Source organism: Juglans microcarpa x Juglans regia, chromosome 3S (assembly GCF_004785595.1).
Source record: "Juglans microcarpa x Juglans regia isolate MS1-56 chromosome 3S, Jm3101_v1.0, whole genome shotgun sequence".
Taxonomy (NCBI): Eukaryota; Viridiplantae; Streptophyta; class Magnoliopsida; order Fagales; family Juglandaceae; genus Juglans; species Juglans microcarpa x Juglans regia.
Window position 1 is genome coordinate 905,955 of NC_054599.1, and position 71,316 is coordinate 977,270.

The following is a 71,316-nucleotide window of genomic DNA, read 5'->3' on the forward strand; positions in this document are numbered from 1 at the left end:
ACAAGATTTTGAAAGAAAGAAGAAAGATTATTCACCAGAATAATTTTGTAAATCTTGCTCTTCATACTATCGGACAACAGTTGGATATGATCGAAGAAAAAGTAGAAAAACATATTTTTGCTTCAGTCCCTATTTCAACAACTATTGAAAATCTTTTGGTTTTCCCCAAAGATCAACCACAAAAAAATTTAAAACTTATTGAAAAATCATTGATTATTTTACCACAGAGTCGGCCTAAAATTGATTTAAAAAACCCACAGGCCAAGACCTTGATAAAATTGATCAAATGCTTGTTGATCTTAAGAAAGAACAACATTCTACTAGTGCTCTGACCAGCAATGAAAAAGAAGTCGTTCTTGTTGAAACTATAGAAGAATCATCTGATAGTGATTCATCTGTTGCTAAGGATATTGATCTTCTTGAAAAGAATTTTCAAGATTTTGATTTAAAACCTCAGATTGCCAGATTTTCTTCAAAATGACCCAAACCAATGAGTCTGACGAAGAACTGGTATTCCAGACCTACACCTTCTGATTTACAATTTGAAGAAAAAAATTTTCAATCTCAATCTTCTTACTCTGCTGACAAAATTTACGAATGGAATACTGATAGATTATCTGAACAAGAAATTCTCAATACCATGAGTAAAAGGTCTTTAGTTGCAAATGCTTATATTAACAATAATATCAGACACCTGATATTATTATTATTTTAACACAAGGTTTTTCTGGAGTACTTCTTCATTGGTGGGATAAATACCTCACTGATGAAGCTAAAGAAACTATTCAGAACGCTATTAAGCGTAATGACGAAGGGTTACCTATTTTTTATGACACTATAGGGATGACACATCCTGATGGTGTTAATACTTTGATCCACACTATTCTTAAACATTTTGTTGGAACTCCCTCCAACATTACTAATCATATTAGTGATCAGTTGAATAATTTACGATGTCATCAAATGTCTAATTACAAATGATATCAAGATGTTTTTATTTCTAGAGTAATGCTTAGAGACGATAGTCATAAGCCTTACTGGAATGAAAAGTTTATTGATAGTCTACCCGTTTATTTGCTCATAAAGTTAAGGAAGAACTTACTGATATCTCAAGATTTCTTAATTACGAAAATTACACATATAGTGATATTTTCAGTGTAATTAAGAAACTTAGTATTAGTAAGTGTAATGATCAAAGAATACTTCGTGAACAGATGAACAATAGCAAGAAAGCCAAATACGAAATGGAAACATTTTGAAAACAATTTGGCCTTCATCCTATTGCTCCATCTAGAAGAAAGCACAAACATTTTACAAAATATTCCAAATCTCATGGCGGGACAAGGAGAAAATTCCGTGATGAATTTTACAAAAAATCTTCTAAAAAACATTTTTCTAAATCTTTTCCTAAGAAAAAGAATTTTTCAAAAGGAAAATGTTATAATCATGGCAAATTTGGGCATTTGATAATAAATGTTCTCAGAAGCCCAACAAACTTAAAAAGAAACATAATCAGTTGAATATTGATGCCAATGATCAAGAAGAGTTGTTTCAACTCCTAGAAACACAATCTTTTTCATCATCGGACATTCATGAGTTCAGTTCTAGTGATTCAGGGTATCATTCAGAAACTGAATCTCTTGATTCTCCTGATATCAAGCTTGGTTGAAATTGTGATAAATCTTGTTGCAAATTCTTGAGTAAAACAATCAATGTTTTAACCAAAACTGAAGAATAAGAAAATCTATTATTATGCTTGATTTCTCAAATCACAAATCTTGAGCTAAAAGAAGAATATATTCTTAAACTCAAAAAGACCATGGTTCGCCAAGAACCAGAAACTTTTAAGCAAAGGATTAGTTTTCAAGACACTTTAGAGATATTTCAAAAGAAAAAACCCAAAGATGTTTCTACTAGTGATCTACAACATAAAATTAATTTTATTAAAAAGAAAATCATTGAACTCAAATCTGAGATTAATAATTTTAAATCTGAAAATGATGTTTTAAAATTGACAAACAACTTGATCAAGATATTCTTTCTGATAATGAGCATATGAATGATTTTTATTCAAGCCAAAAAGAAGAGGTTGTTGCTAATTAGATATGTTTGATTCGTCAAACTATTCCTCTCAATTAATTTTCAAGAGTTATTATTATTGTTTACCATGAATTTCAATTTTCAGTTGTTGATATGATTGATTCCGGATCGGATATGAATTGTATCCAAGAATGATTAATACCTAATAAATATTTTAAAAAATCTACTGAACGATTATTCTCGGCAAATGATTTCAGATGACGATCAATTATGAGCTTGATATTGCTCATGTTTGTCAAGATAATGTCTGTTTTAAAATTTCCATTGTTTTAATCAGAAATATGTCTGATAAAGTAATTTTGGGAATCCTATTATTTCTTTTTTATATCTTTTTTTGACTGAAAATGACGATATCACTATTGATCCTTTTGAACAAAAAGTCAAATTTAAATTTGCTTCACGATTTGAAATTGATACAGATAAAAGTCTGAAATCTCTGCTTTCTGCAAAAACCAAACATTTGAATTTCCTTCAACAAGAAATCAAATACAAAAAGGTTTCAGAACAATTATCTAGTGCATTAATTCAATTCAAAATTGATGATTTTAACAAAGGTTTAATTTCTGATGTTTGTTCTGATTTATCAAATGCTTTTTGGAATAAGAAGAAACATGTTGTTACTCTTCCTTATTGATGACTTACATAATTTCTTATATTTTATCACTTCTTAACTTTAAATTTTAGACTAAATATCCTATTATTGGACTATAATGCTAAAATGTTAATAGAAATCATTGGAATTAATATGTATTCTTGAATTGAGTTTCTATTTACTTTGGGATACTCTTGAGCAGATTTTTATGTTTAATTTTAGAGTTTATAAAAGTGTAAGTCCAAACCTATTCGAATTCAAAGGACTTTCAAGTGGGAAAGACGTTGGAACAACCTAAAAACTTTCAATAAGTGTAGGACTCTTCAAATAAGGATAATGATAGGGTTTGAGAATAATTCGGATCAGAATCCAAAATGCGCTAGCGGACAACATGGACACACTTTAGTATTTTAATCATAACTTTCCGCTCCAATATCGGATTGATGCGATGTTTGATGCGTTGGAAATCTATCTTAAAGGGATACAAAGTTGTCTGTAATAAGGATTTCCAAATTCAAACTCCTGAAGTGCGTACGTGGCTGCCAAGTTGAGTTCAAAAATTTAGGCGATTTTGTGTGCGAGAATATAAAGACATTAGGGTTTCTTTCCTACCCTATTTAAGCATATAATTAGCACGAAATTGGAGAGTTTTTTTCAAATGGGTATTTCTTTGGAGTTTTTCATTTCAGACGCTGCGGCTTGCAAGGGACGACACTTTTGACTGAGAGAAGCATTTTCAGTGTTCATTTTCTTCTATTCTTCTCTCAGAACAATTATGGTGAATTCATTTATGTTGAATTTAATTTTTAGCATGAACTAAATTTTCATTATTCTAGGAAAACGATGTAAACTAGTTTTGAACTATGCTTGTTTTTCTATGTTAATTTGAAGTAATTCTCTTCTATGTTTGTCTGATTTATTCTGAGCTTATTACTTCTAATTAACTGGCCATTAATTAGATAATTTTAATATTGTGATTTGTTGTCAAAAGAGGAAATTATATGATAGATCTTGGATATTTCAGCATAGGTAAATATAGAGATTGAAAGACTTATATAAACCTATGTAGTATTAAAATCATTGATATTATTGCTTTCTTGCTTTATTAATTTGCATACTCTTGTGTAAAATGATGAACAAGAATAATTTTCAATTGACTGTCGAAGAGGCTTTTGGATGTTTGTGGAGATTTGCTAATAAACAGAGAGAATTAAATTTAATTAGTTATATGAGTAAATCATAGTGAGGGATTAGGTGAAATCGATTTCTTAGAAGTTTTCTTTCCCATTGAGTTGATCTTCGAACAAACAGTTTTCTTTTTTTTTGAATATTTTTTTTGAATTAATTTTATTTTAATTTACAATTACAAAAATCTTAGTGACTTTTCTAAATAAAGTCGAGATTAGTATAATTTCGGTATTTGTCAAAAGTAAGTTACCAATCCCTGAGGACGATACTATTCTCATCATTTTACTATAAAACTACGATACTGTGCACTTGCAGTTTTGCTCTAATCAAGATTTTGGCGCCTTTCCCGGGGATTGATTTCTTCTTATTTTTGCTAATATTGATACAAAGTAATCTTGATTTTAATTTAGAATTTTATTTTATTTTATTTTCATTTAGGTGTGTTTTTTACGTTGGATTCGCCGTGCTAGAACTCGTGACATTACTCCTTTTGATCTAGAGATTGAAAGAACTCTTTGATCACAAAGAAAGAAGAAAGTAGTAGCCATGGTTGACGGACAACATGATGCACCGCCACGCACCTTGAAGGATTATGTGCGACCAGTTGTGAATGACAACTACTCGGATATAAGACGCCAAACCATTAATGCTAATAATTTTGAGCTCAAACCGGCCTTGATCAGCATGGTGCAACAAGCCCAATTTAGCGGATCGCCACTTGATGATCCCAATATTCATTTGGCAATGTTCTTGGAGATTTGTGACATTGTAAAGATCAATGGTGTTACTGAAGACACCATTAGACTGAGATTGTTTCATTTTTCTTTGAGGGACAAGGCAAGAGATTAGCTACAATCTCTACAACTGGGAAGCATCACTAGTTGGCAGAATATGGCTGAAAAGTTTCTTGCTAAATTCTTTCCACCTGTAAAAACAGCCCAACTCAGGAGTGAGATTGGTCAATTCAAGCAAAATGATTTTGAGTCACTCTATGAAGCATGAGAAATGTATAAAGATTTGATTCGACGCTGCCCTCAACATGGATTGCCAGATTGGTTGCAAGTTCAGATGTTCTATAATGGATTAAATGGGCAAACTCGAACCATAGTTGATGCTGCTGGTGGTCGAATTTTGATGTCAAAGACAGCTGAGGGTGCTACCTATCTTTTGGAAGAAATGACCTCAAACAACAATCAATGGCCAACTAAAAGAACTATGATTAAGAAAGTTGTTGGGATTCATGAATTGGAGCCGTTAGCAGCCCTTTCAGCTCAAGTTGCTACTTTATCTTATCAGATTTCAGTTTTGACAACCCAAAGGATATCACAAAGTGCAGAATATGTTGCAGCTACAAGTATGACAGTTCCGAGTAATGAAGTGAGTCAAGAACAAGTTCAATACATCAACAATCGGAACTACAACTATCGTGGTAATCCTATGCCAAATTACTACCATACAGGGCTTCAAAATTATGAGAATTTGTCTTATGAAAATACAAAGAATGTGCTGCAACCTCCTTCAGGATTTGATAGTCAACAAAGCGAGAAGAAGATGTCACTTGAGGATGCCATGATTTCCTTTGTTGAGGAGACAAATGCAAGATTTAAAAAGACTGATTCACGATTGGACAATATTGAGACTCATTGTAGCAACATGGGAGCTGCTATAAAGAATATTGAAGTGCAAATTGGGCAACTAGCCACAACCATCAATGCCCAACAAAGAGAAACTTTTCCTAGCAACACAGAAGTGAATCCAAGGGAACAATGCAAGGTCATCACACTTAGGAGTGGAAGAGAATTTGAGAGGTCACCATCAAAGGAAACTAAGTCCACCCCTACAGCTACAAACAATGGCCAAAGCAAGAATAAAGTAGAAGAAAATGATGATACACCAAGAGAGACTGACAAGCCTCTAGAAATTTCATTTCCTGACAATCCTTCTATTCTCTCTACTCCACTTCCTTATCCTCAAATTAAAGCTCGACCTATTCAAATGAATAGTGAGACTTTAGAATTTTACAAAAAAGAAATTACTGATCTGCTTAATAAAAATATAATTAGGCATAGTAAATCATCTTGGTCCTGTGCAGCTTTTTATGTTCAGAAAAATGCTGAGATTGATAGAGGAACCCCTCGCCTGGTTATTAATTATAAACATTTGAACAAAGTCTTAGAGTGGATTAGGTACCCTATACCCAACAAAAATGACTTAATTCATCGGTTGAGTGACGCTGTTGTCTTTTCTAAATTTGACCTAAAGTCAGGATTTTGGTAAATCCAGATAGAAGGGTTAGACCGGTATAAGACTGTTTTCAATACTCGTTTTGGACACTACGAGTGGAATGTGATGCCTTTTGGTCTAAAAAATACCCCTAGTGAATTCCAAAACATCATGAATGATATCTTTAACTCATTCACTCATTTCATCATTGTCTATATTGATGATGTACTCATATTCTCCAAGTCTATTGATAAACACTGAAAACATTTGAATTCGTTTCTAGATATCATTAGACTAAATGGTCTTGTTGTTTCAGCCAAGAAAATCAAATTGCTTCAGACTAAGATTCGATTCCTTGGTTATGACATCTCTGAAAGCAAAATCAGACCCAATAATCGGGCCATTGAATTTGCTGACAAATTTCCAGATATCATTCTTGACAAAAATTAGTTACAAAGGTTTCTTGGTTCTCTTAATTATGTTGTTGAATTTTACCAAGATATGAGGAAACAATGTCGTCATTTATTTCAATGACTACAGAAAAATCTTCTTGCTTGGTCAGAAGTTCACACTAACATTGTTAAACAGATCAAGGCATATGTCAAAACTCTTCCGTGTCTTAGTATTCATACTACTGATTCTTTTAAAATTGTTGAAACAGACGCCTTTAACATTGATTATGGTGACATTCTGAAACAAATTGTTTCGCCAGCCTCTTCTGAACACGTAGTTCGCTTCCATTCTGGAGTCTGGAACCCTGCACAGAGTAATTATAGTACTATTAAGAAAGAAATTTTTATCTATAGTACTATGTATTTCTAAATTTCAAAGTAATTTACTTAATAAGAAATTCTTATTAAGAATTGATTGCAAAAATGCTAAGTATGTATTGGAAAAAAATGTTGAAAACATTGCATCAAACATATTTTTGCACGATGGCAAGCTATTTTATGTATTTTTTATTTTAATATCAAATATATTAAAGGATCTAATAATTTTATCTCTGATTTTCTTACCTGTAAATTCTTGCAGACACCCAACCATGAGCAAGAAAAAAGGAAAAGAAAAAAAAATAACTGTTTCAACCCCCATTCCTGATAGAAAACTCATCAAGAATGAACCTGTTTCACCTGTTGAAACTGTCCATAGGTTCACTACCCTTGGCAAAGTAATTCAACCTGCTTCTTTTGCTTCAACTATTTCAACCCCATATGATCCATATGCCAAAGCCATTGCTTCAAAACCTATTACTCAGTATTTGCTTCCAAATCTAAACTGAGTATATCAGAAAACTCTATCCTTTCAAAATGTTTTACATAGAGCCTAATCGGTCTGTGTATACAGATCCTTTCAAAATTGCTTCATCTTATTTTCTCCCTGGCTTTCACTGAATCCCAGAGAATTCTATAAAAACACTCCAATTTTACTCCAGTGTTTTAGTCTAGACTGATTCCATTGTCATAAAGCCTATTTATGACAAGACTGATAAATCAAAATTGATCTACCATAGTGCTTATATTTTTCGAGTCATAATAGAAGAAGAATGGGACACTAACCCCTTTACTTCAAAAAGACTCGTTGATTATGATATCTCTTATAATTATTATGACTACATTGATACTTGATCCAGATTCACGCTGTTCCAGGTAACTGATATGAGTCATTCATAATTTTTTAATTTTGATAAGAAGTTTAAAGGAAAAGTCCCCTTTTAGTTTCTCAAATGGTGGGACCAATTTGGCCTTATTCCTAAAAACTTCCCTGACATGCTCTTACGAGTATTCAAGTGCTTCACCAATGCTGTTGTTTCAAAATTGGACAAACATATGGTTAAGTTTCCTTACTGCCTCCATTTCTTCAAATGGCACAAAATCTCTCGGATTATGAAATGGAATTATGAAAGGAATGGCGATATTCTAGTTCTATAGTATTTTACAAAATGGTGGGATAGGTTCCCCTAAACCCAAGATATTATTGATTATGTGATAAGGAACTTCTCGCAGACTGCCCCAGATCTGCAGAATAAAAAAGAATTCACAGCAATCACTTATGGTTCTCTAATTTCAACTGGATATCCCAAAATCCAGGTCCCTACTTCACCATCTACCTCACAAAAGGGAAAGACAATTGTTTCCTCTAAGACTAATAAATCATCAAAGACTAAAAAGAAAAGTAATACTCTGGATAGTCTTATTCAAAAAGATTTAGTTCACTTATTAATGAAGTCTTTGGAAAAAGATAATTCTGAAGAAGAAAAATCAGAAGCATCATCCGAAATTTCAGTAGTTGATCCCTACATCAATATTTTCGGATATGATTCTGAAGATACTCCCAAGTTATCCGATGATTAATGATCCACCGATGTTACAAGACAGAAAAAAGACTGCCGTCTCTCAGATTGACTAGTACCCTCTGTCAAAAATGACAATTGCTTTATGTCAAAACAGATGCTCATGCAAGACACGTTGAGAAAGCAATCTCAAGACATCATGATTTTACTTTCACGTGAATGAACAATCCCAATTACTTTTCACTCACGGGCTCTAGTTTGCTGTTTCAATTATTGTAAAAGGCGACCCCTTAATCTATAAAAGGGGCACCTCTGGTTCAAGGAAGGCAAACTGAATTCTTCTCCTTTTTTCAGAATTCACATTGCTTCTCTTCTTCCACATAACCCTCTCCACCTGTTCTTCTGCAAGTTTAACTTGTAATTTTAAGCTTGTAATTTTACTAAGCTTATATTTCAATGCAAATTGTTATTTTTGCATCTATTCATTTTCTGAATTTCGCATACATGCATATGGTCGGTTCTACTGCCTGCTCTTATTAACTGTGCATACTCTTATCTATTACTTACTATTGGTTATTTCCTATATATATATATATATATATATATATATATATATAATTTAAGAGTTGGATTACATACAATCTTCATTTGAAGATTTTTCATGTAAGTTTATGTAGTTATGTTTAAAAAATTTTAAAATTATAATAATATTATTTTTAAAATGATATTTTTTTCTCTTTTACTCCATTCATCAATGATACCGCAGTCCCCCACTAGCAAATAAAATTTCTCAAAATTTAAAGCTTGGAACTTTATTTTGGTGGCTTTCTTCATGGTAGCACAGGCTTTGCTCGCAGATCGGTCTCTTTTTCCGGATAAGGTAGGAGATCAAACTATGACAATTAAATAAACAACCACCACTCATATATAGATCAGTCGATTTGCTCAATTTTCTGATTAGCCAAAAGTAATTACGTAATTAAGTAAACTATTTGTCTTATTAATTACAACATATATATATATATATATATAACCATGCATATTGAAATTTGCTATATATATATATAATCATGATCTACTATTTACAAATTTCTAAATCTATAACATTAATCAACCTTAAGTCTCCTAGTGCCATTTGAGGAAGTTCCACATAGCTGAAAAATAAATTAAGATATTACCATAATAAATTAATAAGATCATGTATATATTCTTCTGCAATATTTGGCTGATTTGATGAATATATTAATCAGTTACGTACTTATAAATTAGAACCTTTACATGCTTAATTACAACAATTTTAATATATGCATGTATATTAATTGATTTACATTAATTACAATAAATATTAAGAAATAATTAAGCTGATCTCACTACAAGAAATACGACTTTTTGCAGCGATTTTATGTCTGTTGGAAATAAAATCGATGCAAAAAGGCTTTAATTACGGCGATTTCTATATCATTGCAATCTTTTTTCATCAAGTTTATAAAATGGTCTTTTCCAGCGTTTTTTTTTTTTTTTTTTTTGCAATGAAAAAGTTCTCTGCAAATACTAAATTGGTATCTTCCATCAATTTTTATTTTTTGCAACAGAAGTATTCGTCGGGTTTATTGTTCGACGGAATTGCGAAAGTTACTTTTTGCAGCAATTTTTTAACTTTAAAAATGCCAAAAAAAAGTGAAAGGTGTTTTGTGACGACGACATTAAATCGCCGTAAAAAGTAATATTCAAAATTAAAAAGGAGTAGAGCCTGCGGCCTCCTTCATTTTTCCCTCTTGCTCGATATCTCCCTCTCTCATTTCCCCTCTGTTTGGCAAAACCCCCCAGACGGCTCTCTTCCTCTCCAGTCTCTCTCTCTCTCTCTCTCTCTCTCTCACGATGTCTGCATATTTCCCTCTCTCTGTTTCTTTCTCTAAAGTCTCTGTGAGAGTACACAACGCCGACGGGTTGGAGATATTCTGCTCCGCAACCTCTACGCCTCCTCGGTCCTACTCCACCACCACAACCACCATGCTCTTCGTCCTCGTCGGTAGGTCATCTCTCCTCCACCGTCTCTCTCTCTCTCTCTCTCTCTCTCTCATCTCTCTATTTTGTGATGCAAGAGTGCGTAATAAACAAGATTATTGTGTGTCTTTGATGTCTGTGTTGGTGGTTTAGAGTTGTGAGGTGCTTTGTGATGGTGATAATTCTTTAATGGATTTGGGTTATTAACATGAAGTTAGGATTTTGTTTCAAATTTTGTGTAAATGATATTGGTGTTATATTGGCAGCTCTAGAGTTTTGTTTGCTTTTGGATTTTTTTTTGGGTTTGAGAAGATTTTACTTTGCAATTGTCCTATTCATCAGTTTTTTCTTTAGTTTAGCGTATTGGGTTTGGAAAATTTGCATATTGTCGTTGAATAGGGATTTATATGTTTTAATTAGATTTTGGCATTGGGTATTAGATCAATAGGATTTATATGCTTTAATTTAACAACAGCTTGCATTAATTATCCCCAAAAGTACTTATAAAAAAAAAAATTTATCCCCCAAAAGTTTTGGGAAATCAGATCATTTTTGCCCATATATATATGAATGATATATATATATATATATATATATATATAATTATAACTAGGCAGCTTGCTATAAAGAATGAAAGTACATTAATTAGCATATATTAATGTACTTTCATTCTTTACAGCAAGCCCGATATTGCAAAACTTCTACTTCCTGCTGCCTTGAATTCTTCCAAGGCAAGTAAATATGGGTTGATGTGGTGCAGTTTGTTTGATTGCACATCCTCCAAATTCAAATTGAATTTCTAAGAATGTTCATAAGCATGAGCTTATATTAATGTGATGCAGGATTATTTCTTCTTGAATTCTTGTTATTATTATTATCTTTAATCTCTTTTTAGTTTTATTATTGGGTGTTTTGTTATCATGTTTAATGCCTTTCAGATTTTTTGTAAATTTAAGGTCCCTATTGTGAATTTATTATTTTCTCAAATAAGTGTGTAAGGGTTAGATGTTTGAGCTCCATGGTGGTTGACAGGACTCAACTTGACCATTAAGAATGTGGAGTCAGTTTCTTATTTTATCACACGAATAATTAATGTAATCTTGGAATAATTAATGTATTTAAATATGGGGTTGCTGAATGTTTTAATTAATGCATTAATATAAGGGTTAGATGTTTGAGCTCCATGGTGGTTGTTGAATGTTGTTGGTGATATACATCTGAGAGTTCATGAAAGTGAGTTTTATCTGATTTAATTAATATAGGGTTACTCAACCCCATATTATTATGTTGGATGCTTTTAATATTAACCATCAAAGAGAAATTTGTTGTGTAAATGCCTGTTGGTTTATGTGAAAAAAAGTTATAAGGTCTAACTTACATATGTAGATGTAAGCATATGGAGCAATTTGCGCACACTTCTATCCTAATTTTCAAAATCTTTTTCTTTTTACTGCATATCACCTCAGGGTAAGATGTTTAATATCCCATGTGTAGTGGGTTCAGTTTGCAAAGCAAACTCAATATTTCATCGTTAAGTTTGTTTACTTTAAAAAATAATTTCACTTAAGTAATATTCTTAAGTTTTAATTGAATGTTATATTTTGTTTTTGAGGTTGCTGTAAGGGGTATGAAATGCAGTGTAATTCACAAGTATATATTAAATATTGATTATGTAGATCACTTAAAACTCTCATGCAATGAGAAGCTGCCACATTCAGGGTCAAATAATATTAATACCCACTACATAAGTTAGTTCATCCCATTAGAATATTAGAAGAGCTTCCACCCATCGATACTAACTAGGAGTTCATTATTTTATGGAATTCATTTTTTATTACTTTTATTATTGTTATGGTGAACTACGATCAGATTTTAACTTGCAGGATCACAAACACTGCAGAGTATCATTTTTTTTTAACGTTGTTGAATTTAAATAGTGGTAGGAAGAAAACTTAACACAGTTGGAATTTAAAACTCATGTGGACTAGGATGGTTATGCATGGTTTGTGTATTTTCCTTTATTTTTGCTGCTGCTATTTGTGGTTCTTTGGTTATTTCTTAACACCTTATCTTTGGTTCTTTCTTAACACCATACACTAGCAATGCTGTCATGGCATCTTTGTGGGGCAAATAGGTACATGAACTCATTTCATGTATCGTAAATTACATTTCAGCATACATAGAGTAAAAGAAGCATGCATTGGGTTGATACGTTTCGTGTTCTCTCCCTCTCTTTCTCTTCGGTTTCGTGTTCTTTAGGTAAAATTTATGTTGAGTGAAATTTGTGTGAATGATTATCTTGCTTAATTGCTAAAACTTTGTGAGCTGCCAAAGTTTTTGGTCTTTTCTGAACTCCAGTAACTGTTGTTTGGACATTTAGGCTATAAAACTAGACCATAAATGAAGTAGGAGCTGGTTCAATCTGGATTTGTGGAATTCATTTAGTTTTAGTTTTTTTATTCTTAAGCATATACTATAATGCAATTAGTTTTTAATTTGTAATAGGTTACATGCATTTGAAAATGATGTTTTATTATAAAATAAAACTTACCATCTAAAATTGATGCAAATGTTTCCCAATTTCAATTCAGATTGAGCTTTTAATGTATGTAATAAGTGGGTATGCAGTAAGCTCACTTGGAGGCTTGCTTTTGTGAGTTTGGTCATATTGGTCTATCTGCCCTATGTAATTTCTTAGTAAGTTTGGTCATATTAGTAGTTTGGATCTTTTTTGAGTATGTGAAAAGGACTATAAACCAATCCATAGTGTAAGGTAAAATATATATCATGATCTTTTTTGCGGCATTGTAGCTTCAGCATTGTTTATAAGGGTTTATTATCTAGATTCTAACCTATGATCTTTAGTGGGCTTTCCGAATTCTCATTATGGATCTGCTGGTAATATTGTTATGAATCTCATTGTTAGATTCTGTGGTGGATGAGTATTAAAAAAAATTTATAAATTTCTTTAATATGTCCAGATACTTATAAATTTCTTGGTTTTGGCTTGGACATACCATCCTCTAGCCTTCTCCCTCGTGGTACCACTTCCTTCCCTTTTTCTTTATTTTTATTACAAGGAATGGAATCAATTACTTGTTGCTTGTGAATGAGTATTAAAGGCGGTATTGTAGTAATGGAAGAAGGGCTTTTTACATTGAATTTGAATTAAATTGTGTAGATTGGATTGAATGTAATAAGTTGGAAATGTGTGACTTTAAGTGGGTATGCAGTAAGTTACTTTTTGGAAGCTTACTTTTGTGACATTTTATTCCATTTTCATTCTCAAGCTTGGTTTATTTGGATTTTTTGGTTTTAGTTTTTTTATTTTTAAGCATATACCATAGTCCTTTCATTGGAGTTTAAGGAGATCATAATATGGTCATATTAGGAGTATGGATCTTTTTTGAGAATGTCAAAAGAATTTTACCTTACAGATCTGTAAGGTAAAATTCTGTTGGTGTGCATTTTTTTTTTATGTTCTGAAAACCCTTTTCCGGCGAGTAAAACTTGCCGCAAAATTTTTTTTCGTAAATATTGTGTATTTGCAGCGACACAATATCACCGCAAATTAAAATTATTTGCATCGACACAATTTCCAATGACAATAACTCACTGGAAATATATTCTTCCGACGATAAATTAAAATCGTTGCGAAAGAAATTTTTTGCGGCGATGTAAATAGTTTTTGGGACAATGAGAAAGCACTGGAAAAAACTTTTGCCAGCGATTTACTTAGCCCGTTGAAATAGATTGTTTCATTTGCGGCGATTTTTTGATTTTTGTGATGCCCAAAATTCGCCACAAATATGTTTTCACAATGATTTAATGGGCAAATCGAATGGGCATTTGCGGCGTTTCGATTGATATTTGCAGCGAAAAAAATTGCCGAAAAAAGTAAAGTATTTGCGGCAATTTTTGCAGTTCGTTGGTTTAATTTATAACTGAGAAGATAATTACAACGAACATGCGGTGCAGTAAAAATCGCCGAAAAAGATCATTTGCAACAAATTTAGGGGTTATTTATGGCAATTTTTGACACCGAGAATGACCCTGTTTCTTGTAGTGTAATAACAATACTAATTCATGATTTACGTACATCAATTAGAATAGGCCATTAATCATGGTAGGAAATTGTAAGATATATTATTATAATAAAGCTAAAATTATATATTTTATCAATAAGTAGTAATATTCTAATATATATATATATATTATCTATTTCATAAAAGAAATTAGGTAGGTATTTATATTTTGTTTTTGTGGAGTTAAAAGAATTATTTAATCGATTGTAAAAGAAAATGTTTTTGTGAGGGTCATATGTCGTTATTATTAGTGCCAATATTTACTGTCGTCTGTCAACCGTTGGGCCATATTTTCATTTTTTAGGGCACACAAGTTTATCTTTTGTGCGCTATTGAACTATATGGGCAGAAATGCACGCAGGGGTGTACAAAAATCATCCATCCAAACCGGCCGTAACCGAGTCAAACCGGTCGTTGAAGTACGGAACTAGTTAAAACTGGTAGGAACCCGATCAGCCAACGGCAGAAACATATCAAAATATAAATATATGGAGTTTGTTAAAAAAAAAAAATCTAAATGAAATGGTGCCATTTCGACCTAGGGTTTTAAACACCCCCTCCCCTCCCTCTTCTTCAGACTTTGTCTTCCCAGCTCCCTATCCCTCGGACTCCATCAGCAATCCCTCTCCCCTTCCAAACTTCCAACAATGGCGCAACGCAAGCAGCAGCAGCGGTGCAGAGGCTAGATTTCACCCCCTTCATGACTCCGTCGAGTTTGTCCCCCATGCCCAAGACCACTGCTGCACGCCGGTCTTGAAGTGGGATTTTGTTCTCACTTGATTTACTTCAATATTCTCACGCCGGTCTTGAGAGTTGAGGCAGAGTCTTTTTTTAAAACAAAAAATTAATATATTTGATTTTGATGTGTTTAATTTATCATCATATCAATTATCAATTCATGTTACATATTATTTGTTGTTTAAATTATTTGTTGTGTATGTACAGGGGTTGAAAAATTTTGGATCAAACTTGAGACCTAATTTCCATTGTGAGTGTTCTTGTTAGATCAAATTATTAACTTGTGCACTGATTTAATATTGTATTGTAAAATTGTTTTGATTCTTGAAATAAATTGTGAGATTATGAGCGAACTAAAATCTAGATTAGAGTCTTAGACTTGTGATGTTTGTCATGTTGTAAACTAGTTATTATTTAATTGTGTTGATGTTGTTCTTTATTTTTTTTAATTTGTTGTAATTTGTATTTAATTTTTCACATTTTAGATTATCTTTTGTCAAGTCTAATTGATCTTGATTCAATGAATAAACAATTAATTTGGGAAAGACCCAAACACTTAAGACCATTAAGTGCTCCTAATAATAGTAGTTGTCCACTTCTTAAGAAACCGAAGGGGAATGCTCCGTCAATTGTTTTGGACCATTTTACAAATGTTGAGGGTTGTCCCTTAGATGATCCTAAGAGCATCCTCAATGGATTAGTCAAAACTAAAGGACATTTTTAATGAATATAAGAAAAAATTGACTTTTGGCTATTCCATTCACATAAATCTCTACATTGGAATAGCTAATTTTTCATTAAATAATAATAAAATAATATAAGATGAATTTGGTTTTGACTATTCACATCAAATCTCCACATTGAATTATCCATTTATTCATTATATAGTAACGAGTAATTAATAATTTCAAAAATATTTAATTTTTTAATTATTAATTTATTTTATTTTATCATATTTTACTATTTTACCTATTATATATTAATTAGTAATCAGAATAATCATATTCTAATTAAATTAATATATCACTAACTCAAATTAATATATCAATGCATGAACCCAAGGCCCCAACACATGAACACGTGCACATGAACCCAGCTATTGTGATAAAATATGTGATAGAAAGAAATAGAGAGAAATAATTGATAAAATATGTATTTAGTATATGTACAGTAACTTTCAAATTTGAAAATTCTTTTGAAAGTAACTGTAACTAAAGTTCAATTATTTAGAATTTGGCTAATCCATTGTGATCATATTTTGTGCTCTGATAGCTAAATACTCAATAGATTTAGCTTTTAAATGATCCATTGAGGATGCTCTAAGGCTAAGTGTAATTATTGTGGCAAGATGTACTTTTGCCACTTAAAAGAGGAACAACATTTCAACCATGCAAAACCATCTACCTTCATGTCTGAAAAATCCTTATAAACGTGGGCCTTTAGATAGATACCAAAAAAATTGACAGGTGAGATAACACCTGAGGAGGGGGCTGGAGAGAGTGATAGTAGTGTGGTAAGGAATCTTATAACCCACAAATATAGTAAAGACCTTGTGAGGTTGGCGATTGCAGATAACGAGTTAAGGTCTAGTCTTAACGGGTTCGAGTCAAAATGGGTTGACCCGTTAAGACATGATTGCTTAAAGGGTTGATAACAGGTCAACCCGTTAAGAAAGTTAAAGTTACAATTATACTCTATACCTAAAAGTAAAATTGTTGGGATTTTAATTTCAATATTTTTATTGTTTGGATTGTAATTTTAGACTTGTAGTTAGTTTTATATTTTTTATAGATATTCTGATTTTAATATTTATATAAAATTATGCTAAACTTAACCAGGTCAAATGGGCTAATTTCGGGTCTATTTAATCTGAGTTTTACTACTCATTATCTCCACATACCACACTTCTTTTTATTTATTTTTTAAAATTTTTTTAATTTTTAATTTTTAATTTTATTTTATTTTATACTTCTTAAATTTGTTGAATTCTTCTACTCATTATTCATATACCACACATTTAGTAGGAGAAAAAAAAAGTGTGGTGTGTGGTATCTGCAGATGATGAATAAAATTTTTCTTTACGTAAACGGGTTGAAACGGGTAGAGTCGTGTTAACCTATTTCGTAGTATTCACTAACGGGTCAAAATGGGTTGACACGACACGACTCGTTGTGTTAATGAGTCGTGTTAGAGTTTGAGATTTTGACACAATAAACTTAACGAGTTGGATTAGAATTGACTTATATAGTATAATATACATGCCTTGACATGACATAAATATGACCCGTTAACAATTTGACACCCTTATTGAGAATGTTTGATGCAGAAGCCGACATGAAACTGTTCGATCGCAAACTTGCAACTATCGTAGCTGCCAGCTTTGACATGGTGATCATCTACCGACCGATCGATCGGCATCGCTACTCGATCCTCCCTGGCCATTAATGAACTCTAGCTCTCATGTGCGGATTAACTTCAATATATAGAAGCCATGCGGGCAGAATATCGTGTGTGCGTGTGTATATATATATATATATATATATATATATGTCATGTCATCAATCCCCATTCCCCATATAAATTGTTCACAATAAACGAACAACGTGTACACACACATATATAACCATTATAATATTATATATAGTACGTAGGAAACATTAATTAAACGGCCGAATCAGTATTATTTTTTAACAAATAATAATTTTGTGATCACTTATTATGGCAACATTAATCTTTAAAGTTTGTTGCCATGCATACATATTGACTTTCGATTTTATTGCTTTAAGGAATTCCAATAAAATGACCTGCATGCATGGCTCTATCATAGATATTATATGAGCCCCATGCATCCCCCCGTGCTTATAGTTTCTCCTCCTCGAATCGGAAACTGTTGAAACTTGGATGTAGGTGTGTACTCCACTTGTAATCATGTGTAAAAATTGCTAAATCCATTTGTTTTTGTGTACCAGTTGGCTAAATGCAGTGCTGGAATTCGGTCCGGAGGATCATTCTTCGGCCCAATCTGAACCCATCATTTCAGATATATACTAGCTAATAAATAACCCATCAATGGGGACTTATGGGGCTAAAAATGCTCTCTCTTATGCCCCATTTAACATTGGGTGGGCTCTTGCTTTTGTGTGGTAAAAGTGGGCTAGTTTAGAAGTCCAAATGGTATCCACAACCCTAAAAATAAAAAATAAAATAAAATAAAATAAATGTGCCGGTGGCTTTATTAAAAAAATAAAAAATATAAACAGAAAAAGGAATAATCTGAACTTAGAGTTTCTTCATCTTTTTATATTTTTGAAAGCCATTTTATTTTGAATATATATTCATCTCTAAAGTTTTTAATTTACACTTTAAACTATGATTAGATTTTATCAATAAAAAGACAATCTTAATGACAAAGTCTTGACCAAGGATGTAAAATACAGAAGTTTATAGTATAAATTGTCAACTTTCATAATTTAGAATATAAAAAAATAGTAGAATATAAAGGCTCTTATCCATAAACTTAGACAAACCTAATTGAGAAATTTCATTTTTTTTTCCTTTTCAATAAAAGGATCTTCATAATTAAAGCCAATAAATAAATAAATAAAAGTGGTGATCTACGGATGCAAATTGTATCTTTAAAAAAAAAAAAAAAAAAATCTCCGTGCCAATGTCTAATTAATATTATAGAATTTATTACGATTATATAGAAATTAATATGTTCTATGTCAGCAGATTCAGAAGGATTTGATAATAATAATGTATTAGGTGTGCAAATAAATTCTTTTTCCTAAAAAGGAAAAACAATACAGATGCCAGATCATTACTTCGGAAACCTGCAACTTAAGGCCTCGTTTGAATTCGAAGAGAAGTTGAGATGAGTTATGAATAATAGTAAAATAAATTATGAATAATAATAAAATTTATGAGTTAAAATTGATAAATAGTAGTAAGATAAGTTAAGAATCCAAACCGGGCCCTAAGTCCTTCTGAATCTGCTCCATAGAAAATCTTAAACCCAACCACACTTCAGACAACCTCAGACAGCAACAGTTCATCTCTGTCTCGCATAATATTATTTTGGCCTCTGAAAATTATTGCATTCCCTTCAGGGGGTGGATCTACTTCACAGCAAGTCCACTTCAATCCCTTCAGAAACTGGTCGAAAATCTGCAACCTTTTCATCGCTCGGCGTGAGGATCAGATACAGGAATTATAACTTTGCTAAACTGCCCAGAAAAAAAAATGCAGAGTAGGGGATCGAGTACCCGGCTATCGGGTATGACTTATCGGTCTCGAATCCCGACTCTCTTGCTCTTCATGTTTGCCACCTTCTCTACCATCTATGTCGCTGGCCGGTTAGCTCTCTTCAAAATCGCATTTTTTTTTCCTAATTCGACTTGTAATTTAATTGCTTTTTTTTTTTTTTTGAGCCAGTTTCATACGAATTTATGCTTTTCTTTTATTTTTCCTGGGGTGATGTTGTATAGGCTATGGGAGGATGCGGAAAGCCGGGTATATTTGATAAAAGAACTTGATAAGATAACTGGGCTGGTGGGTATTCCTTCTTATGCCTGAATTTATGTTCTTTTGTGATTTTTTTGCCTCCACTTTTTCTTTTTCCTTTTTTTTTCTTTTTTTCTTTTAAAAATAATTTTCGGAACAAAACGATCCTGTGCCATGTGTACGTTTGGTATGGGGTAATACCAATTTTGGCTCTAATGCAATGCTAGCATGTTTGACACTATTCTCTAGTTAAAACGATTTTTGCAATTTGTTGGCTTGCTAATGGCATGGTGAAATGAATATTTTTTTTTAGTTCCAAGTCTAGAATAATGATGGTTAGTACATTCATTGTGGGATAATCCAAGCTTGGACTTTGTTGCATCATTCAGTCTTCCAGAATAATGCTGGTTGGATAATTCTTACCGTGTTAAGTAACCTGATCTGGGAGGGTTAATGACATAATCAGGTTCTCCTATATTTCTTGACATTTTCAGTTAATATTTGGTCTGTTGGTCACTGTGAGGTTTCTGGACGATTAAAGTGTTCATGGTAGGTTATGTCACTCCTGATTTGAAACATGTATATCTGAGACATATACCTGCACGTATAATTGACGCACTTGGAAATAATTAAGCTAACCTGTGGTTTTATGTATACTTTAGGGGCAATCTGCTATATCAGTCGATGATACATTGAAAATTATAGCCTGCAGGTTAGCTGGTATTCATATGCAACTTGGTTTGATTTATTGTTCTCCACATCTGCTTGAGGTTTATTAGCTGTCATTTTGTTTAATCTGAATTTCCATTGTTATTTAAGTCTCATGGGTCTGATTTGGGAAGCTTTTCTTGTCAGGGAACAGCATAAGAAGCTTTCAGCCCTTCAGATGGAGTTGGCTGCAGCTAGACAGGAGGGTTTTAGTTCAAAGCTTTCAACAGAAATTGATGGGACTAATTCTAAAAAAAGGCCTTTAGCAGTGGTAGGAATACTCACAAGTTTTGGCCGTAAAGGCAATAGAGATGCTATCCGCAAGGCATGGATGGGAACTGGTACATTGTTTTCGTTTCTACAGTTCTACAGGTTTTATATCTTGGTATAAGAATACTTTTTCTGCTTATCCCAGATATTTTTAAAATTGTCTGATCTTATTATAGAAGGCAGTTGCCAATGCATCCAAACTCCTAAACACAAAAGCCAGGGATAAATATCAATGCATAATGTAGACAGGATAAATGTAGTTTGCCTTTTCTCACTTGTAAAAAATGACAGGATAAATGTAGAATCAGAAATCTAAATACACATGATGGTCTTGAAGGGTTCCATGCAGAATTTGGTATAATCGCATATGCATTTGAAGTTGTAACCAATAGGGTTTTGTATGACAATGCTGTGTTATATAAGAGTTTGGCACAGCCATTGCTTTGTGTACCAATGACTCTATCTGGAAGGACAAATCTGGAAGTGCACTACCAAACAACTTCAGTCAGAGTTGGGGTAGTCATTTAAGCCTGATCTACAAACACGAGCCAAAAGAAGTTCATGTTATTAATTACATAATAGACCAGTTACCGTTTCTGAAACTAATAGATGCCTAATGGGAGCCTAGGAGGGAATGCCAAGGTGATTAAATTAGGTGTAGCTAGCCAAATAATGAAGTGGACCTGATCAGCTGTTACCACCCAAGAAACTTCCAAGCCACCTCTGCACTTATACTCCAAAGATTACAACTGGAACTTCTTGGAATTATCATAAAGCCTGGTTTAGACTAGTAAGGAACTAATGTGGGAGTTTTCACTTAATGCACCTTTTCGTTTTTTGTTACTTTTTGTATGTTTATCAGATAATGCAACTTTATCATACTATCATACTTTACCCACCTAATGTATTAACAGGGTGTTACAATTTTCTCCACTCAAATCCCTTGCGTCCTCATTGGGGCAACTTCACATTGAGTGCTCCAACACAACATGCTATTAGTAGGTCTGTTTTGATAACATTTGTAATGACCCAAGGAAAGCCCAAGATATATCTTGGCTTATACTGTAAAAAATAGGTGAGGTTATTATTGGGGCTCCGTATAATCGTTATAAAGTTTAGTGTCATATCCACTTATTTAGGAACCAATGTAGAACCTGGCACTCAATGCACCTCTATGGTGCTTGTTCTCCCTATCGTACTTCACCTATTCAATGTGGGCTTTGCGGCTTGTTACATCAGCAAACGTGTGGGATTGATGTAGTTATTTACTATAGTTAGACATGTGCTTTTGTAGCATACAAGGTTGTAAATATCATGTGCCATAATCATACCCTTCATTGGCCTTGGCTGTCCTTCTTATTACAGGCTACAGAATTATGGATGACTCTGCCCACATAAATGTATAAAATGTCTTCATCAGTATGGATTCTAGCAGTGGAATACTGAATATATTTAGAGTGTCATTCTTAACAATTTAATATAATTTGTACACCTGTGCTGACCACTATTTTTTTTTTTTTTTTTTTGGGATAAGTAAAAGAAGAAAAAATAATAAAGCTGGCCACTAAAATTTTTAGAAGGTGGATAAATTTATAGGCAGTGTCTGAGTAAATCTGTGGTGTTGCACGCACCTGTGGGTAGCCCAAGTGGTAAGGGCGAACTTGTGTGCATGAGCCCCATGCCACAGGTTCGATTCCCCCTGGAATCAAACTGCTATTTAAGTGGGAGGCCGTGGCGGTGGGTTGCTGTGCTAGTCTCTCCAGCGGTTTAGGTTCCATGGGTGAGTCCTAAGGGCTTTGCCGTGGGGTTGTTCCCCCGTTGTTAAAAAAAAAAAAAGCTGTGTTGTCGCTAATTTAGAAGCAGAAAGATCAGATGATTGCATACAGAAAATGTGATTGCTCAGTTGACATTGCATACATCAGCACTGTATGTATATTTTCTCTTCTTCATTGTAAACATGTAATTAGTAAGTTCTCTTCATGAGATTTTCAATTCCATTAACTAATGGTATACTGACTAATAGAATTTGTCAGCCTCTGTAGCTCTGTAGCTTGCATGCATAGTTTTTTATGTTCAGGCTACACTATATATGTGCGAAGGAACGAAACTAGGGGAGACCCAGGAGGGCCCTCCAAAATAAATATTTGGGAAAAATTATAGGCGGTTTTTTGCCCATTTTGCCATCATTTTCTTTGAAGAAGGTTTGTAGAATTTTTTTAGTATTTTATTAAAGGTCCCCCCCCCCCCCCTTCCCCCCCAAAAAAAAAAAAAAAAAAAAAAAAACACCTACCTCGGCCTCTGACTGAGACTTTGGTCCAAGTTTCTTCCCTGTTTCTGTGGTGTATTTGTTTCTGGATATATTTTTCTTTGCAAATCATTACTTCAAGTGAACACTTATCTTTTTAAAATTTATAGCCTTTGGAGGTTTTGAGATGATTGCTTTATCTTTGCAGGTGCAGAGTTGAAGAGAATGGAAAACGAGAAGGGCATAGTTGTACGATTTGTTGTTGGAAGAAGGTTTTCTTCTTTTGTTATTATTTCCTTTCTACTGGTACGGTGCATGCTGAAGAAATATATGGTGGTGGCAGGGCCTTTTAATCTGATGGTGCATTGTTTTGCAGTGCAAATCGTGGAGACAGTTTAGACAAGAGCATTGACAGCGAAAATAGACAGCATAATGACTTCATTATTCTTGTATGTCATTAAGTACTTCCCCTAGATTCTAAAATGCCTTATTTTGAATGACTTCGTTCTCTCTTGGTAATAAATTTATGGGATTCAGTTACCTCGATGCATTTTTTAGCCCATGAAGGTCTTTAGATAAGGTGTTCGTCTTTTGTATTGTCCAATACTTCATCCTTTGAAGCGGATTAAGCACATTTGTGAGTCAACTAGCAAATAGTAAATAGAATATTAGAGTATATGGTCAACAAAAAGCATGATTTAAGGAAACTAGAAAAATCATGGTGACACTAGTTGAAGATCCAAATATGTTCAAATTATATTTGGTGGTGACTTTCATGACTGCTCAACCTCTATTCTTTGTGCAGAGAAAGAGAGCTGAGAGTAAGTTACAGGGTCCAAGCTGCATAAGCTCATTTACCTGATTATTTTTGCCCTTCTTGTGGACAGGATAACCATGTGGAGGCAGCTGAGGAGCTTCCGAAGAAGGCAAAGTTGTTCTTTTCTCATGCTGCAGATAAATGGGATGCCGAGTTTTATGCTAAAGTCAATGATGATGTTTATGTGAATATTGGTTAGTACTATTTTTTATTAGATGGATTAATGGGTAATCTAATTTTTCATTGGAAAGGTTCTCGCATAGAAAGTTGTGGAACTCTATTACTTGTAAAAACAAAAAAGTTGTGGAACTCTATTATTATGGCCTTCTCCTGAACCAAGCATGCACTGGCTCAATTCAATAAGCAACTAAGCAAAACCTCTCCCTAATCATTCGAGTTCAGATATACAAATCTAGTTTTCCTACACTACTCTCAACTGTCATATATTTCTTTTATGTCTACCTGCCTTCATGGCTTATCATTTTGGTTTTCTGGACAGATGCCCTAGGTGCTGCACTTACCGCTCATTTGGACAAGCCTCGTGTTTACATTGGTTGCATGAAATCAGGCGAAGTTTTTTCTGAAGCGTGAGTTTAGTTTCAAATACGAAGGATAATGCTTAGAAACAGGTTGAATAAAAATTTAAAGATCCTCAATGATTTTCTTATACTTGTAATCACTTGAATTTTCAGAAGCCATAGATGGTATGAACCAGACTGGTGGAAATTTGGCGATAAAAAATCGTAAGTCTTACTGCTACTTATTGCATCTTGAAATTCAAATAGAAGAGGAAACTTTACTACTTCTGATAATCCTGATATTAATGAGCTTTGTAAATGTCAGGTACTTGTTCAAAGGATACAATTTTGTTGAATTTCAGCCTTTATTATTATCTTTTTGTCCAAGAAAATTTCAGTCAATTTGGTTGCTTGCAAATATTGCTAGAACATAGTTTGCAATGTCATACTATTTAGCTTGACTGGCATGCATTGTGCGCCCAAACTTTCACATTTGGACAATCATCTCACTGACTCTAGGGACTAAAGATTATGCCAAATGAATGCATAATGAAGTTTGAGGCCACGATATGCAGCAAGTAAAGGAAGTCTTATATTAAAATTAGAAGCACCTAGTGTAACTAGGTGTTCTCTCTTATTAGCTCGTGTACTTTGGCTACACCTATTTACTTGATTCAATATAATTTATTTTACTCGTCTAAAAAATTAAAGCACCTATTTTCTGTTCACTTTTCCTGCCAACTAGATTCTTTGATTTTATTAATCTTGTGACCACCGTTCAAAAAAAAAAAAAAAAAAATCTTGTGTCTAAGCCTATTCTAAGCACATGATATACAGCTATTCACATAAGAATTTGTAAGTACAATTGTTTGGTCCTCCTTCCCAAATTAACTATTCACTTTTCCAGCCAAGGTTACCCTTTCCTTATTTCATTTCAAATTTGATTGATGTGAGGGGAGTTATATATCATTGATATCTCTAGACTGACGCCTATTATGGGACATATTATTATAGACAAGAAGACAGTCACTGAAGTAGTAGCATCTTTTACTTTTCACGTGTTTGCATCTGAAACTCAAGTAAGTTTGTTGCATCCAACAGATACTTTCGCCATGCTTCAGGTGAGTTGTACGTCATATCACAGGCTTTGGCTAAATTTATATCAATAAACAGGTCAGTTCTTTTCTCCATTGGTGCATATCTCACCTTTTATGTTAAAAGACTAAAATGAGGATTTTTGAGTCTGCAGATCTATTCTTCGTACCTATGCTCATGATGATGTCAGTGTTGGCTCCTGGTTTCTTGGGCTCGATGTCAAGCATGTTAATGAAGGAAAGTTTTGCTGCTCATCTTGGTCAGCAGGTCTCTCTCTCTCTCTCTCTCTCTCTCTCTATCTGTATGCGTATCTGTGTGTTTACCCCATGCTTGCAGATACATGTCTAGTGTTGATTGAATAATTTTACTTCCATACCAAAACTTCTGGAAGTTTTACTTCTAGTTAGTTCTCACATACAATTTATGACCTGTCTCAGAGCCTTCTGCCTCAAAACAACAGCAGATCCTTAATAAAAAAGTGGAAAAATAAAATCTTCCTACTGATCAATTATTACACTTTCTCCAGGTGATTGCTCATTTTTTCTTTTTTTTTCTTCAGGACCTATATGTGCAGGTGTTTGATTTAATTCACTTGAAAGATGGTTAAATGAAAATATGACCAGACTCGGATGGATGATTGTTTTGAAGGTGGTGTTATGCATCTCACATATATATGTAGTCTGCTAGATGTGAGGCTTGGCAGACAAAGGATTACTCTTTGAAGAGTTTGACAGAAAAGAAGCATCTCTCTTTGAAATTTTTTCTTGCTCACAATTAAATATTAAAAAGTCTTGGCTAAATCTGGATACAGTCTACAGGTAGTAGGGTTGACTAGCACAGGTTACTGGAGACAGGCAGAACAATACAAAATTTTCTGTGACCTGATACATCATTTTGTCTTCTAGTTTCCTTGTTAGTTATTTTAGGTTATTCTTTCGTTCAGGGGAAAAGAAAAAGGAAGGAGTGTTTGTTTTCCATGTTGGAACTTAAAACATCTAGTTTTCATACAAAGCTGTTAACTGGATTGTACAATTCAATCCAATGATATCTGTTTCTTGTGCTATCTTTGGATCATTGAATACAGTTTGTTGAGGGGGGGCCTAATTCTTCAGATCGTGAACATGATAATTTTTTCTAGGAAGACAGATCCGATATGAGATATCTATATCTACTCTTGGCATTATTCTTAATTCAGCCTGCTAGATTGAAGCAGGTGTTTTGAATTGGAGACCTGGGGACATTCCAAGCTAGCAGTCTGTATGATGGTAATATTTCTTGTTTCAGAAAAAAGGCTTGTTTATCCACCCAAATATCAATAAATAAAAATATAAATCTTTTCTGGGCCAGGGCAACCAAACCACCTCTACTCCCCTGGTGGTACCACCGCTTTTCATATGCTATGCTTTGTGGCCCGTCATCACTCTGCCCAGGCAACCTCTGTCGCCAATCATTTTTGTCCCATTGCAGCCACCCTCTACCATACAACTTTGACTTCCAAATCATTTTCCTCTTACCTCAGCCTCTCTCTCCGGCTTCAATCTAGCACTTGGGTGAGTTTCACTTCACTCAATTCACACACCCTAGCGAGTTGAGACACGATTGAGATGGTTTCCAACCATTTTGTGGTGACTGCCAATAGAAAAGCTCTACTATGGTTTTGGGTGATGGTGGTCTCTAAATTGTTTCTGCACAAGCCTAAAGCCAAAATATTTTTAGCCTTCACCGAGCATTGGAAGTATTGATTTTCTCTTAAATTTTTTACTGGAAATTTTTGTTGTGCCCCTCAGGTAACTCATAGACTAAATTTATTTACATAGATATAATATATACCGTACTATATCTTTCCATCATGTCAGTGTATCCGTTGTACAAACTTCATTGAATTTATTTATATGATATAGAAATGCACTGAATGGCGCACGACATTGTACAAATACCATAATGTTATCTACAGTAAGAACAAAGCCAGAGTTCAACAACAACCAAAAAACACAACAGTTTGCATAACATCACTCCAATATTCTGCAGTACGGACATCAACTTGTTTCCAGTATTCTTACGAAGAACTGTTAAGGAAATGTGCTAGTGCCTTGTCTGTGTCGTTCTCATACACAACTAAGGCCTCTGCTACATTGCTTGACGAAAATCCCATTTCTCGTAGGAGTGTGTAGCCATTGACAAAATCCCGAACCTAGAGAGAATAAAAACAATTTATTAGATAATCTACTGGAAAGGAGGAAGCCCCTGCAGCAGATCACCAAATAAAAGAAATGATAAGCAGGTCCACCCTAAGTTGTAGGTACAAGAACTTCCATGAGACAAAGATACTGCAAGCAAAAGTATTTGGGAGATTTCCTAACTCCAGCTGGAACCCCAGCATGTCATAAAACAATGATCTTTTAATGAATTAACTGGATAAGAAGAATTGAGTTACTTTCAGAAAAATTCGAACCAAGGTGAAACTGCTAGAAAAAGTTTCACTGTTGATAAAGAACCTTTCTTCTGTTCTTTCTTTGCCTCTCTGTTTTGGAATTCATTAGGCACATCATGACCTTGAAGTTAAAGCACAATATAATGGCCTTCCAAAGACACAGGGTCTAGAGACTATTGCAATGCTTCCCCTGCCCAAAACCGTAATCATGGGAAAAATGTCCCATATAAAAACACACATGGACTTCACATCCAATTAGCTGACAGTACAATGTCATCATGAAACGTTTAATCTATACTGCAGCAAGAACTTCAACATACAAGGAAGAGTCAAAGTAAGTCATATCATATCCATGCTTTAGAGCCACTTATAGTGCATTTCGTGTGGGAATATAAGTTGGTACACGTAATAACCGAGTAATATTGTGGCCAATTCACCCCCAACCCCTCTCACAATCAAAGAAAGTACTTGTGTATAACAATAAAAGTCAGTATCAAGCAAAGGCTCCAGACATACCTTGGTTGGATCATCTCCATAATTTGCAACTGCAAGTGGAACAGCATCTCGGCTGAGCCCCATAGAAATATATTTGCTCACCACAGGATCTGCAACAGATCCCTGCCATTGACAATATAGTTAGTCACAAGCTAGCATAGCATAGTTAGTCACAACCTGGAAAGCCTCTATAGAAAGGAGCCTACCGTTGAAGATGTTGATTCTGTAGTTCTAGGTGGAAGGTTTTCCATCCCAAGCCTGCTCCAGTTCTGGCTTTCCTTCTCTGCTTCAGCTAACACTTTTCTCTCAAAATCAAAATCGAATTGGAAATTGCTTCGGGGAATATCCCCTACTTGTGGTGATAATTGAGGCTACAAGATAGGAAGACACAAGTAACTGAAGTAAATAAATAATGAATACACTTGCTCAAGTACTTAACAATTCCAAATATAAGTAAAAATTAAAAATTTATACTCATCAACAGCCGAATTAAATTGTGCAAACAACACCAAATTTTGTATAAGCCTCTGATTCATGGTCTCTCGTAACTAAATATGGATAGAATCGATAGATTGGAAACCCAAAACCGAAGCATGAATGAAAAAGAACCAGATAACCCCTATCAAAGGGAAATTCTAAAGTAACTATGAAATGATACAACTTTGCAGAATGAATAAAGACTTTCAACGCAAAAAGCGACCACTATCAAGCAATGAACATAAAATACTACAAAAATCGACTAAAAGCGAAAAAATTTCGTGTTCACTCAAAGATAAAAACTAGAATCGATGGACTACCTAGAAGAAGAATCTCCAAGTTTTAACAAATACAGATAGTGGTACAGAATTGAGCATTTACAGTGAATAAAAAAAAGCCAACAAGGTTTAACATCACATTGGGGGGAAAAAAAAAAAGACTAACGTCTTATGACAGATCTTACCGGAGGAGTGATCCGATATTGAGGTTTAATCATAACCCTAATTCCCAATCCTGCTGCAAAATTCCCAAAGAAGAACAAATAAATATAACTATGGGGCAAAGTAGATGAAGATTTAGGTAAAGAATTAGACTTACAAGAAGAAGAAGAGGAGGAGGTGGTGGTGGTGTGGTGTTGGTGGTAGGAAGAGGGGCGATTTGCGGCAGAAGGGACCACGGTGTTGCTGGGTTGTGGTTGACCGACGCGGGGATAGAGCGAAGGTCCGTACATCGGGTGGGGGAAGGCGCCGATGATGAAGCTGTCCGGTACATCGGAACTTGTGGGTCATAAGATGCGCCGGACCTGGTCCTGAAATCGTAGTCCATTTCGATAGAGAGAGAGAGACAAGAGATTGCTGCGGAGGAAAAGAGTTTTCTTCTTCGAAAGAAAGAGACCAAAAAGCAAAGGAGAGAATTGAGAGGCAGAAGGAAAACGTGTAACCCAGTGCTGCCGCGTTCATAAATTTTCTTATATTATTATTATTATTTGTTTCTCCGAGCTAAATCTAAATAATCTATTGAAAATATTGTTATTAGTATTGTGTAAAGCTCGCGTATTTTTTTTTTTTTTAAATAGAATAGGATCTCTTTTTTAAAAAATTAATTTTTTTATGTAAATTTTATAGTGACTTACTTTAAAAAAAAAAAAAAAAAAATGACGCTTAAGCACTCTATAACTGTAAAAAAAAAATGATAGTATGACGTCTAAATATGTCTACTAAATATGCCCACTCATGTATTTTATTTTATTTTTAAATTTTTTTTAATAGTTAAAAAAGTGACTGTTAGTGAATTTATATTTTATTTTTTCGTAATGGTTAATGATGTTTAAAAAATGTTTAAAAGAAAAAAAATCTATTTGTTCGTGTGCGTATTTGGGGTGCATTTGGTTTGCAAGCTAGCATTATCCTAAATAATCATTTCACTTTCTGTAATGCTTAACAAATAGTTTGTATTTATTAAATATAACAACAAACATTTAGTCAAATGAGGGTTTATTCATGTTCCCCATATCATGAAGAGGCCATAGTTACCATAAAGTCAAAAGGCCTTAAAAGAGAATAGCATATATACACAAATTAGCTTCCTTCTGCATGATAGGAAAAAGAAAATGGTATTTATAACTTTTGTATGCAGGAATGCAGAACAACATTGTCATTGAGAAACTACTAATTTACAATCAATAAACAGTACAACGAACAGATATGATGCATTTCCGGTAGTATGAAAAGGACAACTAAGGATACAATATGAGCAACACTGAGTGAGGGTTACACAATTACAGACCAAAAATGTGGTCACTTGCACCAAATATGCCAGCATTGAACTGTCTCGTATTCAAGTCATTTCCATCCAAAGCAGTACCAAAGCGATCGAGCCACTGAGTTGGACTTGGGTTTTCACTCTCCTCTACCCACTCTGAGGTCATATCAATATCATCAAATTGAATAGGGTCAGGTTCTAAAGACCTTGCCCTCATTTGTCTTGCCAACTTCAGATTGTAATTTATATATACGAGGTCATTCAACGTTTCTTTATCAATCTTGTTCCGCTTCTCAGAGTGGATTTGCTGAAATGTGTTCCAGTGCCTCTCAAAAGTGAAAGTGCTGCAAACTTGACTTAGTATTCTAATGGCAACTCTTTGCAAGACAGGTGCAGAGTCGCCATATTGTTCCCACCAAAGCCCTGCAATGAATTAGCATCGAGTTTCAGAGCAACACGGCAAACAAATAAAAATGCAAAAAGTTTGCACATAGCAAGATCATGTATGAGTTTAGCAGTAAATTTGCCAATACTATTATTCAATGGTATTTCAACCATGGTGGTCGTCATGGTGTGCACTACAATGAGCAACATTTGGTTGCAGTAGATGCAAAGGATGAAATATGCTCCTTAAATTGTGTAACATCCCCTTCCATCGGCCTCTTCCACTGATATGCAAGGTGCTGCTTATAAAACACAGTACAAAATTCATTACTTACCAGGTGAAACTGTATCTCTTGCTTCCTTTGCTAAGTTACAAGCAAACATCCCTCTTGCCTTGGTAAACGTACAAATTTGATTGGTGATGTCACGTCTCATTTCAGGCAGAGGGAGTAGTATCTCCAGAACTTTATGAAGGTCTTCTTTCATAGAGGGAACAAATTTCATTTCGGGATTATACTGGATACTTGGATTCAGAAATGCTGCGGCAGCATGTAGGGGTGAATGGAGTTGGTTCCGCCACTTTCTATCTACTATATCCAAAAATGTCTTGCACTTATTCTCATCCATTATATAGTATGTCCTTATTGATTCCTTGGCCCTGGTCATTAGTTCATAAATGGAACCCACAACTGGTTTCCCTCCAGATACTTCCCTCAACACTTTCAGAAACGGCTCAGAGATGGCCACACTCTCTTCCACTGCCCTCCAGAAATCATTATCCTCAACAATCGCAATACAATTAATGCTCTGTGGTTTATTAGTGTACGATGAGTTTGTAGAATACTCGGGGCTATTGAACATAAGCTTCAATCTAGACTTTTGCTTCAATAATAACTGCAGTGAGAGGAAGTTGGATATGGAGTTTGTGATACCAGTCTTGATGAGTTCCTGTCCCCCAGTATACTGTTTCATCAAATCAAGCATCGATGCATTATTGTATATGAACTTTGTTATGGTTTGTGCTTGTAAGATACATCTGTTCACCCAATCTACCTTCGAAAATTCCTCCAAGATTAGATTCAAACACTGAGAGGCACAGGGAGACACAAATATGGTTTTATAGTTCTGCAGGATATGGTTTGCAATTCCAGTATAGTTGAAACTGCTATCCATGATGATTTGGACAACATTTTCTGGGCCAAAATCTTGGATAACAGAATCAAATAATTCAGCAAGGCACTTTGTGTTCTTGAAATATGAAGATGCATCCACGGATTTGTGGAAAAAGGTCCAGGAAGGTGATGAAACCAAAAAGTTAATCAAAGCTCTTGATTTATTGTCAGTCCATGTGTCTGCAATGATAGTACAACCTGTAATGGCCCACTCTTTTTCAACATCTTTGCATTGTAGGCTCACCTCAGACTTGATCCTTTCCAACCATTTAGTCTTCAGCATCTCTGTTGATGGACCCGTAAATCCAAGACCACACTTTGCTATTGCATCAATCATAAGCTGGTAGGATGAAGAACGAGCAACACTGAAGTCCAGCTTATTCTCAAAGAAGAAAAGAGCAATACTTTTCTCTGCATTTTCTTGGTTGTTCAAAGAGGGAGGAGCCATTGGTGTTACAGAAGGGAAAACTTTCAAAATTGGAGATGCTGCCTCCAAATACATAGGGGATTTGACTGCAGAGATATTGCCAGTAGACCTGGTTTCTGAAAGCTTATGCCTTGTAACACAAGAACTTTCTTTTGTCTCCTCCTTTTGTGCTATTATAACTCTCACTCTGTCAGTAACATCATCTCTCACTTTAGTACATGGATTTACACCTTTGCTTGGAAGCCGTGATAGATGATGCTTCAACCTACTGATGCCACCGTTCAGTTCTCTCTGGCAAAATTTGCATCTTACTTTGTTTCCTTCCAATTTCTCAGCATATTCCCAACAAACATCTTTTTCTCGTACCACTGCCAGAACAATGCATAATTAGTTCCCACATATGCAAGTAGTAACTGTTTTCTCAACATCTTTCATCAAAATAAACTAATCATTGAGGGCAGGCACACTTAATTCATTCAAGATGCTACATCTTCAAGCTAAAAAATTGTATTTGAATTCATCCTTGCAATCTCATCGTGGGGAAGGCAAACAATAAACAATTACTAACTATGGCTATATACCAAGACCATACTTCTGCATGCACGAACTAATAAGATACATAGCAGCATGTTTAGCCAAAAAAAAAAAAAAAAAAAAGATACATAGCAGCATTGAGAAAGAAAAAATTGTACTTACTGAGGATATATAAGTTGTTCTGCGATTCTGTGTGTTGACCTAAAGGGGAGGAAGCAAACCGAAGATAATATAAGTATTTGAGTAGGCATTTATATTTAATCTTTCTAAAATTGCCAAGAGCCCAAGAGTAGATACTAAAACAACAATACTAACGAAATAGTAGCAAGAACTCCATGAAATGTTAAAGAAAACGATCCACACAAGCAATCATCAAATTAAAGGGCCATGGCACATTTTATAGAGTACACCACCAAGGAGATATTAAGCAAAATCAATAAACAAAAACTCCATGAAATGTTAAAAAGGTAAATATGTTAAGAAGCTCAGCAAGATACAATGAAGGGGGAACGGGAATAACAGAACAGAACAGATTCACACCCACACAAATGTGTCAAAAGACTTGGCAAACTGCCAAGATATAATTATACAAGTTTGGTTCGTATTCCTTCCTTTTTTTTTCTTAGACTGACCAAGAATTTTAAGCACAATTAGATCATGTTTTGCTAATTTTGGGTCCTCAAATCAGATTATTCAGTACTCTCTCTCTCTCTCTCTCATGTTGTTACCTTTAATTGGTTGCACACTGGGATGTGGTAGAATACGAAGTGAATGCCATTATGCCACGCTGCAAATATCGAGAGAGAGAAAAGGGGGGAGAGAGGGTTTAAAATTAAAAACCCAACATTATTTGTAGCATCTTTGCGGAAAAACTTTCCGTCGAAACAAAGAGGGCTTCTGCTGAGCCCTGAACCTGTCTGCATTGTTGGAAAGAGACTGATTCAAGTTTTTCCTATTTTCCTCCGTTTTCTCAGCTTCCAAACAGACGGTTGCAGTTATTTTACAGGCTCAAAACTCCAAATCCAACCCCATGTAGGTAAAAAAAGTGTTACGAGCAGAAAGATTACTTTATTCCCTCACTTTCCTCCGCTTCCTCACAACCGAACAGAGCATTGCACATATTTTACAGGCCATCAAATCCAACCGTGTGTAGCTAACAAAATGTTACAAGGAGAAAGTTTCGAGTTTTCACTCATTTTCGTTCGTTTCCGCAGCAACCAAACAGAAAATTACACTTCATTTACAGACCCAAAACTCCAAATCCAACTACATAGCTAAAAAATCAGAAAGTTTCAAAATTATTCTTGGCACTAAAAAAGAATCGGAGACTATATACATATTGTGTACGTATGCGAAACGACGGGAAAAGGGGTTCTCTCGGAGAATTTAAAAAAGAAGATAAAAGAGAAATAGCGAGAAGTTTAAGGAGAGCTTAGTACTTACAGAGAGAGAGAGAGAGAGATTGGTCTTCTCGACGGAGAGATAATCGGAGGTCGCTGAAGATTCTGTGTTTTTCGATTTTATCGCGATATTTAGGGTTTTATTAGGTTGTTTGGCTTTCTCTCGTTGTCTAAGATTTTTGAATTGATTTGTTTTTTCTTTTATTTTTCATTTGTTCTTTGGCGATATCTCGCGGACATCTTTTTGTGGATAGAACCGTAATTACAGTTAGGATGATGCTGATTGATGAAGGGCGCACCATACGGCATCGTTTAGATCGATCAGGGTAAAAGGATTTATCAGAGCCAGGTTTCGATCCTGGGACCTGTGGGTTATGGGCCCACCACGCTTCCGCTGCGCCACTCTGATTCTTGATGATGGGGCTATCACAAAATTTAAATTATCACTTCATAATAATCTAATTGGGCTTTTGGACAGTTTTGCTGGGCCGGCTCACTTTTTATATGATCACATTCACACACGCATTTAATAATAGATGTCTATGACTTCCAAAATTAAACGTTCGGTCAAGAAAAGGATTAAAAATAAATTACAAAGTGACTTGATATAATATTAAATATTTTTAAAATTAAAAAAATTTATATTCTTACCTGTCACATCAGTTTATAAATTAATTCTTCGTAATTTTCTGTGTGGATCAAGCATTTTTCCTTTAAAAACGATGTAGCTCACAAATAAGGAAAATAAAACTTTGTTGACTGCACTGTTCAGAAAAAAAAAAAAAAAAAAAAGGTGTGTTTGGGAGGACATGTCATGGAGACAAATTGATCATAGTGCCATGTATAAATGCTGGTAAAATGAAAGTGTAGATACTTAAGAGAAGATTTTTTTTTTCTTTTTTTTTTTTACATTGGAGGAGAGGGTCGAATCCATGATCTCCATTTTAGATATGTGAGTCTTGTGCCATCATGCTACAGGCTTCTTTTTTTTTTTTTTTTTTTTTTTTTTTTATGTTATCCGGCCACACGCCTTTGACATCATATATATTGATGATAGGAATATGATTGGACACATAACATTGACATATTAAACTTGCCATGAAAAACTCTTCTCCTTTTTTATTCAGTCACCCTTAATATTTTGGTCCACTGATTGACATTCTTGGTCTGTGAAAATACATTATTATTTATTAGGTGTTGTAGTTTTTCATAACTAATTATGCTCTTATCTAAATTTTTTGTCATGAATTTAATCATTTTAAGAGTCATGGTTAGTGGATTTAGAGGATTCCAAAAGAAATGTGACAAAAATAAAAGCAAATCTTATATGCATTTCATGAAAAGCATTCAACATTCAACAATTTCCCTGAAAACTCAGCACGTAATTAACCAAGGACGAAAATCTTAGTCATTGCTTCTCGACCAGCCAATGACTCATAACCCTTTGGCCGAGCGTTTCTTGACATCCAATGTTATGAATTTCATAGACTAATGCAAGGTACAAATCATTACTCTTTTTCATATATAGGTTGGTAGACCCTAAAATTGAGAATTTGAGAAATACAAAGAGGACTTTATCATGTTGGTTTTAATAAAAAAACCTAAAAGAAATTCTCTAACTGCAAAGTGATTATACAAAAATAATCTTACCAACTTGTGTGGCTCAATGTGATTTGTCAGATTGTAAAATTATTTTTATTGTAAAACAAATCTAACTGATCACATGAAGTCACGTCAGTTTATAATATTACTTTTGTGTAATCACTTTGTGGCTATAGCACTCCTTAAAACCAATAATTCTTACAATGTGTTTGTAGTTCGACTATGCATGCACTTCATACCTCAAAAAGAAACAAATGCAGACACTTTTCATTACAAATTTGGAAGCAAACATGTACCAATTATATAGGCTTATCATTAGCTACAGAGTGCTGTCCTAAACGGTTGTCTTTTTCTCTAAATTTTCGATTTTATATTCTTCTTCTCAATCCACTTAATATTATATGGCATTTAGATCAATATATATATATATATATATATATATATATATATATATTATCAATACCACCTATCCAACTATTTTCATTTAATAAAATTAAAGTTACCCAACTCAGTCTATCTACCAATTAAAATACCTTCATCTTCCACAATCACTACTTATATTTACTACAACTTTAGGACCACTCTCATAAAACTCTTGGGATTTAAAAAATTAAAAATAAAATAGCGCTAACAAACAAATAAATTTTTTGTTCTAAGAAGAATATGAACCATCAATGGCAGAAGTCGCGTGCTGCTAACTAACTGCGTTAGCTTGCTTCTAATCTTTCTTTATTGCTGATCTCTTTCTCTTGTCTGTACTCTCTCGCCTCCCCTCCACATGCAGCCCGCCCTGGTCATGCGTTACAAAGAAAAAAAAAATTATCATGGAAATTGAAAGTACTTTGGCTTGATGATTTTCTAATGGTTTCTTATTTCCCGCGTGGCATGTGATGCTACTTCATACGCAAGCAAATACCAGCTCATTGCCATCATCATTTGCGAGGTCCCTGTGTGGAACTTTCCCTGCTTACTGTTTCTGAAAGCCCAAGAAAGCCAGCTACCTTCCATTTCATTGCTTCTGGGTTAATACTCGATCGGTATATAGAATTTTCTCTTTTAGAGAGACTAGAGCTGAACCTGTGAATATTTGGTCGGAGAGTGGGAGACTAGAGATGCTGTTTCTTCATATCTTCAGCAAGTTTGGTCTTTTTTGGAGCCAGCAAGTAAGGTTGTGCGTTTTTTTTTTTTTTTGTTCCAACTCCATTCTGGCTTTTCTGTTTGAATGTTTCGTTTGGGACATGAGAAAATGAAAGGAAAGAAAAGAAAAAAAGAAACTTTTGTGCCTTTGTTGCCTATTTTGTAGTTTGCAAGGAAAAAGAGAGAGAATTGGAGAAAAAATGTCAGTAGATCATCTTTTCTTGGGTTCTAATATAAATGAAAAGTGAATTGTAACTATTTGAATAGAGATTCCTTCCCGTTCTTTTTGCTCTAACACTATGAGAGGGTGAATAGAGCGTAGAGTTACTGAAAGTCAAAATAGACTGTAGACCATGAATGGAAATTCATAAAAGTCAATCTTTTAGAGCTAAATTTCCGAGAGATGAATACTACACTCTTACCAACCATCAGCAAATTCTAAATTTCCAACCCTCGGTCTCTGATTCATCTTCTTTATATATTCATGCAGATGTGAGCAAGTTTTGCGGACAGTTTCATTTTAACTGCAAATTTGCTTTGCTTGATCACTTGGGTCTGTAACTCCGACAGAGAAAATGTGCAGGAAATCTGAGGGCCTCTTGTTCATTTTCTTGACAATTTTCTTGTTTGGAACATTTTTCTCGCACGTTGCCACCGACCCAGTTGAGGATAAACAAGCATTGCTCGATTTCCTAGGGAATATCTCGCACGTGCACCATCTCAACTGGAATGAGAGCTCTTCGGTATGCACAAGCTGGACAGGAGTGTCCTGTAACAAAGATCACTCCAGAGTCATAGCGCTCAGATTGCCAGATGCTGGCTTACAAGGTCCAATTCCACCAAACACTCTCAGTCGCCTATCGACAATTCAGATTTTAAGCTTCAGATTGAATTCGATATCAGGTCCTTTTCCTTCTGATTTCTCCAAGCTCTTAAACTTGACTGCTCTTTATCTTCAACACAACAAGTTCTCCGGCCCATTGCCTTCAGATTTCTCATTTTGGAAGAATCTTACAATCATTGATTTCTCAAACAATGGCTTTAATGGGAGAATACCTTCTTCAATTTCAAATTTAACTCACCTCTTTGCATTGAGTCTTGCTAACAACTCCTTTTCGGGTGAAATTCCTGATCTTGATATTCCTAGTTTGCAACACCTAAATCTAGCCAACAATAGGCTTGATGGAAGTGTGCCCAAAACCCTTCAAAGATTTCCAAGTTCTGCGTTCTCTGGTAACAATCTTACGATGGAAAATGCTTTTCCGGTTCAACCACCTAATGTTCAACCATCAAAGAAAGCAAGAAAACTTAGTAGACAAGCAATATTGGGAATAGCAATCGTCGGTATTGTTCTGGTGTTTGTGGTTATTGCCGTTATATTGATGTTGTGCTCCTCAAAAAGAGAGGTAAGTGAGGTTCCAACGAAGCGAAAAAAGAAGGAAGCCTCTTTAAAGAAAGTGGTTTCTGAGAGACGAGACAATGATGAGAAGCTTGTCTTCTTTGAAGGAAATAATCTTGCATTTGATTTGGAGGACTTGTTGAGGTCATCTGCTGAGGTGCTTGGCAAGGGATCATTTGGAACAACATATAAGGCGGCTCTGGAGGATGGGAATACTGTCGTGGTGAAGAGGCTTAAAGAAGTATGTGTGGGAAAACGTGAGTTTGTGCTTCAAATGGAGGTGATTGGTAGTATTAGGCACGAAAATGTCAGCGAGCTTAGGGCATATTACTATTCGAAGGATGAGCAGCTTGTGGTGTATGATTACCATCATCAAGGAAGTGTGTCTGCAATGTTACATGGTATTTTAAATCTTTGCTGTTCTTCGTCTCTTTTTTTTTTTCCTGATCTTTAGCAATGCTAAAATGTATGCTCATGCTGATTCCTCCCCTCCCCCACCCACCAACCAAAACGAAATTCTCATTCTTAAGCACTAATTAAGCAGTATCAAGAATTGATGCTGTTGTGTTACTTCTCTGTGGGCTGTTTCGGTGCAGTAAGTCTGGTCTTAGATGAGTGAAAACAGAACTCTAGGTTAGATGTTGAATTAGTTAAGTTTTTATGCATTTAAGCTGCAACATAATAGTTCTTGTGAAAAGGGCTCCAGTCTCTCACTTTGGCACGATTACCAGCAACAAAATTGCATAAAATTGATTCTGGCCCTAATATGTTCCAGAATAAGTCCCATTCTATAAAAAATCATTCGCTTGCCATTATTGCAGGAAAAAGAGGAGAGGAGGGCCGGACTCCATTAGACTGGGAGACTCGGCTAAGAATTGCTATAGGTGCAGCAACAGGCATTGCTCATATCCACACACAAGATGGTGGGAACAAACTTGTCCATGGAAATATAAAAGCCTCCAACACTTTTCTCAACTCCCGAGGTTATGGTTGTGTGTCTGATGTTGGTTTAGCAGCATTGATGAGCTCAATGTCCCCACCAATGAGGGCTGCAGGATATCGAGCTCCTGAAGTAACAGACACCCGGAAAGCATCCCATGCATCTGATGTCTTCAGTTTTGGTGTGTTGTTGCTTGAGCTTCTTACTGGAAAGTCACCTGTACCCAACACAGGTGGTCAAGAGGTCGTTCACTTAGTCAGGTGGGTGAATTCTGTGGTTAGGGAGGAATGGACAGCAGAAGTGTTTGATGTAGAACTCTTGAGGTATCCCAATATAGAGGAGGAAATGGTAGAGATGTTACAAATAGGGTTGGCTTGTGTTGTGAGAATGCCAGAAGAGCGACCAAAAATGCAGGATGTAGTGAAATTGATGGAAGAAATTCGCCGAGTGAATACAGGTAAGCGGCCATCAGCTGAGCTAGAGCCAGAAATATCAACCCCATCGCCAATTATAGCTGAGATTGGATCCTCCTCTGTCATGGGATCCTCATTGGCTACACCATGAGATTCTTTTGTCCTAGTTATGAATTCAGTTCTATCTTTTCCATTTCAGTTTCAGAATTGGTTAGAAAAAGAAATGGCCAAAATCAATTGATATTTGTGTGACTTAAATCCTATGAAAGACTTGATGTTAGGATTTATTGTAGCTAAATTATCCAGCCTAGCTTAATGTTTGGCATACTTCCTTGGCTATTGTATTTCTTGAATAGAACTTTAAGTATATTTGTATGGGGAATTGATGTTATTGCTCATAATAAAACGATTTATTTCATCCTTGATGGACGGACCCAAGAAAAACAAGTCACATTTGAACCATATTCCTAAAAGACTAGTCAAGTTACAATGGAAGCTCCTTAGAATTATTATAAAGAATTTGGACTTTTCTTTCCCAAACAATGTGAAATCTCATCCATCACCTTCATATCAAAATCATATGTACATAAAAGTTGAGGTATTGCGTTGTGTTTACACACTAAGAAGGTAGGTACTGATTTATTGTGAATATTTTCAAAAGGACATTCATTTTCAGGCTTGTAATTTAAGATTATATTAAACAGAGATATCAAGAAGTCCTCAGAAACAACGAAACATGCATAAATTAGGCCACCAACTACATGAAAGGTAGCTGTGTCGAAAATACCTCCAGAAATTATGACAAGATGCAACAACCACGTGTATGCACTCATACAACAACTATGTGGTCATTTGTCATATTTACCTAACCAGTTTCAAAATGGGCGCCGAAAATGAAAAGACATTAGTAACATACATCACAAGCAATGTCTGCAGTAAGAAAATACTTCAGACTAATTTCAAAATCTATATAGTCATATTTAATGCATCCACATGAAACTGGTTTGAAGTTGCAAAAAAATAAAATGGAGTAATATTTCTTTTTTTTTTTTCCGTATACGCTACACACAAGATATTTGAATTCAGAAGCATGATATATATTTCTCAACGGGGGACTTGATGCTCAGCACAACCTCGACATGACATGTCTAAAGAAACGTTCATCTTTACAATAGTGCCAATCCCCTGCAGACATTTGATGGCCGAAGAGTGTAAGCACAACTCACTTTCTCACAATACTTGTTTTTACACCCCCTGAAATAGACATATAAAACGGCTTCAGTAACACTTCGGAAAAGCCAGTATAACCAAAAACCAAATGTAAGAATATCATTTAGCTGGAGTAATCCTTCTATCAGTGCCGTGATTCTTTCTGTACAAATAATACCACTGACCTTCAACTTCCTCAAATTGTACTTCCTTCACCAATTCGGCAGCTGCATGATACTCAAACCTACCAGAGGTATGGAACAACATGCACCAAGTAAGAGAATTTTTCTGTACATATTCTAATTGTAACTCTTAACAGGAAAATGTATAGACAGAAAAAGAAGCACGGGAAAAAAAACAAAACTTCTGGTTTTTTTCCTTCCTATTAAAGATTTCAGTATTAAGGTCTCAGCCAGTGCAGGGCATCATCCTTGAGGTAAAAGCACGGGAACTCACAAGAAAGCAGTACCCTTCCAAAATAAGGATGAAGGTCTTATGATTCCTATATGTTCCAAGGCAAATTAATACCTCTCCGTCCATAATTATATACCTATACAAAAGCCTTACATGAAGTATCATACCTATTCTTTCACGTCAAAATGTATATTCATCTACTCTTTATCAGTAAGACATATAGGCATCCAATAGATATGAAACCCATGATCTCTCCCTCCATCCTATTCTTATGGAATGAGGAGGTGCCTTGTGAGCTAGATTTTATTGGCTTCATAAAGTAAAATCCAGTCTTCCCATCCTACAGCATCTAGCAAAAAACTGTACAACGTATGCAGCATCCAGGAAGGCCATTTGTCTCCATAAGGGAATATTTATTCTCTCCCAAGTCATTCGACCATTGACATGCCATATCCATGTTGCGGAAAGAGTACAAAATATGAGTTTAAAAAGCAAGCAAGATCATCTTTCCGCCCTTGAAAACTGACAGACGCTGAAAATCCTGTCTATATGAGACGTGGAAAGTTGTATTCAGATGAGTTAGTCAAAAAACAAACCTCTCAGTCACAAGCATTACGAAGAAAGCCCATCAAGCCTTAAATGCTTGACCCAAGCATTATGAAGACAGTAGACTACATTCCATTCTCATAAATAATGACAATGTCATATGAAAAGAAAACAGCACTTAATAAGCAACAGAAAGAGTGTTAGTTTTGTTTTACCTATTCGAGAAGACCACCTCCAGTTCATAGTCAGACGCACTCTTAGTAGCTTCAATTAACACAGTAACAATTTCAGTCTTCCGAGTACTGGCCATGAGTAAATCGTACTCCGTGGGAATGATTATTGCAAAGAAATTATCACTTAGCTCACTTAAACACATCTTATCTACGGCTGCCAGGGCAATCCTTCGTTTAAGTGCATCAGTCTCCGGGTCAAGAACATAAATGGCAAAGTCGGTAACTAATAAGATACGTCGTTTCATCTTCCCAGAACTAGTGAACTTCAAAACTTTATCGGCAAACATAACTTGCTTGTCACCTGAAGAAATTCACAAAAGAGAAATGGAATAGAATTTAGAAATATACTAATAAGCCACCAAAATCATCTAGAATTCCACATGAACCCTAGTCTCCCTTGTCAAGTTGTGTGCATTCTGATTCATCAACTAGCATGCCCCCTTATCCATCCAGGAGATCCAAAATTAAGAAAATGTCATAAAAAGCGTATCAAGAAGAAAGTGATTCTTGGTTTGTAAATTATTAAAAAAATACAAAAGAAATCTTGATAATTATTAAGTTTATGAACATATAATTTTAATATTGGAGATATTTGAAAAGAAAGAAGTGGAAAGAAATTTCAAGGAAATATAGGTAGCAGTTAACAAAGTTTTAGGTTGTCAATAATAGGTTTTAAATTTAATGATGGGAAAACTTATGGAAACTATGCCGCAGTAATATTTATTTATGGTGTCACAGAAGGGGTGTGGTTTAGAACTGAAGCAATTAAGAAAAATATGGCTTTTGGAGTCATACTTTGGGGCAGCAAACACTACCCCGAGAACACTAGTTTAAATTAATTTATAAACTTCAGGTGTCGTTTACAATTGTATTTGTTAAAATCTTCTAAATTAGGGTTCTGGTGCTTTGTATTGGAATCGGATTGTGAATTAATAAGAGGAACTTGGATCAAGGTCTTCTAGAATTCTTTTTTGATAAGTTGGTCTTCTAGAATTCTCACCTATAACAATCCTTTTTCAGTCTCAGCATTAGAAGAGAGCATAGTATGCTTCTTTTTTTTTTATATATATAAGTAAGAGATAAATATTATAGATATGAATGAAATAGGCATAGCTCATGTACATCATAGTATGCTAGATGTTTCATTTATCAAAGTTGTTTAAATATACATGTGCCTGGCATTTGCATGTTTGTAAATAGCCAATGCCTAAAACTGAGGCTGGAGTGAGGGGAGAGAGAGGGAGAGGGGAGAAGGAGGAGGAAGTGATTAGGGATGGCAATATGTGATACGACCCGTAAACCCAACACAAACACAACATGAAATTAGCAAGTTTGGGTTTGATATTAAAGGTTTCGGATCAAAACAAGTTGACCCGTTAAGACACAATTTATAAACGGGTCAACCAGCTTAACACGAAACAACCCATTATTACCCATTTAGATTTTATTATAAGTTAAAATCTGAAAAATATCAATATTTTTTGTTAGTGGGTAGTCTTTTTTTTTCAGATATTATAGCTACTAATACATGTAGATTTTAATTTTTATGTGAAATTATGTTAATCAGGTCAAATGGATTATGAAGATTAGTTCAACCTATTTACATGAAATGGGTTGAAATAAGTCATGACATGTTGATTAATTTCTAATTAATTATTAAATAGATCAATATGGGTGATACGACCAGTTATTTAAATGGGTCATGTTAGGGTTTGAACATCTAACAAGTTTAGCTTAACAGGTTGGATTCAGGTTGAGCCATATAGTCGAATATCTATGAGTTGACACAACACGAACACGACTCGCGAACAAGAATTGACACCCCTAGAAGTGATGGTGATGATGAAAAGTATCCAAACAAAGGATGGCCCCTAGACACGAATATTTGTGGGGCCACCTATACACTTTGAACAAAAATAACCACAAGCACCCCTTATCCATAAGCTGCAACTCAGAAAAAAATGCATACTTTCAAGAAAACAAATGCTGGAATCTTTTCAAACGAGAAAATCTCAAAATTTAAGATTTGTAGTGAAATCATAATAATAAAACACTTCGTAATGTCTCTATTAAGTATTTCAAACATGATGAATCAAAACTTCCCGATCTAAATAACTCAAACTACAGTATTCCGTCCCCGATTCACATATTCTAAGCACACAATTAACAATAATCCCGGGTGAAATCAACGTTACCATCCCACGCAGATTGGGAAAAAAACAGCCATTTCATCAACCAATTCCAACTCAGTTCCCAGATTGATTTACCAAGTCCAAACTATGCCAACCAAGATCAACCTAAACCAAACTTACCCAAAACAAAGCAAAAGGAAAAAAAAAAAAAGGCACTAATGAAATAAGAATTCATGCATAAGATACTAATATTCCTATATGTATATGTATGCATGAATTAGAGGACCTTGTTTCTGCAAAAGTTTGATCAAGTAGGGATGAGAGGCGACATCGATGTAGTCGCCCCTGTAGTCCCTGTGAAGAGAAGCTTTTCTGCGGACCTTGACGCCCATGAACGGCTCTTGATTTTCCGTCCTACTGCTATCAGACGATCTTAATCGCATTCCAGTTTTCTCTTCTTCCTCGCCGTCATCCTGATATTTTGGGAGCTGGGATTCGTCGATTTGGACCCGCCTCTGCGATCTGATCCGTTCCATTTTTTCCCGTGCTTCGAGGCGAGTCAGACACGTTGGACTCGGTGAGTTTTAGAGCGCAAAGACGGGGAAGGATATTGAGAGAGGAAGGAGGAACTGAGGAACGGACTAATCCGCAGTGTTCCCACAAATGGGATTATTAATTTTTAAACAAATATTATGATTAACGAAATTCTAAAAACACAATTAATTATCATTTTATTATTCCTTGACATATAATTTTTATTAGAGAATTGTTACAGATACAAAAAAAAATTATATAAAAGTAAACACATAAATTAACATAATTTTATGAAATTTATTAGATTTATTTTACAATAAAAATAATTTTACAATATGACGTATCACAACAATAACAATAAAAATGGGGATGAATACTATCTTTCAACATTTTACGTCCGTCATAATATATTTTTATTTTTTGTTACAGGCAACGGGCGAGAGGAATGACAGGCAGAGTTTTTTGAGTAAAGTCGAAGAAAGAGAAAGACGAAGTGATGGATTTTGTTATGAAGTCCCTTAGTCAAAAGGGTTGGTGGAAGGGAGTTAGCTCGTAGTCGTTGGATCATGCAAATAGAAAGCACCAGGAGCTTACACGTGGACGCAGCAGCAGCTTTATCACTCATATAGGGGAAATTATAATTAGAGACACTCTTATTAGTTTACGATTTTATCAGCCTTTATATTTGTATTATCTATTATATCCCTGCTTTATGTGTCATCATCCTATTGGTTTGGACCATTTTCTATTATTCTTTTGCTGTATATATAGGCTAAAGGATGATTTGTTGAGATTTTATACAAAAAGTGATATTCAGTTATTTCCTTCAATTCTCTCATCTTCTTTCTCTCGACTAAATCTGGAGGCTCTCATCCTCTAAGTGAGAAACCCTTTATTCCTAACTTGTGTGTGTGAAGTGTTACATTTTTTAGTTGAATCGATATATATCCCATGTATGATAGTGACAAAATTGGAGATCCTACAAGGTTTTGCCCAAGGACTTCAAGTTTGAGAAAAAATAAAAGCATCAAGTTGGCACAAAAATATTTATTCTTGTCCTTAATAAATGTTATAGAATTCAGTTTATTATATACTCACATTGAGGTTTTAATGTGTATGTCATAAAATGCTAGGGCTAGGGTTGGGCAAAAATTCCTTAATTTTGACTCCTTCCAAGTTCCAACACCCATTCTAACTTTATTGGAGTCGAAAGAATCGGAGTTTTATGTCAGAGTCGGAATCAAGATTGGCTCCAAACTCTGAACCCCGACTATTTTTTTTAAAGAAAAAAAGAAAATTCACAAAATAACATTGTTTTACATCTAATAAACCCACAGTTAATCTGTTGTTGACTGAAACAACGTCATTCCATTTAAAGTGGAATGATTTCATTTAAGTTTATTACGGAGTCCAAAACGCAAGACACCTCCTTCTCCTCCCACATATTCCCTTTGGCCTTCTCATTGCTAAATCTTCTCACTTCTATCTTCTCTCTCTCTCTATGACGCCATCTTGCTACCCGCCTAGCCCTACCGTGAAAAGTGATCTCCATCGTGATGCCCTTATCTTTGAGTATACTCTTTATTGCCCTAATTGAGTGTAATTTTATTTATGCAATGAATTAGATGCTAATTAAAATATGCCTATGGTTTGAGAGTTTGTTTGACTTTCATGGGTATTTTGAAAAAATTTCAGCATCTTTATCAAGTTGAATGCTTGGGCTATAATTCGTGTGGATATGTTGAACAATCACAGATATGGTAACAGGATGCAGTACTATATTCGAATTTATTTAGTGCAAAGCAATAAGAACAAGGCTATGAAGTATATATTGGTATTCTATCATAAAGTTTACTCTTTTCTTAAAACAATTAGAAATTTAATAGAAAGCATGTTCCCTATTTTTTAATACCCTCTTTACTGCTATTGAAAACTTTGAATAGGAATGGTCAAGAAAAAATCCAACTAGCATGGCTTTGGTTTAAGTTTAAACGGTACTTCAATGTAAAATTGAAACTTTCTTTTCGAGAGAGAATATTTATAATTCAAGTATTTCACTTTAATCTATTTGAATCCACGTTTTTTAAGTTTTCTTGAAAAAAAAGTGTCTTGTGGGTTAACTCCATGTGCTTTCAATTTTCATATTCCTTTGGTTAGCAGTGAATAAGGAGTAGTGATTGGTTTATTACTTAAGGGGCGAGACTAGATATATTTAGTCAACTTGTTTTAAATCAATTATCAAGGTAAGTAATTTCTAAACTGTCAAATAATGGCCTAAATAAGGAGTTCGTTTTGCTAAGTTGTTTTATGATACCCAGATTTTTTTTGTAGATTTTTAATCTATTTGTAGGTTTCTAAAAGTAGCTGTGCTGATTTTCAATATTGGTGCTTAATGAAAGTTTTTCTATCTGAAAATTTTTTTGCTTATTAGTTATTACGATGTTACACTTCACTGAATTATTTTTATGTTTCAATTATCTTTATAAATTATATCTCATTGGCTTGCTAAGTTGTTGTTTCTATTTTAAAGTAGATGTGGATATGGATGCTATACATACTTCGAACGATCGTACTAATGCAGATGCTTTAGTGCCTATATCTACCCCGACGACAGGCCCCTACTCCTAGACTCACATTTGCAACTAGTTCTTGTGCAAGAAATCGAGTACCTGAAGGTCCTGAACTTAAAGAGTCAAAAGAAATGGAGTATGGTGACAGTTGACCACCGTGACCTAATAAGAGAAACTCATGGACATGAGAACATTTCACCAAAATTAACTATGATCGTGAGAACCTGCAAGCAAGGTGCTACCATTTGTGGGGATTGTTTTGGTTGTCACTGCAAAAAGCAAGATACGTTAGTGTTTATCGCACATTTGCATGGTTGTATACGGTATAAGATATACAAGAGATTAGTGGCTAAAGATTAAAGGAAACTAAGTTATGAAACAACGACTGCGAAAGATGGTATAAGCAATAAAAGATAAGTAATCCGCCATTACAACAAGAAGGAAGTGAGGGACTTGCTAGCAGCTATGATTATCATGGATGAGATGCATTTTCTCAATGTTAAGGGAAAAATGTTTCGTACTTTTATAATAAATCTTTAGTCCTGATTTTCTATTTTTTCATGTATACAATCATGAGAGATTGTTTGAAGATACATGCAACTGAGAAGACCCGCATGAATGATATGTTTATGACCATTGGGCAAAGAGTTTCTCTTATAACGGATACATGGATGCCAATTCAGAACCTGAGTTATATTTGTATCTCATCTCACTTAATTAACAGTGAGTGGAATAAGCGAATTTTGGGATTTAAGCGGATTTAAGATCACAAAGGGGGGCATCCAATGGAAGAGAGTTGGATGATTGTAAAACCGAGTGGGGAATTAAAAACTTTATTTCCATCACAGTTGATAATGTTAGTGCTAATGACATTGTAATTAATTGATTGAAGCGAAATTGTACAGTCTCAGAAGATCAAATTTGTAACTACGAGTTTATGCATGTCAAATGATGTGCTCACATTATCAATTTCATGGTCAATAAGGGTCCAAAGTTGATGAGTTGATTACCTGGGTCAACAATAATGTTAAGTACATCTTCCCCTTAAAAGCTTGGTAAGTTTAAGTCTTGTGTCAAATAACTAAAAATTCTATGTGGTAGTATGTTGACCTTCAAAATTCTCACTAGATGGAACTTGATATATACGATGTTGGATGTAGTAGAGAAATACAGAGAATTTTTTAGAAGATGCAGGTTGAAGATAGATGTCTGTATTATACTTTGTTGAAGGACATAACGGGAAGAAAGGGGCTCGGACTGTGAGACACTTATGATTGGGATAATATGAGGTGCTTTGTTCAGTTTTTTAATGGGTTTATGATACTATCGTTTGCATATCTAGTAGTTTATAGTGTACTATGAACTTATACTTTGAGGAACTTTTAGGGCCCTATAGCCACTTGCAAATAAGTTGTGAAAGTACTATTGGGTTGTTAAATGGTATAACTATAAGGATGAAATTCAAGTATGATAAATACTGGAGGGATGTTGAGAAAATCAACATATTATTATTTGTGGTTGCACCTTTTGATACCCCATATAAGTTGGTTATTGTAAAGTTTTGGATTAGGGGCGTCCTCGGTAATAAGAAGATTAATCAATTCATGAGAATATTGAAAAATGAACTTATTAAAAAAAAACAAATATTGAAGAATGATATTGAAGCCTTATATCACCGTTACAACAATAGTGGCCAGTTTTCAAGTGCAGATGAGAGCTTTTCAAGACCAACAATTTCGACTTCTTTCTTAGATGACACACATACTTTGAGTTCAACGGTTTTGATACAAATATATTATCAAATCTAGACATCAAGCAATATTATGTAGTATAAATTTGAGATTAAACGATAATTTATAAATGATGTCAATGTGCCTAGTGATACATTTAATGAATAGTAATAAAAAAGTAATGAATAGTAGTAAAAAAGTAGTGAATAGTAATGAGGTAGTTTGAGGTCATTTGATATCACCTCACTAACCAAACATAGTATTAATATCTTAACTTGATGGAAGGTTCATTCTACCAAAGTTCTAGTTATTTTCCAAGTAGCTCAAGATGTGTTGGTCACGCCTATAACTACAGTTGCCTCTGAGTTGGCATTTAGCACCGGAGGTTGTATGTTGGATGCTTATCGGAGTTCATTAGCTTTGAGAAATGTGGAGGCCCTTATCTGCACTAAGAATTGGCTAATGTTAATGCCTATTAGACTCGGTAGTGTTGATGATGCTGAGAGCTATAGGCTTGAGTCGGGTAACTTTAGGCTTACTTTTTAAATGACTAGTTGGGTATTTTTATTACTTTAATTCTTTAATTTATAAAATTTATTATTTTCTAAATTTATTTGTAAATCCCACAATACTTGTGGAGAACTGAGACAATGACATTATAGGAGGGAGTATGCTAGATGAATCATGAATAATATTATGTTAACTTTATTATTAGTATTATCCTTTAGTTAAGTACTGTAATGTCTAATTTTGTTTAATTTTCAAAACAATGTAGGATACTTGGAGTTGAAATTGGTAACTTGGAGCTTGGTGGGAACTATGTTTTTGAATGCAGCTATAGTTGGGATTGTTAATTTTCATTGTTTAATTTAATTATAATACTCTGTAATAATTGAATGGTTGTGATTTCATTGGTTTGTAATTTGGTTGTTAAATTGACGGGATTAGGGGAGGGAGTCTCAAAAGGGAGTTGACAGTTGTAACATGTAACTTTGTAATATCCATCTACAACTACAAATACTGATTAGTGTGTTCGTTCTTGTGGGATGTTTGCACTTTGTAGGAATGTACATTAAGAGCTTGTATTGCATGATCATCTTTTAATGTTTGTGATTCTATTATCTATATTTGATTATTTGCTTTTTTATTATAGATGGATTATAGCAACATAATTTATAATTTTATTGATGATGGTGATGCCTTTTAAATTACATCATGGATTTAGATGTTATGTTTCATTATTTGTTTGTTGTTCTAATAATAATCATATATTATTAATTTATTATTGTCTGTTGGTTCTTTTAATCATCCCAAATAATCATCCACTTTTTTTTTCCCTTTTATGGAGTTTAAAAATGTAAGAGATTTGATTATTAATTAGTTTAAATTGAGATGGTATGTAGTATTAGAAAATAACAATTATTTTATTAATTTTTTTAAGGTTTTTTTTTTTTTGGCCTAGCCTGAATCAGTGGACCATTGGGCGAGCCTAACTTCGAGTTGGGCTCCGACCACTGACTCCGTAGCTCCGATCGGAGTCGGAGTCCGCTCCTGATCGGAGCTAGAGTTGAAGCTCAGATCAGAGTCGGAGTCCACTCCTAATTAGAGCTCAACTTAGCCTCCGACCCTAATCAGAGTTAGAGGCTGGAGTTGATCATTTCGACTTCGTCGGAGTCAAAGCTCAACTTTATATAACGCATTCCATTTTGGAGAGTAGGCAATGGTGCAACAATTCAATATGACAAGATCATTGGTTGCCCTTTTAAAACAACAAGAGAGTCAATTCTCCTACTACGCATTAAGTTCTAATGTTGTGGTTAGTGAACCGATTGATAAGACTACTACACCTAGAAAGTAGACTTTTAGACCTGATTTGGATAACAAAGTCCTCCCATCTCATCTCATCTCAATATCCAAACACCACAAACATAAATATTTTTCAATTTCAAATTTTCAACCTTTTTATTTAATCATTATAATTTTTCCAAACTTTCAAACAAAATACAAAAAATAATTTAATTTTTTCAAATCTCAAAATAAAAATAATATTCTAATAATATTTTAACTTTATAATATTTTTATTTAATTTCTTTTTCTCTCATTTCCCAAAACTCCATAAAATACATTAAATTAAATATTTCACTAATATTCACAAACTATTTACTACTATTCACAGATCAACTCATATCATTTCACTATCCAAACTAGACCTTAGACACATCTTCTTCCTTTTGAAAAACTCCTATAAGCCGTTAGTATTAATTAGAACAAATAATGCTTACTTGATTGCTCATGAAACATGGGATGAAGTTGAAAACTCTAATAGTGGATAAAAGTCTGAATTATAAACAATACTATGAAATTTAAATATAAGTATACTAAACAAATAGAATAATTCTGCATTGAGAGCTTGTTTTGATACCTTGCCTATGAAACAAAATCTACTGAAGTGAGGAGTGATTTTTAGTAATATGTGTGAATTTTGCAATCCGGCCTTGAACATAGCAACAATGCCATCGATTCCATCCCAAAATCAAATCAATTTGGCTTGACAATTCAATGATGGTCCATCGTGGCTCAATCGACAATTCAATTTTGGTATACTGACTTAAGATCTTTTGAAGAACAAATATGTGGAATATATGTTAAAGTTTTTAAGCTTAGCTTGAGGAGCATGTCACTGTAGAAATCTTAAGATTCACAAAACTACTTATTGAGGTGTAAATCAGATAATAGCAGATAACAAGTTTGTCATAACTAAAGAGAAAATCATTCACTAGTAGACCTTTCTTGAATGCTAATTATAAGTTGAATTTCGATGGAAGGTTTTTTGTAATAACTATGTGAAGGCTGGAACAAGAGTCATCCTTAGAGACAGCACATGTTTTATACTTATGGCAATGAGTAAAAATGAAGTGGGGGTCTCTAAAGTAGAGGATGTAGAAGTCTTTGTAGCGCTCAAGGGATTATAAATAGTGTGTAATATGGGGATCATAAATCTTATTTCGGAAGGTGATTCAACAGTCATTATTGATTATTTTTAAGAAGAATTTTTGGCAAAATCGATAAGACCCCATGTAATGAAAGCACTTCTGCACACTTTCGAGTCCCGTGAAATCATACATGCTTGTAGAAAAAGAAATAAAATTGCTCATTTATTCACATATCAAGCAAGGTTTAGCAAAGCGACTAGTACAATGGAGTGAAGTAAATTAGATTTTGTTCTTCAAAGAACAATTGTAGACGTTGCTTTGTAACTATTTCTTTAGTTATTTATAAAATTCTCATTTGTGATAAAAACAATTTATAAACACTAAATATTAACTTAATTGGAATACTTCCATATTGTGTTGAATATGTTAATAAGCAAAATTACAAAAACTTATCTTTTAAAAAAAGTACAAACCATGTTTGAGCTTACACTATAAAAGAACTAACATACAATGTCTAACATTGAATATAAGTAAACTTTGTAATGTTTTTAATTTTAAACTTTATTATCTTAAATGATAATGCATAAGAGAGGTGAACTTAGAGATTCATGATATTCATTTAGTCAAAATACATTTTTAAAAATGAGTCACACTTTTCCTTGCAAACTTGATAGAATTACAAGGATGAAGGAAATGAATGGTCGCTTGAATTGAATAGAGTTATTGGTAAAAACTACTTAAAAAATTTGGTAAAAAAATGGTGGCCAAATGACTTTGGACTAGAAGTATCAATTTATGTTCGTTGATTGTATTTGTGTCATGTCAAGTAATGAGTATTAGACTATATGGGTTAATTTGAATCCGACCTACTTAATTAAATGGAACAAATCCTAAAATCCTAACTATTGTGGAATTTTGCAAGTGCACGAAATCGTAACAAATAATATAGTGATAAAGAAGGATGTCGAACTCATGAGGATTATTTACCTACTAATTATTGAAATTGTTTTAATTCTAACTTATTTGAAAATTAAGAAAACTGGTAGATTTTGAATTTTAAAAAAGAATAAAAACAAATGAAATTAGCCTGGTTTGCTTTCAAGACTAAATTTCAAAACTTTGAAAACCTCTCATCTCATCATTACAACTTTTTCAAATTCTCACACAAAATAAAATAAACAATTCAACTTTTTCAAATCTCAAAATAAAAATAATATTAAAAAATATATTCTAACAATATTTTATTCAACTTTTTAACTTTAATCTCAACTCATCTAATCTTATCTTTGAACACAAATGAGGCCTAAATCAATAAATGAAAATTTTACCAAACACTTAAAAAGAAGAATATTTCACTCAAAAAAAAAAAACACTAAAGCATCCGACTGACCTAACCAATCCAATCCTAATCCTAACCATACAATCAATCAATTATCATCCTATTTGACGGTGAAATATTCTAACTTATCTAAGAATCTATTTTAAGTAGAATTAGAATTACCCAGCATAGCATAACTCGCGAATTAACACGCATAAAAAAACTGCATAAATCACGTTGACACATTCTTTTCTTTCGTTCAATTCATGGCATACATCATATGAACCTAGACTACATGCATCATCTCTCGAATTAACATGAACAACAAATCACTTGACTATTGACCAAATAATTGAAACAATAAACTCAATGATGTATACTAAAAAAGAACGATAAAATTATGATCACATAGAAATAAGATTCGGAATTGGTCATGTAGAGGTTACATCATAGCTTTAGCAATAGATATTAGATCATAATAGAATCAAAACAAGCCATAATAACTCTAGAATTCATAATGAAAATTGTACAAAAAGAAGATGAAAGAGTTAAGAAGGAAATTGAATGTAGATCGAAAATCTCAATCGTCTACAAACTCCAATTCGGCCTCCGTCTTCTTCTTCTTTTTCCAAGCTTCAAATTCCTCTTCAATGGTAAAAAAAAACTCATTTTCACTAGGCTCTGGTCGTCCTCCAAATTTCTCTCATTTTCTTCCTTCCTCAAAACCCTCTCTCCCTAGTTTCTCAAAACATAATTCTCAATTCGATAGTTTTTTGATCTCTTACTTGATGCTTTGTTTTCTCTATTAAGATGTTCATTTTTGGCCAACTCTTCAACACGAAAGTTATAGGATTTTCTCCTAACTTTTCATAGATACCGAGATTGTCCTCATTGGAGTTATCTAGCAAAAGTATGCTCCAAATACCGAAGGGTATTTCAGGAAATTTGAGAAAGAAATATTTCTTATTCTCTTGATGACTCATTCAATCTCCATGACTCTTTCAATTTATTTACTCCTAAATAAAAATGAATAAAATAAATAAAAACTCTAATAAATAAAAAATTAAACACAAACTAGTATAAAATTAAAAGTAAAATTTTGAGAAAACTTGTATAGAAATTAAACACATCACTAACACAACTCATGTAAATAATGGGTGATACAACTCAATCCGCTTAACCCAGTAAATAATAAATTTTATCAAGTTAAGCTGGACATGACCTATTTAATCCATTTCAACTCGCTTAACCCGTTTTAGATAAATATGTTGAGCTATTGTATAGTTATTTTTTAACCCAATTAATATAATCTCACTTATAATACAATAACAACTATATAAATAATTTACAATGAAAAATAGATTTATAATAAAATATTTTATTACTAATATCAAAATCAATAATACATAAGAAAATTAATATTTTTTTATAAGATAAGATTAAATATTAACAAAAAATTTTAATAGTTTGACAAAAAATTTTAATAGTTTTAATAAAAATATATCAAGTAGTCAAATATTAATATTAGTATTACATCACAATAATATAGAAAGGTACATAAAATTAAACATTTATAAAATTTGAAAATATAATGTTTTCATATTATAAGGGTTGATTGTGGATTTTACGAATTGGCTTGTTTATTAATTGTATTTTATTGGGTCAAATTATTTTGATCCAAAATTATTTATATTAAATTTAAATTTGCTTATTTTGTAAGATGTTTGTATCAAATTCACGTCTGGTGTCATATATTATCACCCTAATTAGTACGCATGAATTAAACTAATCGCTTATGCTAATTTTAATTTTAATTTCTTATTTGAGAAATTAGAAAATGGTTCTAACTAGGGGTGTAAAATTTTCAGTCTAGACTGGACTAGAGCTGACTGAAAATTGCCTTGGTGTGTTTCGATCCTCCATTTGGTGGACTGAATGGGTTTCAGTTCAGTCCCGAGGTCTGTGATTTTTGGATTGGATCGAACCGAAATCGACTGAACTATATTTATTTGAAAAAATATATATTTATATATATAATATTTTTTTATATAATAATTATTTAAGTTAATTATATAATTTTCATTGAATCTATTATTATTGACCATATAAACTGTTAAATAATATATGCCATCAATTAATAATATATCGTAAATCATATGATTATTTATGTCATTATATATAGATACATTCATACATACTCTACTATTTACACTTAATTAAATTAATTAGGTAATTTGTTTAAATACCTAAATTGCAAGCAATCATGAATAATCTATATATAATAAAATTGTTTGATATTCATTAATCATATAAAAAATGTAGGAAATTATTAATAATTATGCATACTAAAAATTAAAATCTAAGTTAGTAAGTAGTAACTATTAACATTATAAATATAATTATAGTGAAATATTTTTTAATGAATTAGTTACATAATTCATATTAATAATTCACTTAATTTTAATTTTAATAATTTTAATAATTTTTTTATTAATTTATTTAAAAAAACAATATAATAAAATGATTAGATTGAACTGAACAAACCGGATAAAACCAAAAATTACCGATTCGATCCGGTTCACGAGGGATCATCGGCCCGGTTGGGAGATGGTCCATCATCCTCGGACCGAATCGATTTACATCCCTATTTCCAACTTTCGGCGTCCAAGAACCAAAAGTAGAGAAAAAGCATTTCGTACAGAAAACGCCAAGGCGGACCCACTTCAATACGGGGGTGTTAAAGGGTATTGGCATTTTTAACCAATCAGAGAGAGCCGGCTTTAACAATTTTAAAGTCACCACCTCACCCGTCCTCCTCTCTCTCTCTCTCTCTCTCTCTCTGTTTCCTCTCCCTAGTCCCTCCCCCGAAGGAACCCCCGCCCCATACGAACCCGAAACCTACACTACCCAAAAGCGAGGATCCCTCTCCCTGTCCATCTCTCTAGGTACGATCTCCCTCTATTTATACATCTCCATATCTGTGTATGTATAGGCCATCTTGGTATTGTTGCAAGCTCAGGGTGTTTGGGGTTCTCGTGTTTTCATCTTAGGAGACTGAGGATTTTTTTTTCTCTCTTCTCTTTTAAATTAGGGCTTTTATCCATGGCTTCGAAGCGGATCTTGAAGGAACTCAAGGATTTGCAGAAAGATCCTCCTACTTCTTGCAGTGCCGGTACTCTCTTTAACACCACCACGTCTCTGGCCATCGCATTCATCTCTTTTTTATTTCAGAATTTTTATTCGTCTCTGGCTTTGTTTCCTTGTTCTCTGTCGTAATTTCTTAATCTATTTATTCATTTCTTTCGTTCATTTCAAAGGTATCTGCGTGTCGTTGTCGGATCCCAATTTTTCATTTCAATTTTTATTTTATTCTTAAACTTTCTTACTATACAGGTAGATGTATGTATTTTTTTTTTCTTACTTTTTAATTCTGGTTGACGTGAATAAAAATGGAAATCACGCAAAGTGCATGATCTGGTATGGATGTAGAATCTTATTTTTTTGCCTCCCAAATGTCCCATGATTCTTCGTTGATTCATTGTGGGCTCGTTGCTTCATCATGTTTAGATCTTTGTGTTCCACTTGTCTAATCTATGAACTTGAGGCCTCTGGCTTTTGAAGTAGTTTCAATATTATGAGATTTCGATGAAATAAGGGACAATAAGGAGATGGACTTGGGACATTGTTTAAGGTAGAAACAGTCTCTTCATTATTAAGTGGAAGTTATGTTGTTTTCAACCTCAGACATGTCTAACTGATGTCATAGTCGTACTAAATTGTATTTCTTTTGGCGTTGACCTTGGATTTAGCATATTTTGAAGTTCATGCAAGATTCTTATCAGATGTCGTGCATGACATTATAGACTTGAATAAATCACGGGCTTACATGTACATTTTACAGATATTTCAGCTATTATGAATGTCGAATTGTTGATGTGCTTTGAGGAAATCTGTATCCTTTTTGGTGGGACAGAATTTAACATAAAACTTGCATTTTTGAAGAGCGGGTTGATTTCAAGGAATTCTCAAAACCATTTTTTTGGTAGTACATGTACATGCTTTGTTTTTAAACACCAGAATGCCCTAAAGTAAAAAAATTCTCAAAGGAAAAGTTGAGTGTGCATTTGTCACTCTGATTATCCGATCAAAACATGCCCTGACACTATTTCCAAGATCCTTGTTTTGGGTGCTGCTCCAAAGTATATTGTGATACCCCATATGATAAGGATAAATGTAGGTGGTGAATGAGATTCCACATTACTTGGGAAGGATTCTTGCTCTTTATAAAGTTTCAATGGGGCTTCAATTGTATCATTGACTAGTCCTTTTGGAGTATAGGCCATATGATTTGAGCCTTCTATTGGGGCGTTACAAATGGTATCAGGCCTTTCCCAACCAGAAATGTGGGATTTGAGCCGTGCTACCAACAACGGACAGGCTCGACGCCTCACGTCGAAAATTTAAGGGGGGTAGATTGGGATACCCCTGATGATAAGAATAAGGGTAGGTGGTGAATGAGATCTCACATTGCTTGGGAATGAGAAATTCTTATTCTTTATAAGATTACAATGGGGCTCCAATTGTATTATTGACTAGTCCTTTTGGAGTATAGGTTATGTGATTTGGGCCTTCCATTGGGGTGTTATATATGGAGAGATTAATTTTTGCTTGATTTGCCTTAAGAAAGTCAAAATTTAGGTCCTAGTGTAAATTGAACTGAATAATTTATGTGTAAATTTTGTTGTAAGGCAACTGAACTTATATCATTGATCATGTAGCAATAAGTATCCGTAGATGCATTTGTTTAGTCTATTTTTTTGGGGTGAATCATACCCTTAGCAGTAAATTTTACCTTTTAGGTAGGAAATGTCAATTTGTTTTTTGCATATCATCATTACTAATATTAATAATGGTCAAGCGGCTTAATATAGAGAAAGTGAAGTTTAAAATAGAAAGAAAATATGTCATAAAAGAAAACAAAGAAAATCAGCTTCTTGCTGGTCCCATATGCTCCTTAATTTTCTTATATGATCTACAGTCGTTTTTTGAAAATAGAAAATGTGACGTTTCACGATTGACCACAAAATATATTTTAATGTGTGGAAATTTTATAAAAGTTAAAAATCATGAATATTAATATAGCACTCAACTATTTTCTAACTAAAGTGCCCCTTCAATATGATATGGCTCATGGATGGCTTTGGAATGGCCATCAAAGTCGTGACGTATGCCAAACACTATTAACTATCAGAAAAAGGAAATGAATGGGTATCAAAGAGTTTGTTTTTCCTGTAAAAATTTCTTTCTAGTTAAGGGCTGGGTATGTTGGTTTATAGAGAACAGCTTGGATTCTTGTACCGAACAAAGTTCGTGTTCTATTGTGTATGCCGATGATGATGTTTTCAATGAGTTGGAAATCCTAGTTTGGAGTTAGACAAAGAGGTAGAATGATGATAACCCATGAATGGAGCTGGGAGAGAGAGAAGCATGCTCGGATGGTCTGTTTTCTATTGAAAATATAAATCTCATAGTGATGCTGGTGACAGATTTAAATTTACAGAACCGCTTTGGAGTGGTCCGGCTGCTTTTTTGGCCTACAATAAAAATCTACCACATCAGTAAATCCATTCTAAGCATGATGAAGCTTATCACACCAGAACCCAAAACCCAAAAGTCAGTAATTTGAAGTTCCAAAGCGGACTAGTCCTGAAAAGTTGAAGGCATCGCTACTCTCCTCGATCCATCCATGGCCGTGGCTGCATGTGAAAACTGAACCTGCAGAAATCCGTTCTCCCTTTTAATTTGGTCCAACTGAAACTTCTCTGTCTATTATTCTCCAGCTTTTCAGTGCAACTCATGAAACCCTTTAGCCGTGGCTCAAGTTGGCAAATGGCTCAAGGTTTGTTCCTCCAAAAATTAACTTAATTCTTCTTCTTAATTTGATGGCCACCTCATTACCTTATAAAATTCCTATTCCATACTAAACTTGCATCATCAATCTTCCAAATATTCTACGCTCTCTCCCCCCGTGTGAAGCATCTATAATTTTGAATGTATAAAAATAAATACCTGATTAATTCCTTCCCCAGCATTTTCTCAAGAAGCAAACAAAGGCTTGCTTTTTTTTTTTTCTTTTTTTTGGTAAGCAAACAGAGGCTTGCTTATTCAGCCAAAATGGCGTAGACTACTAAAGAAAAAACATGTCAACTAAAGCAAAACAGAGAAAACAATTTTACTTGAAGTTTCCAAAAATAACGAAGCGAGTGAGAAAATCAGAGCTTTTATCAAACAAAAAAAGTTAACAAAAATTTGAAGCGGCGAGCTCATGAGGAGAATCTCCAAAAATCAGAGGAGATAGAGCTCCAATTTCTCGCCGATGAAGGAATCTCAGCTGGACGAGGGGCTGGGATGGGTCACCGAAGGTTGTGAGGGAGACAAAGAGATGTGAGGGACCAAAGGTGAAAGGGGGAGATCTGAGTGTGAGGGGATTAGGATTTGCTGTTGTGCGGCTCCATTATAGTTTAGATGGGAAGTATACGTAGCATCAATTTATTGGGAGGCTGCTTTTTAATAGATGTAGGTCAGAACGGTTATAAGATTAACTCTTAAATTTATTTATAAGGCCATGCTACCAGTCTATTGTTTGGACTGACACATCTAGCTTCTTCACAGCTTGAGTCACCTTGCGTGGTCAAGGCATGACTGTTTCTTGAACCGGCTGGATTTGGGTTGGAAATTATGCTCCACATATATAGGATTTGGAAGGAAAAAAATCCCTTTTCAGCTCAATGCTTTTAACTGAATGAAACTCCTAATCTATTATTACACCAGCAACTTTATTATCACCTTTTTGGTTCCGCATTTTGTTATTGATTTCCCAGTTGAGTTTACTTGATTTTTCAAGTTAATATATCTTCTTGTAAGCAATATGTACAGATCCAGATGCAATATCCTCATTACTTTTTAATTTGGACAAACTACACTTACCCTCGCAAACTACGACTCCGTTTGCAATTTCTCCTCCTTTAAAATCCAAGCATTAAGATGAATGAAAAGAAGTGACGACTTTGGTAGTGTGGAGGTCATATATTGCAAAAGGAGTGGTAATTTGAGGGACAATATGCAATTTTCCTTTTACTTTTCTTTATATATTGTATTTGTATTTTTGTTTCTCATCTCATGGTAGTGATGTTGCAGGCCCTGTTGCTGAAGACATGTTTCACTGGCAAGCAACAATTATGGGTCCTCCAGACAGTCCTTATGCTGGAGGTGTTTTCCTAGTGACTATCCATTTCCCTCCGGACTATCCCTTCAAGCCACCCAAGGTATTTTTTTTGTCGTGCATTATGCTTGCATTGGAAATTATTCCTGCACTATAATATTTAATCTGTAATTATAGAGAGTTTGGATAGAGAGTTTAGATGATATGAGATGAGATGTTTTGTTGAAAGTTGAATAAAATATTGTTAAATATAATTTTTTAGTATTATTTTTATTTTGGAGTTTGAAAAAATTGAATTGTTTGTTATTTTTTTGTATGGGAATTTGATAAAGTTGTAATGATGAGATAGATGAGATGAGATAGGTTTGTGTATCCAAATCCACCTTTATTTTTTAATCTGGGTGATGGTGTGATTGGGTCAATCTTGATATATTATTGAAAGACAATATATATCCGGTCTTGTTCAAAAAATGGTCCAGTCTTAGTTAATAAATTTTGGGATTTATATTTAGCACAATCAAACAAGCATGCCAATATTGGTTTTTACTTCTAGAGATTCTTCCTCCGACGAGCTTAAGAGATTCTTCTTCAACACTTTATTTTTTTGTGCTACTGTCATTGATTTCAATGGGGCTAGTTTTCATGATTTTCTTGCATCCATTACTAGTTCCTGACTTTTATCTAGGTGTTTGCTTTGTATACCTCCGTATACTTGGGCTATGCTTATTTTCTTCTATCAATAAAATTTTATTTTACCTATAAAAAAAAAGTTTGTTTCTAATTCTGTACTATAAAGTATGTTCAATCGTTGACACCTCTTTCTCTCTCTCTAAAACAAATTGTGGATCTTGCAGGTAGCTTTCAGAACGAAGGTGTTTCACCCTAATATAAACAGTAATGGGAGCATTTGCCTTGACATCTTGAAGGAGCAATGGAGTCCTGCTTTAACCATCTCCAAGGTTTTTGCCCTGTAATCTTGAAAGGACCAATATAGTGCTAAAAAATACTTTATCCAAGAAATTAAATATTTCTGGTTAGTATCATGCAAGCTTTCTGCAGAACTAGTATTCTAAATGAAATTTTTGCAAACTCATGATGGTTTATGACAGAATGATCGTCTCTAACATCATCAGTAAATTGAATTATGAATTGCAACACAAAGGATATACCAGCCACGTCTCCATCTCTCTCTCTCACTTGTGTAGAAGAGAAAAGATTAATTTCAAAATACTACTATACTGAGAGGCTGGTAGAAGCCTGAAATAATTTCTGTAAATGACAATACCTATGTGAAACATGGCATCAGCCTGCTGTGTTCGCTTCCCGATGAAACTTATACAAAGAAGTTTGTGCTTTCTGATGAATTATAACAAACATGCTAATAGACATCTTGGAAGTCAGCCCACACTTGTATTCTCTGTTTGAAGCATCCCTCTATTAAGTTTGTCACTCACTTAAGTTGCAAGTAAATTATTTTTTAGCATTTAAATCTATTTACTGTTTTCATCTTTAGGTGTTGCTTTCAATCTGTTCTCTGTTGACGGACCCAAATCCCGACGATCCTTTGGTTCCGGAGATTGCTCACATGTATAAGACGGATAGGAATAAATATGAAACAACTGCTCGGAGCTGGACCCAGAAGTATGCTATGGGCTAAACAAGTTGGGGTATGTGAGGGGGAGGGCACTTTTCCTTTTACTGAATTTCAGCCTATGTATCAATGTTTGTTGTCTCTTCTATCCTAAACTGAACCAAAGATGAGGTTCAGAACATGTCCACAGTTAAAGAAGAAAGAAACACATGATCCTGTCTTGTTGTTTGTATGGATAATTTGATCTTTAGAACAATGGAATGTGTCCGTATTAACGTTGTGGCCCTGATCCTTTTTAGGACTGCATTACAATTAGGGCTTCCTGTTTTTGTTTTCTGTTGGAAGGCATGCGTTCTCTTTCAATCAGTAGAGGAAGAACTTCCCTGTTACTGTTCCAGTGATTCTTGATCAAGTTACAAGATTCCATTGGAATGGTATTGGTTGAAAAGAATTGAGACAAGTTGGTTTTAGGATTTGTTCCCTGCCAGAATTTGCGGTGGAGATACTTCTCTCTTCCTTTTATTGCTTAGAAATCAGAAAACTGTAAAGAGAGAGAACTGTGTCGTGGATAATTGTAGAAGCGTTTTTTGTTTTTTTCCCATTTGTAACTCTAGCGACCTGGAGTGACCTCTACCTGAGGCTGGTGTCGGGAAATTTGAGTGGCTGTTTCCAGATACAAAGTTTACAATTCCGTGTTTGATTTGGGAGTAAGCTCAAATCAGTTGAGCTTCTGCACGGATAGAATTCTTTATTGCTGCACGTCTTTGAAACAATGCCAAGAGATTCGGTCCCTTTTTGAAAGATCTCTGCTGCTCCTAAGGCTTCCCAAATCCCAAAACTCGAACTGGATCTTTTTCTTTCTCCCCAGCCTGATCCTGGTTTCAAATTCTTTTACCGAGTTTTGGGTGTTATTTTTCAATAATCCGCAACGTTTTGTGTGCTATTTAGTTCAGCCATATACAAACTTGCTCATTTCTTGTTGCTGCTGATTTATTTATTTTATTTATTATTATTTTTTTTCTGGGATGGGCTATTTAGGACTACAAACAACCTGCAGCATATTTTTCAGAAAAATAAAAAGCATTTTCTAATACACGGAGCTCTACACATTTTCAACCAGTTATCGTGATATTTATCTACTCTTTTTATGATATTGCTGCTAGCCAGGTTTTATTTTTAATTTTGGGTCAACTCCTTTCTCAAGTCCCAGTGTTCCTTCCTCCTGCCAAGTGCTGAATCTGCTGATGCGAGTCAAGGCACGGAAGCGATCATCTCAAAACGTGTCATATAATAAAATTTCATCGAGTTTTATCATTTCCATATCCAATCCAATTCTGAATAATTGAGATAAACTCTTATATTTTTTCCTTTGGTAGACTTACAACTGTGAGCTAGGACACACTTCTCATTAATTCATTGCATGCGTCCATATATAAAACACACTTCTTAACTGATCTCCAGCTACTTTATTCTTATTTATGGGTATTTCAATATATTATATGTTCTTCTCTCTCAGAGTTTACAAAGGAATAATGGAACGAAATCGAACAAAAATATTTAAGGAAATGAATGGAACGGAATAAAATGGGATTATGAGTAAAAAGTACAACACACGAACTCACCCGTTGATATTAGAATCAACTGGCTGCATGCCCATAGAAGGCAAAATGGCCTTTGGAGTTTGGACATTGAGCTATGGAGCAGGAGTTCTAATTAAGTTGATCACATGGACAAGAAATTATAGGTTCCATATATGCATTGTGGAAATATATATATATATATATATATTAATGATATCTGTTTATTCTATCAAATCCATGCAGTCCTCAACGGTCCCTGAATTATAAGTTTATTATTTCCTCAGTCAGCTTGTGTTTTAGAGTATATATGGTGGTATAGAAAGAGTGGAAGTTTGAGTTCCATTCATCTGAATTGGAACGGTATTATTATTTAAGATTATCAAGGATATGGTCAAGCTATTATTAAAAAAAAGAATTAGAAAAAAAAAAGTAAAAACCCGTGACAGCTTTACTTGGAAAACATAAAATTAAAAATGTCCAGGTATGATGCCTGCAATATGTTTACTGTTGTTATTATTATTATTCTTTCTGAATATAGCAAATTAAGAGGTCGTGCCCACGACATGGTCCCTTAAAATCAGGTTTATTAAAAAATCCGATGCTGATTCCATGAATTAGAGGCCTTGTCTCTACTGAAACAACGAAGGCTGAAAACTCAATTTCAATCCGTCTTTGTGGGATTTTATGTGGCAAATTGTCAAGTCCTCACTCATTGGCTGCAGACTGGAGGTCACTGCTGGACACGTCTGCTTGATTAATTACTTTAATTTCCTAATGATGGTCCGAAATCGATGAAGTGATGACTAGCTAATTTGAGTTTCTTTTTCTTTTCTTTTTTCTTTTTTCTCAAGGGTCCTCCCATGGGGCCTACTCAAAATATTATCCTCTATTCCACTTGAAATGATAGTATTTATTTCGTACAAAATATGAGATCTTTTGTGTTTAAAAATCAAACATCGGCCTATCCAAACTCACTATTATTAATTTCTTCAATCTCACAGCCAAAACATATAAAAGATCAAAATGTCCCTCCCTCTAACACATCCCACCCTTTTTTTTTTTTTTTTTTAGAGTAACACATCCTTCATATATATATATATATAAGGGAAAATTCAATTCTTAGTTCTCTTAGTAAGAAACTAAGGTGTTGCCAATTGATCCTTAGTTAGCTTTTTGAGATACCCAAAAGCCAGAGCTTTATGGATGGATTCCAAATCAATTAGCAAACACTAGGTGCAATAATATATTACACAAGCTGACTCCATGCATTGAATATACAATCATCTCCTGAATTATTCACATATATTAATAATACTTCAGTTTCCAGTCAGTGCCACATCACCCCCACATGGGAAAGTACACGTGCCACTTCTACGGTCGTCGAGAGAGCTTGAACGGTGCGCCGGTCACCGATTTTCAAACGGTGAATCATGTGTGATCAGTCGGTTGGACCGACTTAGCCGGTCGTCCTCTGTCATCAAGTCTCGGGACAAAGCTCCTTTTAGAGGCCAGTTAATGTATCCGTATGCCTTTCCAAAATCTTTACCATAAGATATACTTGAATATATATGTATATATGTTTATTTATAAATTATATTAGACACTGGACATGTCGGAGACAAAAAAAAAAAAAAACAAACAAACAAACAAAGATATTTTGCTTTTCTAAATCATGCCCTCGAGTAGTGTTGTTGGTCATTAATTAAAAGGAGGATTAATTACTAAATTCAGTAAATAGTATAAGATCAAGTACAGGCGTATCTGAGATTCGATGCTAATTAATATAAGTAGTATACACGTACGTACGTCCAAGTGCTCCTGCTCTCTGAAAACTTGATCGGATCATGAGATGGATGTTTCCTGCACGTCCTGATCTAGCTAGCTAGCTCTTCAATATTCAGTAATTTACATGTTTTAATTGGAACCATTTTGCCCAGCAGGCATGAATTAATTTGAGTAATATTCATGAGTACCGTGTGCAGTACTGATGATCATACGTACATATAATTGTGTGTGTGTGTGTTTTTTTTAATATATGGTGCATTTGACCATCGATGATATCGAACCTTCTAATATTATTGATTCTTTGATCAAGAGGCCATGCCAGGAAACTTGCAGGTGAAGATTAAATATTAGTCAATATTCGATCGATTGATATAAATTAAATTCATACACTACTATATACTTTTGGTGATGGTCGGTTAATTATCAATAGAGATCATGCAGAATATTGATCTGCATGCGCTTGTTTAGTGTCGATTAATTTGATCACCATTTAAAAATTAAAAGAGAAATATATATATATAAGCATACTTTCAAGCGAAAAATAGTACTTCTACATCAGCAATATGCATGTTTGAGGAGTTTGAGGATATACAAATAAATAAATTTTCTTTTTGATCAAGTTATAGTCCGCGTGATGATCTTTGGATTAATTAATATATAGCAGTTTTACTTGACAAGGTGGAAGAGTCATGTATATTTTATATATATATATATATATATATATATATATATATATATATATATATATATCGCGCTAAAGTGCCAAGGGGCATGCATGCAGATAGCTATATATATTTTAAACTAATGGGCAAGAATGATGGATGGGCATGCGCTGAAGAATGCTACAGTTTGCCGTTTAATTAAATAGAAATGAAAATGGATGTGTTGATGATCATGATCACTAGTATTCAAATAGTTAGTTTGCATGGTAGCTATTTTCACTACAATGGTGAAAGAGAGAACGCATGTTTGTTTTCTCCCCTTCCCAACATAATGCTTATTATAGATAGTGCATGCAGCCTGGTTAGAATTGTGGGGCAGAGAGATAGAGAGACCAACATCTCTTGCTTCAAAGAGAATCGAAGCTTATTAATTAGTTGATCATGAGACTTGTTTCTGAATATTGAAGATTGTATAAACTTGTATTTTCGTTATTATATATATAATTTATCCAACATCTTATCTTATCAGCATCAAAGTTTGAGCTGATCAGAAATTGCTTGGTGTTGTAACATGAAATTAGAGAAACATATATATACATATATGCATCTAATTGATTCTTGTCCGTTGTTTTTTAGATCATAAAATTAGAGAAACATATATATATATATATATATATATATATATATATATATATATATGCATGGCTTGGCTCCTTTGGCCCAAAAAAAGAAAAATGATTTTGCAGTATCAGCAACGTCCTGCAGATGGCTGGAATGTTAAGTACTAATATATGAGGAGTACTATATATTCATGGGATCATATGTATTAATTCCATTGCACTCTTAATTTTTGTCTCTCATTAATGTCTCAGCTTGCATGCATGCATGCAGTTTTCTTGGCTAAAACTAACCATGCATGCATGTATATATTGACAATATGCATATATTGACAGTATTGATTTTTGTCTTGGCCCCAACCCAAGACATCTAGCTAGGTACGTAGGTCTTGTTATCAAGTAATTAATTAACTTGTATATATATTTGTTGATAGAGAGCTAGCTAGGGAGACTTTTTTTTTTTTTTTTTTAAGAGAACAAACTTTCATTAATAAAAGAAGATTACATACATTTATATAGTCAAAGGACTAGAGAAAGAAAGTCTGGAATACAATCCTACCCATATTAATGTTGAGAAGAGTTGTGAAAAAGTAATGATAGAATATTGAATAGTAGTTAAAAGTAATGAATAGTAGTAAAAAGTAGATAAAAAGTAATAATAAAGTAATAAATAGTAGTGAAATATTATGAGAATACATGAGAATACCTGGCACTCTTGGTACCCAAAGTGTTGAGAAGAGTTGTGAAAAAGTAGTGAAAAATAATGATAGAATATTGAATAGTAGTGAAAAGTAATGAATAGTAGTAAAAAGTAGGTGAAAAGTAATAATAAAGTAATAAATAATAGTGAAGTATTCTGAGAATACCTGAGATACTCTTGGTATCCAAACGTTAATCTCTCTATGTAACAGTCCTAACATTAATCCTTCTATACTGTTTTGCTGCAAAGCCTCTACAGCCAACAAGCAGTCAGATTCTACTAATTAAACGTACATTATGACTCATGTATATATGATAAATTAATATAAAATTAGAATGGAACAATTATAAGTATCTTTGGATCAGTATATACTTGATGCATGATCTGCATCATGTAATAATATTGACTCCATCCCTACTTAGTTTGGGCAAACCACCAAATATATATATAAGTACCAAAAAAGATTACATATTAATTCAGTTGTAATAATATTAAATATATATATATAAAACAAACATAAAAATTGTTTGGGTTAGAGACCACCCGCTGCTTTGTCGAATTCGTTGTATTTCCTTACCTGTCTTTTTTGTATTATCATCATTCACTTAATTCCCTCAATGACAATATTATATTTATATATATATATATTTATATGTCGACACGCGAAATGGTACAAAGACATAATTGATGTATTCGAGACCACTATGACATACATACGTAATTAATTAGCTCCATGTACATATATATTAATATATATAATATAGAAAAATGATAGAATACAACACTGTTTACAATCTTTTGTAAAACTATGTTTTAAATGAGGGTCATTTTTGTAAAGTAACTTATAAAAATAACATCACTTTACATAAATATTCTTATTTTAAAATATGGTTATATAAAGAGTAATGCTACATACAGTCGTAGAGTCCGCAAGCGCCATGTAGTCGCTTTGAAAAATAGTGTGTTCATTATTAAAAAATTAATTTTTTTTTTCATGTGAATTCCATATTTATTCACTTTTTTCAAAATGATTGCACGACGTTTACATACTCACTTCTGCAACTATTATTTCTCTTATATAAAATATTATAAAAATAATTGTATATGTGTATATACATATATATATATATATATGGACAAATAGCACTTTAACGTGCAGGCGTGCTATATATATACAGACAAAGACGCATGACAAGTACTTTTGTTGGCTGCAAAATGCTTATTACTTTGTATGTATTTTCCAAAATACATATAAAAAATATATACACCTAATTGTGATGATGAGAGCATAACAACCAATCATTGGGTACGTACCACGTACATAATTAGTCCTAATTATATATGCATCATGATGTTTAGACAGATGAAAGCCGTTGAAATATTCTTTAGCTTGGGTTCTATATATATTTTTGACAATTTAATTTGATATTCAATATGAATAAGCAAGTCGGCTTCTTTGTTTCATGCACTGTTTGAGGGATTATTTCTTCGAGTAATGCTACTCATTATTATAATTTCTATCATTCTTCTATCATTTTATGATGTGGTATTAAGTGAGTGAAAATTATTTACTATATTTTACTTATAAACCTATCATCTAATGTCACATCATGGGATGATATGACGATGATGAGAGTTTGGATGACAAATAAATTTTTTCCAAAACTGTATATATAATGTATAAATCTTGGATTGTATTTTCTCTTTTGGAAGTTCAATCCATCTTAATAAACTAATCTTTATTCCTTGGAGCATTTCAGAACGGCGTGCAAATTGATATATACGGACAATTTGATGGTCCGAATGCAGACATTAACGTATTATAACGTCTCTACAACGTACGTACGTACTCCATTCATTTCTAGTTGTAGGGTAAGTACCTTTTTTTTTTTTTTAAAAGAGTAACCTGCAAGAACCATGCATGCATCCATTTTAATTGGTAAAGATCATATTACTGTACTTTTAGAGCAATTTTTTGGTCCATGCATGTTGTAGAGAAATTAATTTCATCATCGATCGATCTTGGCCTATAAACGGCCTACATATATGCGCGCAATATCATGGGTTAAACCCAATGTTTAATTGAAATATACCTTACCTATATTTTTTAACAGTTCACCATGCGTGCCGTTGATATATATTGATCAATGGCATATATAGGCAGGGGCACATATAGCTAGCTAGCAGTTGATCAGTTATGAGCACTAGCATTAGACTAGCTAAATCACTTCAAGTCAAGTTATGAGTTACAGTAAATGAAAACCAAAGCTATATAATTTGGTGAGTTAACTATTCACCAACCAAAAAAATATTTTATTAAAATGCATTCTCACTTTTCTTACTCACTCCCGCATCTACTTTCTTCTTCATTTCTCTTCCTTTTTGAGCCCGAAAGTCTTCTTCCATGGCCCCTCACTAGCAGAACAGAACAAACAAAATTTCATCACCGAAAGAAATAAAATAGGACATGAGAGAGTGAGGTAGTTACCGTGTTAAATAATTTATTTGGACAGTAAAAATTAAATTATTAATTAATATATAGAGTGTATTTATAAAATATAAAAAAAATTATGAAAATATATAATATTGTATTATTATTATTTTGACTTTAGTAAAAATCTCAAGTTTTAGTCAAAATTTAAACTTGGCCATTGCCAATATATATGATCGCTAGCTTCTTGTCGATCGATAAATATTAATTATTATATAATGTGAACCAATTTAAGTTTAACTAATATCTTACTAATAAATTATCACAAACTTGCTATTTATGGAGGTAATATTTTTTATATATATGCCCTATTAATTTGAACAATGTACGTACCTGTCCCAAAAATAAAAAAGACAGACAAAAGTAACTTAGCCAAATTATTAAAGTATTCTTCTATAATTAAATTATGAGTTGGAACCCCTCTCTCTCTCTCTCTCTCTCTCTCTCAAAAAAAAAAATAATAAAAATAAAAAAATAAAAATAATAATGAGTTGGAAACATTCAATTTTACTGCATGCATGCCTTAATTAAAGTAAGTATATGGCCTGACGGCAATGCACAAATAATTGGATTTTAAATGAGAAGTTCTAACGTCTTGGCAATGATAATAAGACGGACCAAACTATATACATATGCCGACCATCAATTTAGCTTTATCGAACATGCAGCATGTACCATAAATCACGTGTCTTAAACAAAAATTCAAAGCCACTTCAAATCAAGCCGCGGAGGTCGATCTACGCCCCGAGGATCATGATTAATGATGATCATATATATATATATATATATATATATATGCACACGCTTTTCCGGGGCCCACTGTTGAAGCTGGTTATGTCTATTGTCTGCGACGTCGTTCCTCATGAGAAACGTGTGCATCATCACATCTCTCAAATCCCACCCGTAGATCAAATTGGTTCTAATTACTTCACATTATATATACGCAATTGTTTTCAAGTTTTTTCACATATATTTTCTTAGAAATATAAGACTCGAGCCATATGTATGTTAAAAAGTTACAATGTTACAATATAAAAGACAACTATTAGAAAGATTACATAAAAATAAATTCACATATATTTTATAATAAATATAATAATA

At 33.9% G+C, this 71,316-nt stretch overlaps 6 protein-coding genes, 1 long non-coding RNA gene and 2 other non-coding genes across 13 annotated transcripts; 4 read left to right on the top strand and 5 right to left on the bottom strand.

Annotated features, from left to right (window-relative positions):
• The first annotated feature begins 2,657 nt into the window (after positions 1–2,657).
• LOC121258114 lies at positions 2,658–16,949 on the top strand. The gene is made up of 3 exons (XR_005939341.1): positions 2,658–2,668; positions 3,240–3,243; positions 16,805–16,949. It is a non-coding gene; the product is annotated as an uncharacterized LOC121258114 (long non-coding RNA).
• LOC121258916 lies at positions 4,820–4,926 on the bottom strand. The gene has a single exon (XR_005939467.1). It is a non-coding gene; the product is annotated as a small nucleolar RNA R71 (small nucleolar RNA).
• A 2,281-nt stretch (positions 16,950–19,230) lies between the features above and the next one.
• LOC121257758 (hydroxyproline O-galactosyltransferase HPGT1) lies at positions 19,231–26,438 on the top strand. Of its 2 annotated transcripts, XM_041158965.1 has the most exons (12): positions 19,231–19,575; positions 19,708–19,771; positions 20,386–20,435; positions 20,579–20,772; positions 23,155–23,218; positions 23,323–23,395; positions 23,834–23,957; positions 24,263–24,350; positions 24,456–24,506; positions 25,383–25,454; positions 25,531–25,643; positions 25,936–26,438. In XM_041158965.1, exons 1-12 carry the CDS (start codon positions 19,463–19,465, stop codon positions 25,956–25,958), a joined length of 1,029 nt encoding a protein of 342 aa, XP_041014899.1. In that variant the 5' UTR covers positions 19,231–19,462; the 3' UTR covers positions 25,959–26,438. The 2 variants fall into 2 exon arrangements, with proteins under 2 accessions (XP_041014899.1, XP_041014900.1); XM_041158966.1 differs by lacking the exons at positions 25,383–25,454; positions 25,531–25,643; positions 25,936–26,438 and adding an exon at positions 24,699–24,979.
• An 803-nt stretch (positions 26,439–27,241) lies between these two features.
• On the bottom strand, positions 27,242–29,691 carry LOC121257759. Its single transcript, XM_041158967.1, is given in 6 exon segments — positions 27,242–27,567; positions 28,324–28,425; positions 28,509–28,673; positions 29,243–29,295; positions 29,377–29,517; positions 29,520–29,691. Coding segments are annotated over 6 exon segments (681 nt in total). The 5' UTR covers positions 29,605–29,691; the 3' UTR covers positions 27,242–27,432.
• Positions 29,692–30,372: 681 nt separating this feature from the next.
• Positions 30,373–34,661, bottom strand: LOC121258011. 3 transcript variants are annotated; one of them, XM_041159331.1, is made up of 4 exons: positions 34,503–34,661; positions 33,220–33,258; positions 31,260–32,891; positions 30,373–30,963 (listed from the first exon to the last, which is right to left on the bottom strand). In XM_041159331.1, coding segments are annotated over exons 2-4 (2,040 nt in total). In that variant the 5' UTR covers positions 33,221–33,258; positions 34,503–34,661; the 3' UTR covers positions 30,373–30,556. The 3 variants fall into 3 exon arrangements, with proteins under 3 accessions (XP_041015265.1, XP_041015264.1, XP_041015263.1); XM_041159330.1 differs by lacking the exon at positions 34,503–34,661 and adding an exon at positions 33,903–34,465; XM_041159329.1 differs by lacking the exon at positions 34,503–34,661 and adding an exon at positions 33,786–34,464.
• Positions 34,662–34,794: 133 nt separating this feature from the next.
• On the bottom strand, positions 34,795–34,866 carry TRNAM-CAU. Its single transcript has one exon. It is a non-coding gene; the product is annotated as a tRNA-Met (tRNA).
• A 1,936-nt stretch (positions 34,867–36,802) lies between these two features.
• LOC121258000 (probable inactive receptor kinase At4g23740) lies at positions 36,803–40,382 on the top strand. The gene is made up of 3 exons (XM_041159315.1): positions 36,803–37,222; positions 37,687–38,996; positions 39,417–40,382. The coding sequence occupies exons 2-3, from the start codon at positions 37,772–37,774 to the stop codon at positions 40,097–40,099; spliced, it is 1,908 nt and encodes a 635-aa protein (XP_041015249.1). The 5' UTR covers positions 36,803–37,222; positions 37,687–37,771; the 3' UTR covers positions 40,100–40,382.
• A 620-nt stretch (positions 40,383–41,002) lies between these two features.
• Positions 41,003–45,147, bottom strand: LOC121258004 (myosin IB heavy chain). The gene is made up of 4 exons (XM_041159320.1): positions 44,769–45,147; positions 42,333–42,651; positions 41,343–41,401; positions 41,003–41,202 (listed from the first exon to the last, which is right to left on the bottom strand). Exons 1-4 carry the CDS (start codon positions 45,016–45,018, stop codon positions 41,171–41,173), a joined length of 660 nt encoding a protein of 219 aa, XP_041015254.1. The 5' UTR covers positions 45,019–45,147; the 3' UTR covers positions 41,003–41,170.
• Positions 45,148–56,377: 11,230 nt separating this feature from the next.
• Positions 56,378–62,655, top strand: LOC121258005 (ubiquitin-conjugating enzyme E2 10). Of its 2 annotated transcripts, XM_041159321.1 has the most exons (5): positions 56,378–56,512; positions 56,660–56,739; positions 60,765–60,892; positions 61,644–61,748; positions 62,303–62,655. In XM_041159321.1, exons 2-5 carry the CDS (start codon positions 56,670–56,672, stop codon positions 62,444–62,446), a joined length of 447 nt encoding a protein of 148 aa, XP_041015255.1. In that variant the 5' UTR covers positions 56,378–56,512; positions 56,660–56,669; the 3' UTR covers positions 62,447–62,655. The 2 variants fall into 2 exon arrangements, with proteins under 2 accessions (XP_041015255.1, XP_041015256.1); XM_041159322.1 differs by lacking the exons at positions 56,378–56,512; positions 56,660–56,739 and adding an exon at positions 59,413–59,466.
• The last annotated feature ends 8,661 nt before the right edge of the window (positions 62,656–71,316 follow it).

What these genes read in the sequence shown, in the direction of transcription:
- LOC121258000 (XM_041159315.1), top strand. Translation starts at nt 37,772, where the DNA reads ATGTGCAGGAAATCTGAGGGCCTCTTGTTCATTTTCTTGACAATTTTC. An exon ending in TGTGTCTGCAATGTTACATG is followed by an intron (nt 38,997 to 39,416) that starts GTATTTTAAATC and finishes CCATTATTGCAG; the next exon opens with GAAAAAGAGGAGAGGAGGGC.
- LOC121258004 (XM_041159320.1), bottom strand. Translation starts at nt 45,018, where the DNA reads ATGGAACGGATCAGATCGCAGAGGCGGGTCCAAATCGACGAATCCCAG. An exon ending in CAAACTTTTGCAGAAACAAG is followed by an intron (nt 42,652 to 44,768) that starts GTCCTCTAATTC and finishes GAATTTCTTCAG; the next exon opens with GTGACAAGCAAGTTATGTTT. An exon ending in GAGGTGGTCTTCTCGAATAG is followed by an intron (nt 41,402 to 42,332) that starts GTAAAACAAAAC and finishes TACCTCTGGTAG; the next exon opens with GTTTGAGTATCATGCAGCTG.
- LOC121258011 (XM_041159331.1), bottom strand. An exon ending in AAGAGATACAGTTTCACCTG is followed by an intron (nt 30,964 to 31,259) that starts GTAAGTAATGAA and finishes AATTCATTGCAG; the next exon opens with GGCTTTGGTGGGAACAATAT.
- LOC121257758 (XM_041158965.1), top strand. Translation starts at nt 19,463, where the DNA reads ATGCAGAGTAGGGGATCGAGTACCCGGCTATCGGGTATGACTTATCGG. An exon ending in TGATGTTTATGTGAATATTG is followed by an intron (nt 23,958 to 24,262) that starts GTTAGTACTATT and finishes TTTTCTGGACAG; the next exon opens with ATGCCCTAGGTGCTGCACTT. An exon ending in AAATTTATATCAATAAACAG is followed by an intron (nt 25,455 to 25,530) that starts GTCAGTTCTTTT and finishes TTGAGTCTGCAG; the next exon opens with ATCTATTCTTCGTACCTATG.
- LOC121258005 (XM_041159321.1), top strand. Translation starts at nt 56,670, where the DNA reads ATGGCTTCGAAGCGGATCTTGAAGGAACTCAAGGATTTGCAGAAAGAT. An exon ending in TCCTACTTCTTGCAGTGCCG is followed by an intron (nt 56,740 to 60,764) that starts GTACTCTCTTTA and finishes GTGATGTTGCAG; the next exon opens with GCCCTGTTGCTGAAGACATG. An exon ending in ATCCCTTCAAGCCACCCAAG is followed by an intron (nt 60,893 to 61,643) that starts GTATTTTTTTTG and finishes TGGATCTTGCAG; the next exon opens with GTAGCTTTCAGAACGAAGGT.